General features: G+C 61.1%; 4 protein-coding genes across 6 annotated transcripts in view; all 4 read right to left on the bottom strand.

Moving 5' to 3' along the window:
* FXYD3 (FXYD domain containing ion transport regulator 3) overlaps positions 1 to 2,475 on the bottom strand; it is a 5,604-nt gene extending 3,129 nt beyond the window's left edge. The window contains exons 1-2 of the mRNA XM_012775073.2: positions 2,362 to 2,475; positions 83 to 134 (exon numbers count right to left, since the gene is read on the bottom strand). Coding sequence (XP_012630527.1) covers positions 83 to 122 — 40 coding nt within the window. The 5' untranslated portion in view covers positions 123 to 134; positions 2,362 to 2,475. The remainder of the gene's footprint in view (positions 1 to 82; positions 135 to 2,361) is intronic.
* A 15,588-nt stretch (positions 2,476 to 18,063) lies between these two features.
* HPN (hepsin) lies at positions 18,064 to 34,969 on the bottom strand. Of its 2 annotated transcripts, none has more exons than XM_075992996.1 (13): positions 34,805 to 34,969; positions 34,187 to 34,256; positions 26,793 to 26,894; positions 26,672 to 26,713; positions 21,466 to 21,595; positions 21,278 to 21,400; positions 21,121 to 21,161; positions 20,828 to 20,993; positions 20,544 to 20,734; positions 19,301 to 19,396; positions 18,967 to 19,109; positions 18,634 to 18,798; positions 18,064 to 18,338 (listed from the first exon to the last, which is right to left on the bottom strand). In XM_075992996.1, the coding sequence occupies exons 2-13, from the start codon at positions 34,200 to 34,202 to the stop codon at positions 18,327 to 18,329; spliced, it is 1,227 nt and encodes a 408-aa protein (XP_075849111.1). In that variant the 5' UTR covers positions 34,203 to 34,256; positions 34,805 to 34,969; the 3' UTR covers positions 18,064 to 18,326. The 2 variants fall into 2 exon arrangements, with proteins under 2 accessions (XP_075849111.1, XP_012630529.1); XM_012775075.3 differs by having other exon boundaries at positions 18,064 to 18,410; positions 34,805 to 34,967.
* Positions 34,970 to 35,930: 961 nt separating this feature from the next.
* Positions 35,931 to 44,378, bottom strand: SCN1B (sodium voltage-gated channel beta subunit 1). 2 transcript variants are annotated; one of them, XM_020283203.2, is made up of 6 exons: positions 43,988 to 44,378; positions 42,199 to 42,365; positions 41,211 to 41,451; positions 36,841 to 36,982; positions 36,645 to 36,715; positions 35,931 to 36,555 (listed from the first exon to the last, which is right to left on the bottom strand). In XM_020283203.2, the coding sequence occupies exons 1-5, from the start codon at positions 44,025 to 44,027 to the stop codon at positions 36,649 to 36,651; spliced, it is 657 nt and encodes a 218-aa protein (XP_020138792.1). In that variant the 5' UTR covers positions 44,028 to 44,378; the 3' UTR covers positions 35,931 to 36,555; positions 36,645 to 36,648. The 2 variants fall into 2 exon arrangements, with proteins under 2 accessions (XP_020138792.1, XP_020138793.1); XM_020283204.2 differs by lacking the exon at positions 43,988 to 44,378 and adding an exon at positions 42,745 to 42,881.
* Positions 44,379 to 47,166: 2,788 nt separating this feature from the next.
* Positions 47,167 to 65,523, bottom strand: GRAMD1A (GRAM domain containing 1A). The gene is made up of 19 exons (XM_012775081.2): positions 65,382 to 65,523; positions 58,426 to 58,636; positions 58,308 to 58,328; positions 57,809 to 57,893; positions 57,590 to 57,693; positions 57,405 to 57,500; positions 56,743 to 56,823; positions 55,449 to 55,561; positions 55,119 to 55,269; positions 54,461 to 54,659; positions 53,103 to 53,246; positions 51,460 to 51,578; positions 51,238 to 51,380; positions 50,277 to 50,380; positions 50,011 to 50,184; positions 49,839 to 49,926; positions 48,919 to 49,026; positions 48,711 to 48,831; positions 47,167 to 47,590 (listed from the first exon to the last, which is right to left on the bottom strand). The coding sequence occupies exons 1-19, from the start codon at positions 65,387 to 65,389 to the stop codon at positions 47,498 to 47,500; spliced, it is 2,163 nt and encodes a 720-aa protein (XP_012630535.2). The 5' UTR covers positions 65,390 to 65,523; the 3' UTR covers positions 47,167 to 47,497.
* Between the last annotated feature and the right edge of the window lie 1,146 nt (positions 65,524 to 66,669).

Genomic DNA, 66,669 nt, shown 5'->3' with positions numbered 1-66,669 from the left:
AGGACGTGAGAGAGGCAGGAGGCTTGGCCACCACCGGGCTGGGGGGTCCCGGGGAGGAGGCCGCTCCGGGACAGGCACTCACCTGCCAGGAGGAAGAACAGGCTCAGGGCGGCCTCCTGCATGTCAGCGCTGGCCTGCAAGGGACCAGGGGTGGGTCCAGCGTTAGCAGGGCCACCGGCCCACCAGGCCCTCGCCTCTGGGCCCACCACCTGCCCTGCCCCCAGCCAGGGTGCTCAGCCCCGGGGCGGGAGGTGGCGTGGAGACTCGCTGGGCTGAGAGAGAGGAAGGAGCCCAGGAGTGGGGCGGGGGCTGGGCCAGAGCTGAGACCTGACAAGGGAGCGGCTGGAACAACTCCCTGGACAGGACTGTAAGCCCCCACAACCAAGTGAGGGGGGCACTGCCCGCTGTCATCCTCATCACACAGATGGGGAAACTGAGGCTCTGAGAGGGGAGAGAGAGTAGGTGCCAGGGTCGCCCGGCCAGGAAGCAGGATTTAACCCGGGCCTGCCTCCCCAGCAGCTGCTCCCACTCAGGCCTTGGGGTGTTTGGGCAATGGGGTGCTGGCAGCCAGGTGGCGGGAGGCCCGGTTCTGGGAGCGGCTCCCACGGGCAGCTCAGAGCCTGCCCGGCCCTGCCCAGCTCCCCAGGCCACGGGCTGGGCGCTGGGCCTCGGGGAGGAGGAGACATCTCCAGGCTGCGGTGGGGGTCGGTGGGGGGGGGCAAACTGGGCCTGGCTGCGGCCACACCCCCATCTCTGCCCCCCTGCCCCCACCCCTCCCCAGCCCCTGACCCACCCTGGGCCCTGCCAGGCTCCCTCTGGCAGCAAACACTCCCCTCTCCCAGGTCGGCTTCCCTGCCTGCCTGTGTAAGGAACGCTGTCCCCCCCCCCCGCCTGGCACAGCGCCGTCCCCCCCCCCCCCGCCCCCGTGCGCCCCTGTGCCCTGCCCTCTCCCTGTGCCCTGCGTGACCGCCACAGCTGGGGCTCCCACTCGCTGCACCCGCCACGCTGGGCTCTGTCGAGTGACCTCGCTGATTTCACTCATTTCAGCCCCTTCCACCCCTGCGGTCACGGATGGCAGAACACACGCCCAGAGAGGGGACAGCAGGGTCCCCAACCACCGTTCAGGTGTTTCCCGAGTGTTGGCGCAGACTCCTCCCCTCCACCTCCCTGTGCCCGGGGATCTTCAGCATCCGGGCGAGTCCAGATGCGGGACGGGACTCGGGGGCTTGGTCTGAGCAGCCGCGGGTTTGCAGGAAGACAGCCCAGAGCCTCGGGGGGCACCCTTGGGGCACTCAGGACCCCAAAGAGCGTTGGGAGGGCTGGAGCGGGCAGGGCGGCACCGCGGTGCGGGCACAGGTTGCGGGTGGCCTGCCTGTTGTCTAAAGCCACCTCGGGAGACTGTCACCCCACAGTGACACCAGTACTGGTGGTGACAGCTGGTGCTCACTGAGACGTCACCCCACGACAGGCACTTTCTCAGTCTTCACGCTTATTCACGCGTGTAACCTCGGCAGCTCCACGGAGCCCGGTGACCGCCTGCCCAGACTACTCGCCACTTCTCAAGCCTCTGTCCACAGTCCCTCCAGCCACTCCCGGCCTGTGAGGCCCCCATCCCCCACTCCCATGACATCACCCAGCGGCCGGCACAGGAGACTGGTGGATGGCGTCAGCCTCGGTGGCCTCTGCACCACAGTCTCCCGCCCGCTTTTCCGGAGGCTGCAGGGGGCTGCCGGGAGCTGGGCGGCCGCCCTCACCCCTGGGCGCTCCTGCAGTGCGGAGGGGGGATGGCTTGGGGGGGCAGCCCCCCTCTGTCTGCGACCCCCTCTGCTAGGGGCGTGTGGCACACCCCTCCCCTCCGTCACTGAGCCCTCCTGACCCGCTCCGGGTTGTATGGCTGCCCCACACAGCTCCAAGCCCGTCCCCCAGAGCTCTCCAGAACCCACGGGCTCCCAAGGCCTGGACACCCCCATCCACCCGCTCTTCCCCATCTGCCCGGAGGCCCCCAATCCACCTAGACACCCCTGGTCCACTTGGACACCCCCTTGCACCCAGGCACCCCCAGTCCAGACACCTCCCATCTACCCAGACTCCACCAGTCTTTCCAGACACCCCAACCCCACGTGGGGGTCTCAGCCTCACCCCAGCTGGCTCGCCCAGTCCCCCGAGAATGACGGGGGAGGGTCACACCAGGGGAAGGGGTTTTCCTCCAGTCTCCTGCCCCCCGGAAAAGCCCTTTGAAGGGGGAGGACTCTGGGGTCTTGGAGAGCAGCGCTTCTGTGTGGCGGGGGCAGTTAGGGGGTGGCCGGGAGAAAGTGGGAGCAGAGCCAAAGCGGGCTTGGCGGAAGGGGGCCCGGCGCTCACCTGTGCGGCTCACCGGGCGGGCAGAGGTTCCGGAGATTCGGGGCTGCCAAGCCGGAGTGCAGCCTTTATCCAAAGCTGCCACGCCCTGAGCAAACCTGGGCAGGTAGAGGACAAGTCAGGCTCCCCAAGGCTCAGGCCTCCCCCACCCCATTCCTGCTCTTAAAGAGACAGCGTCACCCCCTCCCCCACCCCTGGGGCGCAGAGGGCTCCCTGGGGTCACCTGAGGCCACAGCAGCCTCAGGTGCGGTGCAAGTTCAGGGTGGGCTGAAACTTGCCCTCTCGGATTCATTAGGGGAGGTGCTTCCTCTAATCTCCTGTGCCCAGAGAGGGACCCGGAAGGGGGAAGGTTCTGGGACCCTTAACAGCAGAGCCTCTATCTTGCAGGTCCATGCAGGAAGGTGACACACTGGTGTGACAACCTGACTTCTTTCACCTCGTGCTTTGCTTGGGGGAAGGATTGCTGGCAATTACGTGAGACTCAAAGTCCCCTTCCAGGCCATATCTTGCTGTCAGCATGGCTTGAGGGTCAAAGATGCTGGTATGACCAAAGTCGGGAAGTGAGGGCAGGGGGAACATGGGGCAGAGGCCGGAAGAGTGAGTAGGGGTCAGGTGGGGGCCGTGGAGCCTTAGACCAGGCCGTAAGCCCCGCCCTGGGAAACTGAGGGCTGGATCCCAAGCACCAGCCCGGGCTCCTCCCAAGGGTGCAGGGAGCCAGAGGCCTGGGTCTCCGGGGTGGGCGCTGGGTGGGGGGCTGCCTGTCCCCCCACTCCAGATGCAGCCCTGTCCCCTGCAGCTCCCCTCCCGCTGCCCTCTTCTGAGCCGCCTCCTGCAGGCGTCCCTTCCGCTGGGGTCTGTGCGGGCCCCCCATGGTCCCAGTTGGGGGCTCCCCCTCCCCTCAATTCCGCCTTCTCAGACAGAGGGACTTTTGTCCGGGGCTGGATGCAGAACAAGGCGCCTTTGAGCGCCTGGAGGAGGATTGGGGTCACAAGGAGGGGCAGGGCCAGAGAGGGGTGGCTCTGTGGCGGCCACCAGCTGGACCCAGGAGACCCCCTGCACCACCATCGAGGGGTGGGCGGGCCGCGGGAGCCAGGCGGGCCGGGGAGAGGGAAAGGGGCTCAGGTCGAGGCTCTGCTGGGGCCCGGCCTGGGGGGCAGCGAGAAGGACCCCCTACTCCTCACTGGGCAGGGACGGGGCAAGGAACACCCGCCCAGCTGCCTGCTGTCCTGCCGTGCTTCCCTGGGGCAATGTCTCAGCCCCAGGTCTTGGACTGGGCAAGACCCCCCCATGCCCCACCCACCCCACCCTCGCCCCATCAAGGAGGGGCCGTCCCCAGAGGAGCAGAGAGGGCCCCCAGGGTGGGGCTCACAGCAGGAGGTGCAGGGGGAGATAGGAGCAGAGGACAGGGAGGCCCGGGAGCAGTCTAGCCAAGGGGGTCTTTGTGTCTGTGCGGACAGCGTCTGTTCCCCAGGTCTCCGGGAAGACCCCTTGGTGGTTTGGGGGGGTGGCATGGTGTCTCCCTCTGCTGGGAGTGTTCGGAACTGCAGGCGTCCGAGAGCCCCCTGACTCCGGTGCTGATGGCCAGGCAAGAACCGCAATGAGTGCAGGACAGGTGTGCAGGACAGGTGTGAGACCGTAAGGCTTGGAGGCAACGGGTAAGCTGGAGAGCTATCATCCTAACAAGACCAGAGCAAACCTCTCTGGGAGATGCTGAGATATTACCCAGGTTTCGTGGAAGACAGTTTTTCCACGGATCTGGGGGGTGGTTGGGGGGAGGGGTGTCGCTGCCTTGGCGCCACCCCATGTCATCAGGTTTTGGATTCTCCCAAGGAGCGCAGCCTGGCCCCCTCGCTGGCACACGCAGTTTGCAGCGGGATCCTGCAGCTGGGAGGGCCTGATGCCGCCGCTGATCTGATGGGGTGGGGGCAGGGCTCGTTGGTGATGCAGCGCTGGGGCGCAGCTGTGGGTGCAGGTGGGGCTTCCCTAGCTCACCTGGCTCCTGGGGGCTGCAGACCGGTGCCGGTTTGTGGCCCCAGGTGTTGGGAACCGCAGCTCTGCGTGGTTTGAGCTGATTGGCGCGGTATTTCTAACAGATGTCAGAAATCAGAATCTCTAAGCAGAATTCCCGATATCAAAAGTTGGCTCAGGCCGGGCGAGGTGGCTCACACCTGTAACCCTAGCACTCTGGGAGGCCGGGGTGGGTGGATCGCCCAAGGTCAGGAGTTCGAAACCAGCCTGAGCAAGAGCGAGACCCCACCACCACCACCCCCCTCGTCTCTACTAAAAATAGAAAGAAATTAATTGGCCAACTAATATATATGGGAAAAAATAAATTAGCCGGGCAATGTGGCGCGTGCCTGTAGTCCCAGCTACTCGGGAGGCTGAGGCAATAGAATCAGTAGGATTACTTGAGCCCAGGAGTTTGAGGTTGCTGTGAGCTAGGCTGACGCCACGGCACTCACTCTAGCCTGGGCAACAGAGTGAGACTGTCTCAAAAAAAAAAAAAAAAAAAAGTTGGCTCAGATTTAAAAAAGAAAAATTATGTGGGTCAAACAAAACACATATAAGGGCTGGTTTCCGCCTGGGGGAACCACCACTTGGAGCCTTCCGACGAGCTCTGAGTATGTGATCGCAGTGGTCTTGCATTCTGACGAACCCATGAGGGCTTATACCCAACCCAGACCGAGGATAAATTCTCTCTAGGTTGGACCTGAGCATGCCAACATGCAGATGTGTGTTGGGCTGGGGCTGGGTTTTGTGGCCAGGGGGACCCTGAGACCCCCGTGTGACAGGCACACTGAGACCCTCGCCAAGGGCCGTAGGGAGTGGAATCCACGCAGTCACTTGTGCCCTGTCGGGGTCGGGTCCCTTCTGGAGTGAGCCTTCCTGGCCCAGTTCACTTTGGTCATATTTTAAATGTGCATATATATGATACATATTTTATACATCGATAATATGGATAATGAAAATATTTGGACTATTTCCTTCATTTTGCTTCTGAAATCATTTGGCCCTGAAGAACCTGTTGCAGCTACGATTGCCTGTGATTTCTCAGTATCCCAGGAATTCTTGCAAAATGAGAAAAACCAAATCCACAGATAGTTTCTGAACATCACGGTCTTCAAAAACGCCAAACTCAAACACAAAATCAAAGCCATGGGATTCCAACTTCTATTGCTTTTTTGCCCTTTTTCTTTGTAATTATGATGGGTACGTAAGCGTTGTGTATCTCTATAGGATACACGTGATGTTTGGATACAGGCGTGCAGTGCGAATTAATCACATCGGGGTAATTGGGGTATCCATCGCTTTTATTGATTTTGTTTCAGGAATTTTATTGTCCTTGACTTCGGGCCGCGAGTGTGTCTGCAGGCTCCTGGCAGATGTATGGGCCCCACGTGGGCCACCCTGGGGTGTGGGAGCTGGGGGCACCCAAGGCGAGGGGTGCGGCTGGGCGGAGCCCTGCCTTCCCAGGTGGAGCCTGAGCAGCCAGGCTGCTGGGCCGGGAGGCGTGGCTGCGGCGACATTCCACAGCCCCACCTCCTGGGTGAGATGGGGACAGAGAGGCGGGTGGGCAGGTGGATGTGGCTTCCTGGGGCTTGCTGGAGCCGCTCCCTGTGGTCTCAGGAGGCAGCACTTGTGGGAAGAGGGCAGGAGCTGGCAGGTGGCCCTGCCCTGCCACTTTGGGGTGGTGTGGCTGTGGGCATGTCGCCATCTGCCTGGCGTCCAGGAGCCACGTGAGGTGCCACACGGGGTAGCCGGGGATCCACGGGCCCCCTTGACCGGCCCCCTGTGCTGCTCTGATGTCACTCCCCCCACCCCCAAGAAACTAGAAATGTAAACTCTGATTTTTAAATGTTGTTAATTGATTTTTGGTTTTCTTTTTTCTTTTTCTTTTTTTTTTTTTTTTTGAGACAGAGTCTCGCTTTGTTGCCCAGGCTAGAGTGAGTGCCGTGGCGTCAGCCTAGCTCACAGCAACCTCAATCTCCTGGGCTTAAGCGATCCTCCTGCCTCAGCCTCCTGAGTAACTGGGACTACAGGCATGCGCCACCATGCCCGGCTAATTTTTTCTGTATATATTAGTTGGCCAATTAATTTCTTTCTGTTTATAGTAGAGACGGGGTCTCGCTCTTGCTCAGGCTGGTTTTGAACTCCTGACCTCGAGCGATCCGCCCGCCTCGGCCTCCCAGAGTGCTAGGATTACAGGCGTGAGCCACCGCGCCCGGTCGACTTTTGGTTTTCTTTTTTTTTTTTTTTTTTTTGTTTTTTTTTTTTGTTTTTTTTTTTTTTGAGACAGAGTCTCACTTTGTTGCCCAGGCTAGAGTGAGTGCCGTGGCGTCAGCCTAGCTCACAGCAACCTCAAACTCCCGGGCTCGAGTGATCCTTCTGCCTCAGCCTCCCGGGTAGCTGGGACTACAGGCATGCGCCACCATGCCCGGCTAATTTTTTTTATATATATATATATCAGTTGGCCAATTAATTTCTTTCTATTTATAGTAGAGACGGGGTCTCACTCTTGCTCAGGCTGGTTTTGAACTCCTGACCTTGAGCAATCCACTCGCCTCGGCCTCCCAAGAGCTAGGATTACAGGCGTGAGCCACAGCGCCCGGCCAGACTTTTGGTTTTCTTAACACTGTGTAGACCAAATAACCTGGGAGGTTCACTTGAGGCCAGGAGTTCAAGAAAAGCCCGAGTGACATACAGAGACCCTGCTCCTAAAAAATACAAAAAAATTAACCAGGCTTGGTGGCTGTAGTCCCAGCTACTGAGGAGGCTGAGGTGGGAGGATCCCTTGAAGCTAGGAGTTGGAGGCTGCGGTGAGCTACTGCACTCCAGCCTGGGCAATATAGTGAGAGAAAGCAAATGAGACAAAAACATTAAGAATTGGTGAATCTACGTGAAAGACATTTGTGTTCATTGTACTGGTTATGTCACCACTTTTCTATAGCTGAAAAAAATTCAAAATAAAAGCTGGGGAAAAAAACCCATAAAAATGGTAAATTAAAGTTAATGCAAAATAACATAGCATGAGATTAAAAAAAACATCACTGAAAGAATGAATGGAGGGAAAAGTATTTAGAATACTTTTAGAATATTTAGAATATTTAGAATCGAGTAACCCAAAAGTTAAACAGAATCTAATTGCATTTAAGAGATCATATACTTATGCATATTACTATATATTTTATATTAAATCGTTTTTTATGTGTACATATGTCTACTTTCCCCTTTTAGATAAAAGCCTGTGCTCACTCTGGCCCTCCCACGATGTCTTCCTTTTTATTCCTCGGGGGTTGGTCCGAATTCCCTGACCCCTTGGCGCCCAGCTGTGTCCCTTCATAGCTGCGGTGGCTTCAGCCCCGGCATGGTGGCGGCCCGAGGCTCCGAGCCTGGCGCTGGGCTGGCAAGCTCCCACCTGGCTGCGGAGCCAGGACGATGAGTCTGCAGTTCTAAGAGCCCGGCTGGCAGCCTCGGCCACCGGGAGGCACCGGCCCAGCAGCCTGCTGGCAGCCGGGGCCCCTCTCAGCGCCCCCACCTCCCCCTGCACCCTGGCGACCAGAAAGACAGTGCCAGCGCCTCGGCCCGTGTGCCTGAGTCACTTGCGACAACTGCTGACTGTCTCTCTCTGCTTGCAGCTAACCGTGCTGCTGCGGCTGCTGCAGCGCTCACTGCCTGCCAGGCAGGTCCTGGTCCTCCTGTCAGGGAAACTGCGGCACGGCACGTGGGCTCAGTCCCTTCGCAGCACGTCGCTGGATTAACTAAGGGACAGAGTCTGGATCCCACCCCAGGTCTGGCTCCACGGCTCCACAGTGGGGAGGAGGGGGGCAAAAGACAACAGGGGATTTGAAGAGAGGAGACAGGAGTCCAGAGGATCTTTCCAGAACCAACCACATCTCTCCATCCCTGACCCGGACTGCAGCCCTGCCCCCCTGGACACCCCAGCAGCCTCCTCCTCCCTGGTCCCCTGCTCTGTCCCTGCCCCCACGGGCTGCTTCCCACCCACCCCGCCCCGCCCTGCCCCCACAGCCAGAGGGAACCTGGGGACACCTGAGTCAGGTAAGAGCCCTCCTGGCTTGGAGCCCAGCCCGGGCTGCACCTCAATCCAGGTAACAGCAATGTCCTCAGCTCAGCCCACGGCAACCTCTACTTTGGTCCCCGTCACATCCTCTCCTCCCGCTCAAACGATTGCTCACTCGGCACCAGCCACGCGGGCCTCCCCCCTGTTCTCGAAACACGCCAGGCCCCGCCCCAGCCCCGGTTGGATTTACTCTCCCCCTGGACGTGTGGGTCCCTCCCTCATCTTTCTTCAGGGCTTTGCTCACAGGTAACCTTCCCAACGGGCCCTTCCTCGGCCACTGGGTTTACAACCACGTCTTGCACCTGGAAGCCGCCACCACCCCTCCCTATTCTGTTCTGTGTTTTTTCATAGCACCAACGCTCTGCAGAATGCGCACTTACTGGTCGCATCTGTCGTCTCTCTCCCATCTGAAACCCCAGCTCCATGGGGGGGGGGTCCTGAACACAGGGCCTGACACATAGTAGGTGCTCAGAAAATATTTATTGAGTGAACGAAAACCATCCTTGCGCGTGACTATACACTCCAGGCCCCACGCGGGTGAGTCAGGCAGCCTACTGTCCTTAAGCTGGGCGCATCTTCGGGGGCACACAGTAGGCCCGCAGGTAGAGAGGGAAGGAACTCAGAGCCAGACAGCCCGGGTTCAAATCCCAGATCTACCACTTTCTTTTACTGGGTGACTTCAGGCAAACGAGTCTCCCTTCCTGGGCCTCAGTTTCCCCATGTGTACAGCCAGGCTAATAATAGCACTCGCTCTGCAGGGCTGCCCTTTGGATTCAATGGGGTTGTTGTACGAGGCAGTGACAGCGTGACTAATTCCGAAAGCTGGTTCCCTTCCTGGAAGGGGATGGGGTGGGAGGGGACGGGTTGGGTTGGCTGTGTGTTTTCCAACAGCCAACAATGGGACTGTTGTGAGCTCGGGCCCTCGGGCGTGGAAAACACATGCTCCCCTCTGGGTGCCACACAAAAGTCTCAGGTCTCAGAGCGGAGGTTCACCAGGGCCTTTACAATCTTTGAAGATTGTTGCAACGAGAAATATTGGTTTGAGGATTGCGAGGACATTGGGGTGGGCTCCCGTTTTGCCATCTCTCCCTGCAAGAAGCATCCATGAGAGGTGGGGGGAGACAGGATCTCTCCCGCCTACAGCTCCTAAGGAAGGAATCCGATAGGCTTAAGGCAATCCCTGGGCCACAGTGATTGGTTCAGTGGGGTCCAATCAAAGTATAACGTGGGAATTTTGTTTAATACTTGGGATAAGAAAAGATTTGGGTTTTAGGCCCAGAGGGAATACACATTTGAGGCTCAGAAACTCTGCAATTATTTTGCTACCACACACACACACACACACACACAAAGCCAGCCTGAGGACAACGCTAATACTATAGAGGACCACAAACCAAGAAAAATGCTGAGAAATTGAGTTGGCACCCTGATCAAACCGTGCCTGATCTCCCTCTGGGATTTTTCAGTTACGTCGTCTAAAATTTTGACTTGTTTGAGTTCCTTTGAATGAGGCTTTCTGTTACTTGTAACCAAAACAACCAAACTGGTATATAGAGCAATTCTATAGACCCAGACTCACCGCGTTTTCACTGGGATATGTCACATGATTTTTACTTAGTTTGAGCCAATGTATTTCTTTTAGCTTAAATCGGTTCAAGAGTCTCTAAGGATCCCACATCTCATTCGCCACAAGGACATCGGCTCACTGTCCCCTGAGCTCAAATTCTGTCCCCTGCTACCTCCCCAGCTGCCAGCACATGGCAAGCCTTGATGAACATTTGTTGAAAGAATCACGACTACATCAAAGCTCTTCTCTGTAGCTTGTATTTGTCCAACTTTGAGCATCCACTACATGCCAGGGACATTGTAGGGACGGGGGGACACGGCAATGACTGAGACAGAAGTCCCTGACCTCACTGAGCAGATGTTCTAGAGCAGAGGTTGACAGGCCACACACCCCCGGGGCCAGATCTGGCCCGTCACCTGTTTTTGTGCAGCCTGTGATCTAAGAATAGTCTTTTTGTTTTCCTGTTGCCCGGGCTAGAGTGCCGTGGCGTCAGCCTAGCTCACAGCAACCTCCAACTCCTGGGCTCAAGCGATCCTCCTGCCTCAGCCTCCTGAGTAGCCGGGACTACAGGCATGCGCCACCATGCCCAGCTGATTTTTTCTATATATATTTTTAGTTGGCCAATTAATTTTCTTTCTATTTTTAGTAGAGACGGGGGTCTCGCTCTTGCTCAGGCTGGTTTTGAACTCTTGACCTCGAGTGATCCGCCTGCCTCGGCCTCCCAGAGAGCTAGGATTCCAGGCGTGAGCCACAGCGCCCGGCTTAAGAATAGTTTTTACGTGTTTAAGTGGTCAGAAAAGAATCAAAAGAAGGTTATTTTGTGAGGTGTGAAAATCATGTAAAATTCAACTTTCAGCAGCCATAAATAACGTTTTCATGTAGCCCCGGCCCGTTTGATTGTGTGCTGTCTGTGGTCGCTTTTGTGTTATAACAGAAGAGTCGAGCAGCTGTCATCAGAGTGTGGCCCAGAGAGCCTAAAACATCGATTACCTGGTCCCTTACAGTAAAAACGTGCTGACTCCAATCTAGAGGAGGAGGTGGACGGTGAACTGGTAACAAACAAGAGATAACTCCAGGTTGGGAAACTGGGTCATGTAGCAGAGTGGCCGGGCCCTGCGGGCTGCTTGGAGGACGGCGGCGGGGAGAGCCCTCTGCAGAGGTGACATCCGAGCTGAGTCCTGCACGCTGGAAGGAGCCAGCCACGTGCTGTCTGGGGAGGCGCACTGCAGGCCGGGTGACAGCAAATGCAAAGGCCCTGCGGTAGGAACGAGAGTGGTGGAGGCTCCGTGTGTGCAGCTGGAGTGAGGCCCGTGCCATCTCTTTTCTCCCCTTTAGCGCGAAGAGGATGAGTTCGCAGTCTGAGCGACAGGGAGTCGCAGACGAGAAGGGTGGGGCTGCGGGCCTGCAGCTAGGAGGGGCGGGGAGGGGACCCTCTGCGCCTGACCTTGGGCCGGGTGATGCTGGGGACGTGGCGGTGACGGAGAAAGACTCTGACCTCTGGGGCCCACACTTCACTGGGGTAGGCTGAGCTGTCCCCAGACAGTGACAAGGCAGGTGGTTGGGGCTTACGGGAAGCTCAGGGGTGTCGGGGGGCCCAGAGGGGAAGTTGGCCCAGCCTGGGACGTTGGGGCAAGTGTCCCCGAGAAAGGGACACGTGAGCTGTGGCCTGAATGACAAGTTAGAGTCAGACACACACACGCACACACACGCCTCCCCTGCAATCTCTCCTCTACTGCGTCTCTCCCCTGGCCTGTGAAACCCCCAAAGACGGTAGTGGGGTTTGTCTTGGTCACCCCTGTGTCACCAGCACCAGGCATGAGGCCCTTTAAAAGCATAAGTCCGATCTCATCAGACTCCTGATTGTAACCACCCCAGAGTCCCCATTGTCCCTGGGATGAACTTTGACCCTTAGGCCTCCTCCTAAGAGACCCTCCTCATGTGAGTGCTGCCTCTCCCTGCCCGCCCCACCTCCCCCTGCGAGACCCCGTCTCTACTATAAATAGAAAGAAATTAATTGGCCAACTAAAAATACATAGAAAAAAATGAACCGGGCATGGTGGTGCATGCCTGTAGTCCCAGCCACTGGGGAGGCTGAGGCAGGAGGATCGCTTGAGCCCAGGAGTTTGAGGTTGCTGTGAGCGAGGCTGATGCCACGGCACTCACTCTAGCCTGGACAACAAAGCAAGACTCTGTCTCAAAAAAAAAAAAAAAAAAAGTGGAGGGAAGCAGAAATCTCCTGGCAGAAAGAGGCGGGAGAGTTCAAAGCAGGAGGGACTCCACCCACGGTTGGTCCTTTGATGATAAAGGAAGGGGCCGCAAGCCAAGGAGTGTGGGCAGCCAGCAACGGTGGTCCTCAGTTCACAGGCAGCAAAGACACAGGGACCCCAGCCCTCTAACCGCCAGGAACCGAGTTCTGCCAGCAATCCGAACAACCGAGCCAGTGATTCTCCGCCAGACCCTCCAGGGAGGAATGCGGCCCTGCCAACACTTTCATTTTAGCCTGACGGAACCGCATCGGAACTGGGACTCGTGTTATTTTTAAGCTGCCGAGTTCCTAGCGCTCTGCTGAGGCAGCAGTTACAAAACTATACGGTTGGGTCCCAAACTAACTATGTCTCCTACTGTGAGTCTCCATCAAAAAATGTTTGGAAGGCTGCTCCATGCTCTTGACAAAGATCGTTGGCAGCAGGACGAGGACAAGACGGAGTGGACATTTGTCCCTTGGGTGGCAGAAAGAACCCGTTGCCCATGGCCAGCCTCATCCAGGCTTCGGCCTGGGCCGTCTCCCCAGGACAGAGCCCGGGTCGGGCAAAGCCCATCGGAGAATCGTACTGCCCTTGCTGTGGCAACGGGTTGAAGAAGGAAGCCACAGAGAGGCGGTGCAATTTGCACTGGGCCTTCCGGGGCCGGTGGGGCTCTCTTTCCTGCTGGGCCCACACCTGAGCGGCTGCCAGGTGTGGAGCCCCTGAACCCGTCTGGAGGTGGGGGGCCCATCTGGGGGGACTCGGGAGCCAGGGTTTGAGGGCCCCACCGGGCCGGGCCAGAAGTAGCTGCTCCGAGATCATTAATTATGCTGCCACTCACTGCTGGGCATAGCTCCCCCACCCCTTGCGCAAAAGCCACTGGCCCAGTGTGGCACAGAGGTCGCAGACGCTGTTCTCCAAGTGGTCCGGGGCCTCCACCCGCTCACGGTGGAGCAGCTGGCTGGGGAGCCCGGGCTGGGGACGTGGGACCAGTGAGGTTCCCCTAGCCACACCTGCATCCCTCTCAGAGCCCCCGGGTGAGGCCGTGGGTCCCGTCAGACCCAAGAGTGAGGTCAGGTGCCCCGAGGGACTGCGGGGGGCTGGAAGGGGGCCCTCCCTGCTTGCTGTCAGAGCCCTGTCCCCTCCGGGTTCGGGCACCTGTACAGACTCACCTCTGATCTCCTCATTCCGAGTCACTTGGTTCCGCGGGACAGAGGGGAGGGGTGTCCTGGGCCCACCCACCGCAGCCCGCCCGCTTCCAGAGCCCCGCCCCCACCCACCGACCAGCAGCAGCCAGCGCGTCCCCATGGTGACTGCGCGACCGGACTGGCTTATCCCAGGGCAGAGGTGGGAGCCCGGGAGGGGTCAGCGTGGGGACTGGGAGGGCCTGAGCTCAGCTCCACCAGCCCGAGTTCAAGCATCAGCCAGCCAGCAGGTGGGGCAAGGAGGGAGAGGGGAGACGGATGTCTTCCATCCGGGCCTTTTCCAGGGGGCGGGGTTGCCGCAGGCGCCCCGAGGAGCTCCTGCCCCCTCCCCCCCCCTCCCCCCGCCATAAGCAGGGCTGTGCACCCACGGGTGGAGTTCAGGCTCCATTTGGTGCAGGGGCAGCTGCTCCTGCCGAGCTGGTAATGCGGAGACCCTCTCCCCCCACCCCACCCCCGCCCGGCCCTCTCCCCCCCCCACCCGACCCCCCCACGGCCCTCTCCCCCCCCCACCCGACCCCCCCACGGCCCTCTCCCTGCAGGTTAAGGACCAACTCGCAGCACCTGGGAGGCTGAGTGAGCACGCACAGAGGGGGCCCAGGTGTGCGGCTGGGAGATTCGCAGGGTGCAGTCCGGCCCAGGGGCCCAGGGCCCGGCATCTGCAGAGAATGGTGGGGCCACTGCAGACAGACGCAGAGTCGGGCGCTCGGGCGTGTTACTGGGGGACACGGTGGCAGAAGGGGAGATGGCCTGGAGACGTGCATGGGTGGGGGGGTGGGGAACACACAAGCAAGGGTGCAGCCTGTGCACCTGCAGAGATTCCCGGGGGCTGTCCTAACAGAGGGGGTCCGGAGCTAGGCAGTGGGGGCTCCGTCTTCAAAGAGGGTGCCCCCAAACCCAAGCCAGCCCTTCACATGGTGAAACCGGGTGGGAGAGAGGGGTGCCCGGGCCAGACCCTGAGTTGCAGGCTCCCTCCTGCCCCACCACGGGGCCAAGACAGGGGCCAAGACACAGGCTTCGCTGGGAGCCCAGGGACCTCCCACGGAGGCGGTGGCCACGTGTGACTAGCAGGGAGGGCTGGGGGGGGGGAGCTCACTCCCTTCTCCAAGACGTGCCAGTCACAGGGTCCCAGTCCCAGCTTTGCTCCTGAGACAATCTGCATCTGGGACAGATTCCACAGCCCCTCTGCAGATATCAAACCCGCAGCCCCTTCCTCCTGGCTTGTATGAGGATGAAAGGAGTGTTTCCCAAAGTGTGGCATGTGGGCCACCCTCGAGGAGATTCCAGGGGAGTACAGGAGGGCAATGAAGAAGAATTTATTATTATTTTACCCGTGTTTGTTTAATATTTTGATTGATATTGAAAAGCATATAGATCCACCACTACCACGTGAAACCCACAGTTGCATAAATATTACTGTTAAAGTCAAGGCTAAGTTGGAAAAAAAAATGAAAGGCAAAAAGAAAGAGAAGGGAAAGGAGATGATTTAAATAAAACAACACAGATGGTACCAGTGGTATTTGTTCGTGGTCTTATTTCCCCCTAAGCTCCATAAGGGCAGGGATTCTGGTCTGTTTTGTTCCCTGCTCTGTCGCCAGGACCTAGAACAACGCCTGGCACATAATAGGTGCTTAATAAATATTATTTGAATGAATGCATGGATGAATAGCAAAAATTAAGATAGCCACCTTCAAATGTCTGAATGCAGGGAAATATCAAAGTGACATGGGCAAAGCTCTCAGTATAGTGCCCGGCACATAGGAAGTGCTTAAAAAATACAGATGTATTTATTAATACTAACATTATTATTTAGAAGTGCAACAAACAGGCGGTGTGGCCAAATGCCGATTAGCTGTTTTTAAATCAGGATTTGCCCAAAGCTGAATATCACCATCTTAGAAGGAACTCTTTGAAATGTAAAAACAAATCTGAAAGTGTACTAAAAAGTTATTACTGTCACGATTTTATTAGCCACAATTTGAGCAGGCAAATCTTTCAGGTCGAACACTTTAGAGAGGGATCATTTGTCTGCTTTGTTGGCTGCCAACTTGCTCCTATAGTCTATAAGCTCCCATGTCAGTTTTCAGACATGGCCTTTACTTTTTTTGACCTGCCTCCCACCAAGGAGTGGGGTCTCTGTCTCCACCCCTAGCTGGGATGTAAAAGGCAATGTCTGCTGGAATGCTTACTCTGGAGCCCTGGGCCACCACATGAGAAGTCCAGATGTCCCCAAGGCAGCCATGCTGGGAGGAAGTCCAAGTCAGCTGGACACGGAGTCAGGTGTCCCAGCTGAGCCCAGCTTTTGAGCCATCTCAGCCCAGACAGCATACTCTCCAGCAATAGCTCCAGCAGGAAAAAAAAAAAAAGAAAAAAAAGTCCCAGGCCAGGCTCTCATTGGACAGATTTGGGTCATGTGCTCATCCCTCATCCAATCACTGTGAACTATCATTCCATTCCCTGTTCGCCAACAGTATTTTCTAGCTCAGGACCTGGACGTCAAGGAGCAGAGACAAGCTGTCCCTGCTGTTCCATATGCAACTTTCTGAGCAACGGAATCCACGAGCGTAATAGAATGGTCGTCACTGTACCCCACGATGTTTGGGGTGGCTTGTTATGCAGCAATAGAGCCGGAACAGCTGCTCACTTCATAACTGCAGTATGGAAACAGCATGGCTTTTTATGCAGAAACTAAAATCCATCTCCCCGCTTGTCCCACTATCTGAAAGCTCCCAGTTATGATTTCTGAATATAAAACGAGCAGCCCTCACAATCACCGTTCATCGTGGCGGTGATCGTATGTGTGGAATAACCATTGTGGAAGAGTAACTGTGCCTGTCTCCTGCAACTCGGCTGGGAGAATGCCGGCTCGCAAACCACGTACGGAGCTTTCCATCCCAACTTACGCCCAGAAGGCTCTTCTGTATTAGCAAGGGAATATTCGGATATAACTGCTACACAGGGATGCACACCCTTGTCTGTGTAGTCTTGATGTGGCTGCACCAGTTCCATAAGCTAGATCAAACACTTCCGACCCGGAGAAGCACCCCCAGGACGTGGAGGGAAGTGTGTTAATCTTCAGCCTTTCCCCAGACCAAGGCCCCTGGTGGGACCCCAAAGCGACCTTGTGATCGTTGTTATTTTTGTAATATCTCCCTGGCTCCTTGGGGTGAGTGCAAGGTTGGTGGGAGCAGGAGGGAAAACTGAAGCTCGCTGACCCTCTCCCCACCCCCTCCCTGCCAGGGCGGACTGTGGTCCCCTCAGACCCTCCAGGGCATGGTCACACCTGCTCGGAATCCCCGGCGTGGACCGTGCCCTCTCCGCGTCCCCAAACTTCATAAAACAAATCTACATTGCGACATTTCTCAGCTAACAGTCACAAAGGAAAATTCACAGTCGCTTTCTGTAACTCAATACATTTCTCACGAAGCAACGTGGGGGTCAAGCCTCGAGTTATACCCCAAGTTCCCCAGGCAGGACATTGCAGCCACATGCAGAGGTGTGGGGAAACTGCGCTGAGGCTCTGCAGGCGAGGCTTGAGGCTGGGGGCTCCTGACCCACCAGGCGATGGTGTGGCTCAGCCCGGCTAAGGGGTCTGGGATCGGGGACTGACGCTCAGCCAGTTTCCAAATGCATAGCTTGTTACTCATTCAGAGGTGCTTTCCTGGGTCTGTTTATGCTTTAGGAAATTGCTTGGGAGCTTGCGGTTGATGGTTGACACGTTGTAATTGTTATCATTTAAAATCAAGGTGAACAGGCACCAGTGAGCATACCCCCCCCCCATAGAGCAGCAGGTGGTTTTCAGCACCAGGAGGCGGGAAACGCCCTAGTTTCTCACAGTGTAGGGGCAGTAGCGCCCCCTGGTGGCCATCAGGGCTGCGGAGAAGATCTGCAGAAGCTCTAGGGAAAGAGAGGGGGGGTCTCCCTCCTTAGAAGCCGGGACCCACCCCACCCTGGCTGTGCTCACAGGGCCTGGCACCCCCGTCTCCACCCTATAGGATGCCATGTTTTCTGTGCTGGCCCAGGGTAGGTGTCTTTTTTGCTCCCTGGGCATCTACTTTCACTTTTTCAGAAAATAGCACCCTATTTTCCTTTGTTCCGGGAATCTCCCACATGCAGGTCATCCAGTTCTTGAAGCCCTAGCCTCCCCACCCCCATCTTATGCAGCAGGTGCACAGTGACTGGATGACGAATGAGCACATGACCCAAATCTGTCCAATGAGAGCCTGGCCTGGGACTTTTGTTTGTTTGCTGGAGCTACTGGGAAAGAAATAGCCCCTTTCCACTGGGGCTGCTAAGCTGGTCCACAGCACATACGTCTGGAGTTTGTGTGATTGGGGCATCTCTGTCTCTGGCTGTAGGGAAAGTTGATTGGAAATGAAGCTGACTCAGCGTAAAGTGGATTTGAGAAAGCAGCTGGATCCAGCCGTACCTGAAGCCAGTGTGCTCCAGGGCATTTGCAGTTAAGTGAACCAGTTAAAAAATCTCTCTAAGGCCAGTGGGAACTGGGGAATTGTACTCCCCACCTGATTTGTTCCAGGCCCTAATTCCTCCCTCCACTCCCCTCCCCTAAAAATGTCCTCTTTGCTGCTTACATTGGAAAGCTCAGAAGCCGGGTTAATCAAAACCGTCTTTATTATTTAAAGAGAATCCCGTCACCAGGGGCACCTAGATGAGAGTCCCCAGATGGCAGAACAATATTTACATGGGGGGTGGGACAGTGAGGCTCGGGTGGTCCCGGGGCTGAGTGGGCCCGCCACTGTGGAAGAGAGGGCCCTGGAGGCAGGGCGTCCTTGGGCCTGTGGGCTGGGCCCAAGAAGAGAATGGTTCCGTCCTAGGCCCGGCGTGGATCCCCCCACGTGGGGCCGGCGCCACCTGGATCAACTCGGACCCTGGAGGCGAACGCAGCGAGGAGAAGCCACGGGTCAGAGCTGGGTCACCATGCCGCTGGCCTCGGAGTGAGTCTGGGGAAAGACAACTGGGGCTTCCGAGGTCTGAGAGGCCTCCGCCCAGTCCCGCGACGCCCTCCCCTCCTCTCCCCTCCCCGGGGTCCCTCTGATGTCCGTCTGTTCCCTGGGGCGGGAGGGGGCTCTTCCAGGCCCCAGCTTGGGTTTCCTGGAAAACCTCTGCCCCCACCAACGTCCCAAACGTCCCCCACCCCGTCTCCCACCCAGGCCCAAGGTTCACCTTTATGGCCTGGAAGATCCACTCCCGGAAGTCGCTGACTTTGGTGTAGACGCCGGGCTTCTGGGCCAGGGCACAGCCGGTACCCCAGCTCACGATGCCGCACAGCCGCCAGCGCGGCGTCCGGGAGATGCCGTCCTCGCACACGAAGGGGCCACCACTGTCACCCTGCGAGGGCGAGCGGAGGCCCGGCTGGAGGCCGAGACGGCTGGCCTCTCGGACGGCCACGGGGCCCCAGAGCCGTCCGGCCCTAAGAGAGGGAGCCCGGCCTCCCGCTGCCCCGTGTCTCCGTCCCTGGGCTGGCAGGAGCCGGGCTGTCCCCAGGCAGCCGCTCACCTGGCAGGCATCGACGCCACCCTCGGGGTAGCCGGCACAGAACATCTTGGGCTTGATCTGGTTCCCGTAGAAGTCAGGGCCATTGCAGACATCATTGCTGATTATGGGGACTCGTGCCTCCTGGAGCACCCCAGCCTGTTGGCCTGGGGGTGTGCGGCAAGGCTGGCGGAGCTGGGGAGCGTGCACACCCCCCTGCCCTCCTGGTGCCCCGCCCCACGCCCCTTGGCGTCCCCGCACCCCAGGGCCCGGAGTCACTCGGCCTGCCGCACTGCCCTCCCCAGCCCAGCTCAGAGTCTCCCTGGCGGGGGCGTCGCAGGCAGAGGACCGGACTCACCGTAGTACTGCGTGTTGCCCCAGCCTGTCACCGTGCAGATCTTGCCGTCCACCAGGGCCTGGCCGGCAGCCGGGAGGCACACGGGCTGGATGTATTCTGTGACAGAGACCGCGCCGGGCTAGCCCCTGCTGGCCAGCCCACCTGGCACAAGCCCCCGCCCAGCGGCCTCCATGTGCCCCTGAGCTGGGGTGCCCTTGTGAAGTGCACGACCCACGCAAGCAGTCCTGGCAGCCCTGACTGCTGCCGGCTGGCGACTTCACCTGCCTGGGTCTCAGAGCTCTCAACTGCAGAATGAAAATAATGACCGTTTCTCCCCAGAGGCTGTACTGAGAAATTGGTGAATTGCTGGGTAGCATGCCTGGCACATAAGGGGCGTTCATATACCTGGTGATGATAATAACAGTGGAACAACTGCTAGCTTTACTGAGTGCTCACTGTGTGCTGGTCCCTCCCTAAGCTCTTACGTTAACCCTTTTAATCGTCTCAACAACCCTAGGAAGGCATTTTGCAGATAAGGGAAACTGCAACCATCTCTGCGATCGATGTAGAACGTCTCACCACCCCCAAAAGAAACCCTATATCCTTTTCCAATCACCTCTCAATCTCCCCAGCCCCAGCCCCAGCCCCAGCCCCACGCAACCCCCAGCCCACCTCCCACCCCGACAACCATTAATGTACTTTCTACTTCAGTGGATCTGCCTAATCTGAACATTTCAGATTAACAGAATCATACAGTGTATGGCCCCTGGGCTCTGGGTTCTTCCACTTGGCATAAAGTTTCCAAGGTTCGTGCAGGCCGCAGCATAAATCAGTACTTCGTTCCTTTTTAAGGTCAAGTATTATTCTAGTGCATGGATATACCACACTTTCTTTACCCATTTGTCAGATGATGCACATTTGGGTTGTGTATACATTTGGGTTGTTTCTGTCTTTCGGCTATTATCAATAATGCTGCTATGAATGTTTGTGAACAAGTTTTCCTGTGGACATGCGTTTCATTTCTCTTGGGTGTACACCCTAGGAGTGGAATTAAAATAAAATAAAATAAAGCAGCAGCTTTACGTTTAACTTTTCGAGGAAACGCCAGTTTCCCCAAGTGGCTGCACCAATCACGGTTAAGCCCAGCGTGTGCTCCTCAAGGTCACTATCACCCGAATGGTAAGTTTATTCTCCAAGCCCCTGGCCTCCTCCTCGGTCCTCCTGTCCTCAATTCCCCAAGCCAAGGCTCGGCTCCCAGACTCACCTGTGAGGGGCAGGGGGCTGGAGAGGTGGACCAGGGCGATGTCGTTGCTGTTCTCCTCGCTGTTGGGGTCCCGAAAGGGAAGGTAGCCCCCGTGGTAGACCACGGCTTGCACGCCCAGCTGCAGGCCCTGGGGAGAGGCCTGGGCCACGGCCCCCGCGAACACTCGCCAGCGGGACAGCACGCGGTTCCGCCTGCCGGGGAACAGGAGGGGGGGTGGCCGGCCGCCCCGGGCATAGCCCCTGCCCCTCCCCCACCGCCACCGGCACAGGGAGGAGGCGACTCACTCGGGGAAACAGTGGGCGGCCGTCAGCACCCAGTCTCCGGACAGCAGGGAGCCCCCACACAGGTGCGCGCCGTCGTAGCGAAGGCTGACCTGCCAGGGCCACCTGCCCAGGCTGGAGTCCTGGCCCCCCACGATGCGATCCACGGGCAGCTTCCTGCGGCCGCAGTCTGGGGGGCACGCGGGTGGTCGGGCCGGCGCAAGGAGCCTGGAGCCCGAGGCCCCCAGAGCCGGGGAGGGTCTCAGGGGACCGGCCCCGAGGGTGTGCGGGAGGGGTCCTGAGGTGCAGGGTCTCACCTTGGCAGATGGCAGCCAAGAAGCGGCCCCTGGGGCAGTCGCTGGGAGAGACGGGAAACACAGAAAGCAATTACGACGGGTCCAAGGGAAGCGAGCGGGGCGGGTGCGGTGCCCGGGACTGCGGGCCCGGGGTGTGGCCCCCGCCCGCCGTCCTCACCACACGGAGATGACCTCCAGCAGCCTCTGCGCGTGCGGCAGCCGCCCCTCGTCCACGCAGAAGAAGCCCGACGTGCCGTTGGCGCCCGCCGTCCTCACGTCCAGCTCCGAGTGGGCCAGCGCCCTGGGCAGGGCCGGGGTCAGGCCTGCTCCCCGCCCCTCCCCGCCCCCCTGCGGGCGCCCCAGTACCTGAGGAAGCCCATCTCCTCGCAGCCCAGCCCGGCCGCCCTGGCGTTGGAGCGCGAGGAGCACAGCAGCCGCCACGTCCCCTCCGTCCTGTCGAACACGGCGAGCCGCGCGTCCACCGCGCCCACCTGCACTGCGGGGGACAGGGCCGGGCGCCTGGGTCCCACGGCCGCTCCCTAGCCCGCCCTGCGCCCACGCGGCGCCAGCCCTGCACCCCAGCGGGGCCCACAGCGGGCACCGAGGCCCCACGGCTCGAGCCGGGCCAATGAGAGACGCGACGGCTCGAGCCAGGCCAATGAGAGGCCCCATGGCTCGAGCCGGGCCAATGAGAGACGCGACGGCTCGAGCCGGGCCAATGAGAGGCCCAACGGCTCGAGCCAGGCCAATGAGAGGCCCGACGGCTCGAGCCAGGCCAATGAGAGGCCCGACGGCTCGAGCCAGGCCAATGAGAGGCCCGACGGCTCGAGCCAGGCCAATGAGAGGCCCGATGGCTCGAGCCAGGCCAATGAGAGGCCCGACGGCTCGAGCCAGGCCAATGAGAGACTTGACGGCTTGAGCCAGGCCAATGAGAGGCCCCACGGCTCGAGCCAGGCCAATGAGAGGCCCCACGGCTCGAGTCAGGCCAATGAGAGACCCGACGGCTCGAGTCAGGCCAATGAGAGACCTGACGGCTCAAGTCAGGCCAATGAGCCGCAGCCCTGGGACTCTGGCTGGCCCCGCGGGAAACCAGGAGGAACTCTCTTTCTGCCAGCGTTCCTAAGCTGGTCACTCATGTCTGGGGCTGGGCGGGGGACAATTTGTGCTGGGAACTGATGTTCCCTGAAGTCCCCCATCTGCTGCCCACAGGACGTCAGAAGAGTCCCGCAACACCCCAGGCAGGCCCTGGCCCTCGGGGTGGCTCATTTATATTTACCCAAAGTGCCAGCTCTATTTTAGGCAACGGACAAATTGCCACGGCAATGCCCAAGTCAGACAAAAACCCCTGCCCCTGCGACAATGCCCAAAGCCCAGCAGGTGAGACGGAATAACTAATGGGACAGACAAGTAAAAAGTAGATCATGTGTCCTAAGGAAAGAAGGGGCCACGGAGGCAAATACATCTCAACAGAGGGAGGAGAGCGGCGTGGGGGTGAGGCTGCACATCCCGATGTGTGGGCAGGTAGGCAACCCTGGGAAGGTGGCAGGTGGGCAGGGATCCGGAGGAGGTGTGAAGGAGTCGCGCAGACACTGAGGGGACAGCAAAGTAGGGCAAGGAGGTGCCAGTGCAACAACGGCCCAGAGCGAGGAAGCGAGGGGGAGAGAGGGGGGAAACAGACCAACATTAGGCTTCTGGAGCCTGGGGGCCCAGACCCGACCCAGGTGTTCCCAGGCCCCCTCTGGCTGCAGGTGGGGACCAGACCTCGGGGGCAGGGACAGAGCGGGAGACCAGGGAGGAGGCTGGCCCGGATGTCCAGGCGGGAGGGGACAGAGGCCGGGCCAGGGTGGGGGCAGTGGAGGGGAGAAGGGTTTAGATTCTGGAGGGGTTTTGTAGGCGGAGCCGACAGGGTTTGCTGAGGGACTGGATTCGTGCGTGAATGTCGAGGAAAGCGAGGGCTCAGGGACAGCCCAAGGGGTTTGTCCTGAAACTCTAGGATGGAGCTGGCGCTGGCAGAGATGGGGACGGCAGGGAGGGGCAGGTTTGGGGAAAGGCCGGCCGTAAAACTCTTGAGCCTCCTGTGCGTTCTGAGAGCACATTCTGCCGAAAACTTGCTTTCCCGTCCTCTTAGGAGGAAACCGGTGAGGCCTCGCCCCGGCTAAGAGGTCTGGACAAGGAGAGCCCTGGCCTGCTGAGGACCTACCGTGTGCCCAGGGCGCAGCTACATGCTCTCCCTGCCCCACTGCCAACCGAGGCCTCGTCACCCCTAACCCCCCCAATAGGGCACGAAGGTCACCCCTATTTTCCAGATGTGGAAACTGAAGCTTGCAGAGGCAGGGTGACACCCCCAACATCACCAAGTGCATGAGAAGCAGAGAGAGGGGACTTGGAACCAGGCCTTGAGTGACTCCAAACCCCAGCTTTCAATGTCACCCTAGACAGCCCCTCGAGCGACCCCCACACCCCCTCTGAGGCTTAAACAATGGCACAGTAATAATAACACTGGCTCCGTCCACTGGGGGAGGTCACTAGGCATGGCGACCATTTCTATGCCCATCTTACAGATGGGGAAACTGAGGCTCAAGGGCAGACAGCTATCAACCGGCAAAACCAGGAACCGAATCGAGACCTGCATATCCCTGTGGGTCTCACACCAAGCCTTGCCTGTCCCTCACCCCAAATGCACTCATCCTCGACCAGGACTGAGAAGCCACCTGGCTGTCCCCCGTGGGAGCAGGGGACCCCTGGCACCCCTGATGGGTGGTGCCCACCACCCCCTGAGTTCCAAGACCAAGACTTGGGGTTTGAAATACCAACCGGGGAAAGAGGGTGGATTTTTATTTTAAAATGACTCCCAACTGCTCCAGAAATGTGATTTCCAGAAAGTGTGAGGTTTTGGGGGGGGCGGGGGGAGATAGCATTTTAGGGATGTGTGTTGGGAGAGTTGGGGGGGGCATCAAATGCCCCTTCCAACTATTTTTAAAGCCATATTCTATGCCACTGTTTCTCACTTTTAAATTCTTTGTTCTTGTTTCTATTATTTTAAGCAACACAGAAGGCATGTTCTGGGCCACTTCATGTGCTCCCCAAATTGATAAATTTAGAGGTGTGAAAAATCTTGGAAAAATGGGGTGGCAATACAATTCGGGAGTTGTTTCTTTTTGTTTGTTTGTTTCATAATTTCCCAACATTTTTGAAAAACCGCGAGGACAAGGAAAGGGCGCCGGCCGGCCAGAGCCGGCTCTGAATCCTGACCCACTTACGCTGCAGATGGGGGCTCAGGACCAGCTCGCCCTTCTTGGGGACTTGTCCTTCGGCTCATCCGTTAAGCAAAGATTTCCTGAGCACCTGCTCTGTGCCAGGCACTGTCTGACAGTAAACAAAGTGTCCCTGCCCTCCTGGAATTCGCCAGGAGTGAGTAATTAACTGCAAATGTGAGGAGTGTTACCAGGGGCAGCAGGGACAGCCGTGGGGCGGGAGGGACATGGGGTCCGGGGGTCCCGGCAGGCCTTGCTCAGGAAGGTTCCAGCCTGAAGGGTGAGAAACCAAAGCCGGCGTTTATGGTGTGGCTAGGGGCCGAGCACTGCATGGATAATTATGTCATCGGATGAATTCTCATGCCCATCTCACAGATGAGGAAACCGAGGGTCGGACAGGCCCACAGCTCAGTAGTGACAGTCTAGAACCGAAACCTGCTTCTAGGTGTGAGCCGGAAAGAAGCAGGTGAGCTAAGGCTTCCTGCAAAGGGGTCATTTGAGGGAGAGGCAGCCCGGGGACTGGAGCCCAGGCGGTTCCGGAAGCACGTGCGAGGTTGGGGCGCAGTGGGGCCCCCACCCTAGGAGGCTTGGAGCCTGCGAGGTGCTGGGATTTCACCCTCTGGCACAGGAGCCAAGGTGGAGGGGGTGGAGGTGGCTCTTGGCAGGGGCGTGAACCCTTTCCTCTGCCACTTGTCTCACGTGTGTTCTTGGGCAAGTCAGTTCACTTCCCTGTGGGCCTCAGTTTCCCCATGTGCAAAATGCCGGGATGGTAACAGCCCCAACCTCTCAGGCCTGCTGGTAAACGCCGCAGCAATTATGTCGCCAGTTTCTTGGCAAACTCAAACCCCAGCGCTGCCGCCAAGTCACTCTGTGACCTGGGGGAAAGTCGCCTGGCCTTTTTGTGCCTCGGTTTCCCCATATGGAAACGGGTTGTTGTGACGCTTTTTTTTTTTTTTTTTTTGAGACAGAGTCTCGCTTTGTTGCCCAGGCTAGAGTGAGTGCCGTGGCGTCAGCCTAGCTCACAGCAACCTCAAACTCCTGGGCTCAAGCGATCCTCCTGCCTCAGCCTCCCGAGTAGCTGGGACTACAGGCATGCGCCACCATGCCCGGCTAATTTTTTCTATATATATTAGTTGGCCAATTAGTTTCTTTCTATTTATAGTAGAGACGGGGTCTCGCTCTTGCTCAGGCTGGTTTCGAACTCCTGACCTCGAGCAATCCGCCCGCCTCGGCTTCCCAGAGAGCTAGGATTACAGGCGTGAGCCACCGCGCCCGGCCTGTTGTGACGCTTTAATGACTCGATACCGTCAAGTCCTGGCACATGTAGATGCTCTCTGAGCGCTGGAGGGGATGGTTAATGTTGACATTGGCTTTTTATGCCTGGATCTTCACTTCTTTTAGCAAGAGCCAAATCCTTTACGGAATTAGATGAGACTCATTATGGGAGTGAAAAATCCATCCCACCATTCAACTTCCCTTTCTTCCTGCTGCCCGGCATCAAGGAACGGGCAGCTTGGAGCTGGCACTGGGAAAGATTCATGCATTCATCCCATGATTATTAATAGTGTCTTCATCTATTCATTCGTGAGCCCATTCATTTCGCATGCCTGCAGAGACATCTAAAATAGCCACATCGAAGAGCCATTGCCGGCCCCATCATTCACCAGCTGTGCGTCCTCCCTGGCCCTCACTTTCCACATCTGTAAAATGGGGCTAAATAATAGCAACTACCTCCTTGGAGAGCTAGAAAGTTCCACTGGATTCACACCGTGCCTCTCAAACGTGTTTTGACCATGCCCCACAGCACGAAATATATTTTTACATTATAATGTAGCCCCTAGGAGCCCTGTAGTCCGGGGCAAACCACCACATGGCTGTGAGCCTCAGTTTCCCCATCCGTAAAATGAGAGCAACAATCCCAGCCTCACACGGCTGCTGCAAGAATGCAGTGGGGTTGGATGGATACGAATACACAAAACCAAAAGATTAACAAAACCTTCTCCCCCACCCCCAAAGAGAGATGTACCCGGATATTTTCATATTTTCTATTTCATACTTTTAAAAAACGTGGTTTTTCCAACTCACTGGTTTAATTTCCCGATGCACTAACGGGTAATACATCCGGAGTGTGGAAAACACTGGGTGAGACACGGGGGGTGTGTAGTGCCTGGCACACAGCAGGCCCCCAGCACAAACGCGCTATTATTATTAGCAGGTCCGCAGGCATTCCCACATGCATGCAAAAAATAACTGCCATCGCGCTCCCGCCGGACGCGGGTCTCCACCGGGGCTCCCCGGGGCCCGCGCTGCTTGCTCACCTGGGTACAGCGGCTCCTGGTCACTCCTGAGGAGGACAGTCGCTGCAGAGAAGGCAGAGGTGAGGGCGGGCGGGAGGCTGCAGGGCCCGGGGCAGGGCAGAGGCGCGGGGACCGCTCTCACCGATGGCCCAGGACGCCGCCCCGATGCCCGTCAGCAGCAGCAGGGTCCCCGCGGCGAGAGCTGCCACCTTGGGTCCAGAGCAGCATGGCACGGCACGGCCACCTGCAACAGACAGCATGCTGGGGCCACAGCCAGGCCTGTCCTCACCGCGGCAGGGGCTGGGCACCGGGCCGGCTCTGCCCTGCCCCCCGGGGCAAAGGGATGGCGCCCGAGCAGGCAGCACCCTGGGCCCAGTGTCCCGGCGCTGAGCGGTGGGCAGGGCCCTCCCTGCCCTGCTGCGTGAACAGCCAGGTGTCTAAGTCCCCCGGGGCTTCCAGCTGGGAAGGGGCCACGGCTGTGCCAGCTGCCACCGTCCCGGCCTCCCTTCCAGCACTTTCCTGGCACTTCTGGGATTTCTCCTCCCCAACGACCATGCACTTCTATATTTCCGTCATCGTTCTGCGCCATCTCTTCCTGGACCTCTCACTCCTGCCGACTCTTCCAGATGTTCTTGGAGCCTCTTGGGGACTGTGACCCCTGACCTTTGCCCTCTTGGCAGCTCCCTTCCCTGCTGTCACCCCTGTTCTTTTTTTTTTTTTTTTTTTGAGACAGAGTCTCACTTTGTTGCCCAGGCTAGAGTGAGTGCCGTGGCGCCAGCCTAGCTCACAGCAACCTCAAACTCCTGGGCTCAAGTGATCCTCCTACCTCAGCCTCCCGAGTAGCTGGGACTACAGGCATGTGCCACCATGCCTGTATGTGTATGTATTTTTTAGTTGGTCAATTAGTTTCTTTCTATTTTTAGTAGAGACGGGGTCTCGCTCTCGCTCAGGCTGGTTTCGAGCTCCTGACCTCGAGCGATCCACCCGCCTCGGTCTCCCAGAGTGCTAGGATTACAGGCGTGAGCCACCGCGCCCGGCCACCCCTGTTCTTTCTGCTGTTCTAGATGCTTTGCCCTGGGTACCCCACAAACCAGACCCCTCTCGCAGGACCCAGCTCCGATCGAATCCACCCCTGGAGGTGGAAAATCCAAATTTGCCAGCCTCACTTAAAATACTGGCCTTACCCCTTCCTAGCCGGGGCCTTGGGCAGGTGGCATCATATCTTTGAGCCTCAGTGTCCTCATCTATTAAATGGGCATCCACCTAGCACCCACCCCTGAAAATAACACTTTAAAGTTCTTTTAAATAATAATAATAGCCAAACTGGGCTCATTAACTTGTTCAGTCCTTATCTCAACCCCACATGAGGATCCTCATGCTTCAGGCAGCTCAGAGGAGTGGAGTCACCCGCCCACAGTGACTCAGGGTCCCGAACCCTGGGCAGGCGTGGTGCGGGGCCCCTAGCATATGGCCACAAAGCCACACTACCTCTCACCTGTGGGAGTACCTGGCTCAGGGCAGGTTCTTAAAATGCTGTGTGGTCCTGGGCAGCTGCCTACACCTCCCTGAGCCTCAGTTTTCCCATCAGTAAAATGGGACCTTACTTGCTTACCGTCCTACCGAGCACCCACTGTGTGCCTGGCACCGTTCCAGGCTCTGGGAACGCACCCCAGACAAGACAGACGAGGTGATGGCCCGAGGGGGCTCCCGCGTAGACGGGGAGTTGGGGAAATCAACGAGTACACGAGTGAATGAACCGGATAGTTCCCAGATTGCAGCGAAGGCAGTGAAGGCAGCGAGGGCGGGCTGTGGGCGCAGGTGGGCGGGGAGGGCCTCCCCAGGGAGGGACTTTGGAGCTAAGATCTGGAAGGTGAGGCCATGCGAAGACCTCAGGGAAGAGCAAGGTGGGCAGAGAGAACAGCACAGGCAAAGGCCTGCGGCAGGAATAAGCTCGACGTGCATGACCCCTCAGAGGGCTGGAGCGGCCAGGGAGGTGGCCGGGCGGCACGGGCTCGAGGAAGGTGGTGGGAACCAAGGCTGGGGCCGCTACGGAGGACTGGTGGCCCCTGGAGAAGAGGGACTTTATCCTGAGTGCAACAGCGGTCCTGGCCCCTTGGCCAGGGATTGTGGGAGGGCCAGCAGACAGGGCTGCTGAAAGCCTTCCGCTGGGCCTGGCTGCGGCTCCACTGCCCTCGGCATCCGCAGAGCACGCCCAGGGCGCAGGACCTCCCAGCTCCCCCCTGCGTGTGGCGCCCGGCCAGCACCCGGGGCAGGGCAGGGAGCGGTCCAGCGCCTTCCTGGGACGGCCACTGTCTGAGTGTCTTAGGAATTTGAGAGCTCAGCGGCTCCTATCGAGGCACGAGGGCACACTCCCTTCCCCCAGAGAGGCCCCCGGGGGCCAGGGGACAGTTGAGCCCTGCCTGAGAGGGACACGCCAGTCACCCCCCACTCCGCCCCCCGCCCCCCACCCCGTTCCTGCGGGAGGTCTTGGCTCCCTGCGGCCATCCCGCTGGTCCTGAGCTCTTTGTTCTCAGAGGTGCCTGCCAGGGCTCTCGGCCACGCGGAACCCGGCCTACGGTCCCGGCAGGTTTGGCGGGACAGGGAGCAAGCAGTGCCACCCGTGTCTCCCGCGGTGAGAGGAAGAACCTCCTTCCACGATTTCCGTTCAGAGAACTTCAGGCACCTCCAAAACAGGTGCCTCAGAGGGGACAGGAAGCGTCCTCACTCTGGTCCTCCACTGTGGGACGCGCCCGCCCTGCGTGTCTTTGCTGGGACAGGAAGCGTCCTCACTCTGGTCCTCCAATGTGGGACAGGTCTGCCCTGGGTGTCTTTGCTGGGACAGGAAGCGTCCTCACTCTGGTCCTCCAATGTGGGACAGGTCTGCCCTGGGTGTCTTTGCTGGGACAGGAAGCTCCTCACTCTGGTCCTCCAGTGTGGGACGGGTCTGCCCTGCGTGTCTTTGCTGGGACAGGAAGCGTCCTCACTCTGGTCCTCCAGTGTGGGACGGGTCTGCCCTGGGTGTCTTTGCTGGGACAGGAAGCTCCTCACTCTGGTCCTCCAGTGTGGGACGGGTCTGCCCTGGGTGTCTTTGCTGGGACAGGAAGCGTCCTCACTCTGGTCCTCCACTGTGGGACGGGTCTGCCCTGGGTGTCTTTGCTGGGACAGGAAGCGTCCTCACTCTGGTCCTCCAGTGTGGGACAGGTCTGCCCTGGGTGTCTTTGCTGGGACAGGAAGCGTCCTCACTCTGGTCCTCCACTGTGGGACAGGTCTGCCCTGGGTGTCTTTCCTGGGACAGGAAGCGTCCTCACTCTGGTCCTCCAATGTGGGACTCGCCCGCCCTGCGTGTCTTTGCTGGGACAGGAAGCGTCCTCACTCTGCGCGAGTGCGGCATCATCGACCCCATGACCCGTGGAGGCGACAGGGGCTTTTGCTCAGCGAGTCCCCCCTCCTCCCCAGACTCTGCCCCGCCTCTCCGGCAGCCCCAGGCGCCCCGCGGGTCCCACGGGACAGTTCTCCGTCCCCAACATTTGGCTGCGGAATAGGTCACCCTCAGAGGTGACCCCTTTGGAGGCTTAGGTGACTCCAGCTTCCTGAACGAAATGCTGTCCTCCTTGGACTTCCGGGCAGCGCACACCTGGCTTTGCCTCTGCTTCTCCGAGAGGGCTGTACCCGCCCCCCCACCTCCTCCCTGAAATCTGGGGTCACGAGGTGGGCCTCGGCCACACACCCCCTCCTCCTCCCTGAAATCTGGGGGTCACGGGGTGGGCCGCAGCCACGCCCCCGCTCCTCCTCCTCCCTGAAATCTGGGGTTCACGGGGTGGGCCGCAGCCACGCCCCCGCTCCTCCTCCTCCTCCCTGAAATCTGGGGTTCACGGGGTGGGCCGCGGCCACGCCCCCGCTCCTCCTCCTCCTCCCTGAAATCTGGGGTTCACGGGGTGGGCTGCGGCCACGCCCCCGCTCCTCCTCCTCCTCCCTGAAATCTGGGGGTCACGGGGTGGGCCGTAGCCACGCCCCCGCTCCTCCTCCTCCCTGAAATCTGGGGGTCACGGGGTGGGACGCGGCCACGCCCCCGCTCCTCCTCCTCCCTGAAATCTGGGGGTCACGGGGTGGGACGCGGCCACGCCCCCGCTCCTCCTCCTCCCTGAAATCTGGGGGTCACGGGGTGGGACGCGGCCACGCCCCCGCTCCTCCTCCTCCCTGAAATCTGGGGGTCACGGGGTGGGACGCGGCCACGCCCCAGCTCCTCCTCCTCCCTGAAATCTGGGGTCACGGGGTGGGACGCGGCCACGCCCCCGCTCCTCCTCCTCACTGAAATCTGGGGTCACGGGGTGGGCCGCAGCCACGCCCCCGCTCCTCCTCCTGCCTGAAATCTGGGGTTAACGGGGTGGGACGCGGCCACGCCCCCGCTCCTCCTCCTCCCTGAAATCTGGGGTTCACGGGGTGGGCCGCGGCCACGCCCCCGCTCCTCCTCCCTGAAATCTGGGGGTCACGGGGTGGGCCTCAGCCACGCCCCCGCTCCTCCTCCTCCTCCCTGAAATCTGGGGTTCACGGGGTGGGCCGCGGCCACGCCCCCGCTCCTCCTCCCTGAAATCTGGGGGTCACGGGGTGGGCCGCGGCCACGCCCCCGCTCCTCCTCCTCCTCCCTGAAATCTGGGGGTCACGGGGTGGGCCGCAGCCACAGCCCCGCTCCTCCTCCTCCCTGAAATCTGGGGTTCACGGGGTGGGCTGCAGCCACGCCCCGCTCCTCCTAAGTCTGTCCCACCCGCCGCTGTGGCTCGTTTCTCCTCCATGTCCCCAGCCCTGGACTCTTCTAAGTCCCAGATCGGGGGTCCTGCAGCCTCTTGGAACCACACCGCCAGAATGGCCTCAACGTCTCCCCGGACATGTTCTTCCTCTCAGGCCCAGTGTCACCTCCCGGACTGTCCCTTGTAAGCAGGACACTTCTCCTGCCCCACCCCAACCCCCCCAGCTCCCAGGCCTGCGGTCCCTCGGGCCTCTTGAGCGACTCTCATTCCTGCCCTTCCACAGCCCGGCCTGGGTGCAGGCCCCCCAACTGCTGGGCATCCAACCTGTCCCTTCCCTACCTGTAACCCTCTGTGGCTCCCCAGTGCCCCCCGGACAGAGGCTAAGGCCTGGCATTTCGGCCCCTCAAGGATATAAGCCTAGCTTTTAGGGAGTTGGGGGTTGAACATGTTTCCCCAGGTTCCCAGATAGCCACGCAAGGTCATTATGAAACACCTGATAGAGTTTCCAAAAAGCCACCAAAACCACAGAACTTGGAGAATACAGAGCAGACAAGAGAAACAAAGAATAACCAGCAGCGCCACCTTGTGGAGGGACCCAGCACTGCCAAGGAACCAGCCGGCCCCTCACCAAAAAAAAAACTAGTCCCGGACCAAATGGTCCGGCTGCGCGCCTCACCTCCCAGCTCCGCTTCCAACATCACCTCCAGAAATTCAGAAACATCTGTGCGCCACTGCACGCCGCTGTGACAGCCCCCGCCCCAGCTTCCAGCTTCGCTCTTCCTTGTGCTCTGCATCCTTTGAGTTGCAACTCAGATGTCTCCTCCTCCAACTCCAAGTCCCAGGTAGCGCCCAGAGCCTCACCTTGGGGCACGCGTCAACAGCACAGTGACACAGACAGGAGCAGCCGCTGCCCTAACCCCCCGTCCGGTCTGGCCCACTTTCCTTAAATCCTTGTCGCTGTTAAATCCATCATCTCGGCCGGGCGCGGTGGCTCACGCCTGCAATCCTAGCACTCTGAGAGGCCGAGGAGGGCGGATTGCTCGAGGTCAGGAGTTCGAAACCAGCCTGAGCAAGAGCGAGACCCTGTCTCTACTACAAATAGAAGGAAATTAATTGACCAACTAATATATATAGAAAAAATTAGCCGGGCATGGTGGCGCGTGCCTGTAGTCCCAGCTACTTGGGAGGCTGAGGCAGGAGGATCGCTTAAGCCCAGGAGTCTGAGGTTGCTGTGAGCTAGGCTGACGCCACGGCACTCACTCTAGCCTGGGCAACAGAGTGAGACTCTGTCTCAAAAAAAAAAAAAAAAAATCTATCCATCATCTTGTTTGCAGAGCAGGAAGGGAGGCCCAACCCTGGGTCACTCAGCAAGTCAGTGCAGCACCGGAACCTTCCAGCACCAAGGTCCAGGTGATCCCCCCAGTGCCCGGGGCCCCAGAGGCAAGACTGTCCTCCGAGCCCAGCCTGAGCTGCCCGGGAAGCCACCGGAGCCTCCGTGCACCTGTTCTCTGTGTGCGTCCAGACCGGACCACCTCTGCCTACTCGGGCATCTCTGCTTTTCTTCCCTGGTTTTTGCAGACATGGTTTCCAGCCCTGGAGCCCCCCAGCCGTCAGCTCCAAGAACGACACCGTCCCCAAGGAGCCAGCCCTGCTGTCCACATGCTCAGCTAGGGTGCAGCACCTTCTCTGCAGCATCTGTGAGCCTGGGGGTCAGCTGAACAGTTTGGGGTCTGAGACGCCAGCCCCGCTGAGGCCCCAGGAGGCCAGAGATCCGAGCTGACCATCTCAGCCAACACACTGAATGCTTCCTGCCCGCCACGGCATTTCCATCCTCACGCCACGCTGCGGGGTGTGCGCCATGGCCCCATTTTACAGATGAGGACGTGGAGGCCCAGAGAAGGCGAGCTGCTTGCCCAGGGCCGCACAGCTAGAAATGCTACTGCCTGGGACTGACCCCAGCTAGCCTGGCTCCAGGGAGAAAAGAGGGAGTCAGCAGGAGCTGGGGGAGGGTAGGAAGGGAAGGCTGCTCCGAACCAGGGCCCGCCAGCTGGCTCCCCATTGTGGAAGAGGTGGAGAGGGAGCCGCCGCTGAGAGCCTGCCTGCAGCGCCAGCTACTCCACCGGCCTTTCTCTCCGTCACCCCTCTGGTGGCTCCTCTGCTGTCCCTCCCCTCTCCATCCATTCACTCCCAAGTCCTCCCTCTGCTCTTTTGCCCACAGAGCCGGGAGGTGGGGGGCAAGTCTGGAATCAGCGGGGGTCCCGGGGCCCTGGCACCCCAAGTCTGCCAACCTCTGCCGTGACAGCCGCGGCTTACGGCATGTGTCTCACATGGTCCGTGCCCCCAACCACCTCACAGAGGGAGTACTAAGGTCCACGCTGCACCCAGAGGGAAACTGAGGCCCAGAGAAATGCTGTCCCTTGCACAAGATCACACAGCAGGAGGATGGCAGGGGCAGGTTCAAATGCCGGCCTGTGTGTTCAACCCCAGAATCTGAGCCCGTAACCACGGTAGCTGTGGTCTCCCCACTCTAGCCCCAGAGAGAGAGCAGGTCTGGGGTTAGGAGAGAAAACACTGGGGTGAGGGGAAACTGAGGCCGGGTGCCAGGACGGTCACATGGTGTAGCAGGGAGGGAGGGGGTGGGACAGGCTCACAGTAAGTTGGGTTAATGGTTAACCCGGTGGAGGAGGCCTCAGAGGGGGTGGAGATGGGGCTGGGACGAGGGCTCTGCCGTCGAGCAGAGAGGCGCCAGGCAGAGCCAAAGTCAAGTCTGGGCTCCGGGAAGGGGACTCACCCTCCTTCTCTGCCATGTCACAGCCTCTTGTTAATGATTCCCCGGCTGACCTCCCGGGCCGGGGTGGGACCTGTGGGGAGACGAACGGGGAGGCAGGACCTGGGGACCTCCACCAGCCCAATCCTGGCGCCCCAGTCCCAGGCGCCCGTCCAGGGAGGCTGGAGGGCCGGGGCCTTGGCCCGAGCACGCTGTGATCACGGACGCAGACTGGGCTGGGTTCAAGGCTGGGGTCAGCGTCTAAGCGGCCAGGGCACGACTGGGTTTGCAGGACCGGGGACCCCTGGGCCTGAGCCTGGGGAGGGAAGATCGGAGGATTGGAGCTCCTGGGCTTGCGGGAAGGGGGGGCGGAGGGGCCTCAACTCCCGCGTCCTGGGAAAGGAGGAATCCGGGGGGCCAGGACTCCCGAGCACGAGGGCGGAGGGGACAACTGAGGCCCGTCTCTGCGTCTGGAGGGAGAGCGGGCTGGACGCCTCGGTCCTTGGGGAGAAGTCGAGGGCCACTGTCTGAGGTCCTGGGGCCCCGCTGTCGGGAGGCGGGCATCGGGCTGAGCAGGAGGTGAGGGAGCCCGTGTCCTCCGGGCTGGAACCCGAGTCCGAGTCCGGGGGCCCTGGCTCTTACCCTGGGGTCCGGCAGGTGGGGGCGGAGCTGCGAGGTGGTGCTGGCTCGGGGTCAGTCTCCAGGCCTGGGCAGGAGCATGGTGGCCCCGCAGCAGCGGGCGGCCGGGAGGCAGAGGCGTTGGGTTGGTGGCGTGGGGCCTGCTAGGCCGGGCTGCCTCACCTGAGGAGGAGGGGGCTGGGCGAGGGGCGGGGGAAGGGGCGGGGAGAGGCTGGACTACGGGATTGGCAGCGCTGGAGGCCACCTGGCTGGTGGGACAGGGCCTGCCTGGGCTGGACCTGGCGGCCCAGGACACCGTCTTGCCTCCAGCCTCCAGGGGGCCCAGGTGCGCCTGTCTGCGGGGAGGTGGGAGCAGGGACCGGCTTGGCCAGGGCCAGGGATGGCTGGAGCACGGAAGGACAGGGATTTGCAGGGGAGGCACTCAGACGGAGGCCCTGTCCAGCCCTGGGGCCATGCTGCCTGCCATTCCCTGCCCAGTTCCCAAACAGGGAAGTCCCACTGGACCCCGGCCCCCTTCCCTGCCCTGGCTCCAGCCCTGGCCGGGCCCATCCTCCCCCAGCCCCCTCCCCCAGCTGCTTTCCTACAAGTCACGGGGGCTGGTTTGCTTTGGCAGCCTCTCTGCCGCCTGCAGAAGTGACCTCTGAGCCAGGAAAGTCCTGGATGGGGGGGATGGGGGGATTGGCCCGGAAAAGGCAGCACCGAGTGCCGAGCCCAGGCCAAGTGGCCGGAAGCAGATATACACTGCCCCACCAGCAGCCAAGGGCGTCCACGTCAGAGCCGGGGCCGGGTAAACACTCAGAGACACCAGGGTCACCGCCAGACACCTGCCTGTGGTCAGCCACACACCCACGCGCCCTCACACCACGGCTGCGCACCCCTGCCCCAAGCATCAGCCTGGTCTCTTCCCTCCGCGCCCCACGCCTGCTCCCTCCGGCTCCTTCCCCCCCACCTGCCACCCAGGCACCCCCCAACCTCCACATGAATCACACGCCAAGCCGCTGAGCCCGCCCTGCGCTCTTTCCCTGTCCTCAGCCCTCAAAGTGTGAGGCATGTCCCCGGTGGGGAAACTGAGGATTTGGGGGTGGGGCTGGAGAGGGTGCCTGGGCTCATGAGCGAGGAGACCGTGACTCAAGTCCAAGAATCTTTATTTCATGAACAAAACTACTCCTGTAAAGAGAGACAAGGCTGAACGGGCCCCGTTCTAAGTGGCCCCAGTCCCAGGCTGGTGAGAGAGGGTGGGTTGGGCCGGGGCAGGGGTGCATCACAGGGAGGGGGACCCCAGGTCCAGCCGGAGGAAGCGGGAGGGGGAACGAGGCTGGGGGTCGGAGTGGGCCCAGACCCCCTGCCCCGAACTCTCCCAGCCCGTCACGACCCCCCCTGCAGGGGTGAGGCAGGGAGGGGCTGGCCCCAGAAGTGCGTGTCCCAAGCGGCCAATGTGTGCAAATCAGCAAGAAGGAGGGGTGCGGGGCCGCTGCCCCCGCCGTGCCGCCCCCTCCCCAAACAGGCAGCAGAAGCAGCGGGGGTGGGGCAGCGGCGGTATTGCTTGTCGGTCATGCATGGCGGTGCGCAGCGATGGGCAGGGAGGAAGGCTGGGTTGGGGTGCGAGCCGAGCCCCCCCCCCGCCCCGCCCACCCTGGCAGCTCCCTGGGCAGGACTCGGGGCCACGCAGAGGCCACCCGCAGAGGCCCAGGGTGGCCGAGCTGCGCCCGGATGTTCCCGTGAGGGCTAGCTCTTTCGTGAGGCGACCACAGGGCCTGGGGGAGGGAGAGAGAGGGAGTTAGGCGCCCGCGGGGCTGTGACACCCCCTTGCCCTCCCAGCGCCCGCCCCCCAGCCCCAGCTTACCGGGCTACTCGGCCACCTGCACGCCCGTGCAGTTCTCTTTGCTCTCCGAGGTGATGGCCAAGTATTCCGAGCTGTGGGGGAGGCCAGGTGCGCAGTGAGCCCAGGGTCAGTGTGGCCGGGCCCCAGGAGACCGAGGACGGCAAGTCCCCCAAGGGGCCCCGGTCGCCGCGCCTGTGCGTGCCCCCCCGCCACTCACGCGTTCTCTTGCGCGGCAGCCTCCGTGGCTGCGGAGATCTTCTTGTAGCAGTACACCATCTCCGCCACGAGCCAGATGGTCAACACCACGATGAGCACGTACATCATGATCTCGGACACGATGGACGCCATGTCCCTGTTGGCTGCAGGGCCAGGCGGGGGTCAGGCGGGAGCCGCGGGGACCGCGGGCGGCTCAGGAGGCTTGCTGTGTGAGCCTGGGCAAGTGGCTCGACCTCTCTGGGCCTCCGTTTTCCCCAAATGTAAAAAGTTGCCAATCCCAGTGCCTCCTTCACGAGAGAGCGTTGTGAGAATCAAATAAACTTTCAAAATCCTTAGAATCCTTAGTGCTTGACCTATAAACAGCACTCGATAAACAGCCACTAGTGTGAATACTGCCATTGCGTCCTAACTGGGGCAGGACGGCATCATGGTGGACAGCAGGGGTTCTGTCTGAGGCCAGACTGCCAGGGTTCGAATCCTGGCCCTGCCTCTTACTAGCTGTGCCACCTTAGGCAGATCACTCCCCGTCTCTGAGCCTCCACTCCCCGCTGGGTAATGTCAGTACGATCACACCCATGCCCTCTCCGGGGGCTGCTGGGGAGAGGAAATGAGTTAGCGTCCGTGACATGCTTGGCTGAGCGCGCAGCCGGCGCCGCCTGAGTGTTGGCTGTTTTCCGGAAACCCCACATCCTCTCCCCAGCGCTGGCCGCTGCCGTCCCCGGCGTCCTTTCGTTCAGCCTAAATTTAAACTGCAAAGGGAGCGCGGCCAGCCGGGGGACCAGGGTCGAAAGCCGCTCTGACGTCCTGCGGGTGGATTTCCGGGCGACCATCCCCCATCCCGGCCCTCCGGGACCTGCCAGTCGCGATCCCATTTCCCCGCCTTCCTCTCGCGTCTTCCTCCCCTGAGCCGGGCACCTTCCGCTGCGCCGCCCCGTACAGATGGCAGCAGGAGGCTTTCTGGGACAGAGCGAGGGCAGGTGCGGGGCCGGATGCCACCCCCACCCCACCCACCCGCACTCCCCCGCGGGAGGAGCTGGGACAGCTCCCACGCCCCATTCATTCATTCATTCCTTCTTCGGTTTGCGCATTCAACAGACATCATTAATGCGTGTCGTGCAATAGGTCTGGGTCAGGCTCGGTGCTAGGTTCTCTCTATCCGAGCATCTTCCCCATGCAGGAACCGCGCTGAGCTGGGCACACGGTGGCTAAAGCTCAGCGGTCGGATTTCTTGCCCGGCTCCTAGAACCTGACGCCCAGCTGGATTTAGGAGCAGGGCATTCCTGGCTGCCCCGCCTGGCCTTCCCACTTCCTCTCCAACCAGATTAGGACAGTGATAGCCAGGGGTCTGGAGCCCGAGTCCCAGATAAGGACGCTCAGGCCCAGAGGGGAGAGGGTGTTAGGCCAGAGATGCACAGCCCAGATTGGACTCAAGTCCAAGTGTAACTGGCCGCAGGGCCCGAGCTCGCATCCGCTCTGGAAACATTCCACGAGCAGAGACACTTGGCGACTGCTGCCACATATGGTCACAGTCTCCACCGACCCACGCAGACAGCTCAGGAGGTGGGACTGCCGCTACCCACACTGTACAGATGAGAAACTGAGGCGGGGGGGGGGGCGTCTCACGGGGTCACGCAGAAGGTCAGCAGAGGCACCTTCTCTAGGGAGACCTTTGATTTCTTCAAAACGCCCAAACCGGCCGGGCGTGGTGGCTCACGCCTGTAATCCTAGCACTCTGGGAGGCCGAGGTGGGCGGATTGCTCGAGGTCAGGAGTTCGAAACCAGCCTGAGCAAGAGCGAGACCCCGTCTCTTCCATAAATAGAAAGAAATTAATTGGTCAACTAATATACATATAGAAAAAATTAGCCGGGCATGGTGGCGCATGCCTGTAGTCCCAGCTACTCGGGAGGCTGAGGCAGGAGGATCGCTTGAGCCCAGGAGTGTGAAGTTGCTGTGAGCTAGGCTGACACCATGGCACTCACTCTAGCCTGGGCAACAAAGTGAGACTCTGTCTCAAAAAAAAAAAAAAAACGCCCAAACCTTCCAAGAGCTTCACCTGCCCGGCCCGCCCAGGCAGGAAGTCCCAGCCCATCCGCTCCGCAGGCCAGGATTCTCACCGGCCTCAAAAATACGCCATGGCAGGCAATGCTACCAATGCAATAACATCGAGGGCAATAAAAAAAAAATACCATACCGTGATGAGTCATGTTAAAAATACTCTAGTATCTTGCATAGTGATGAACACAGCAGAGTGCTAACAAGGAATACTGAAAAATATCACAACATGATTGATAATATTTTTAAATACCATAGCATAGCATGGTGGGTAAGGATAAAAATATGATCATATGGTGGGGAACATCAAAAATACTCCAGTACGATGGATTATGGGATAAAATGCTATTATATGTTTGGCAATGCTGATATGGCATAACATAAACTACTATACTATAGTGGGTGATGTTAAAAAGGCAGTGCTATAATAAGGTGCATTAAACACCCTAGAATTGGGTGGATAATGTGGAAAATACCGATTCTGCGAGGACAGTGTGAAGAGCTCCATATTGCGGTGAATATTGTTAAAAACATGACGGCCGGGCGCGGTGGCTCACACCTGTGATCCTAGCTCTCTAGGAGGCCGAGGTGGGAGGATCGCTCCAGGTCAGGAGTTCGAAACCAGCCTGAGCAAGAGCGAGACCCCCGTCTCTACTAAAAATAGAAGGAAATTAGCTGGAAAACTGAAAATATATAGAAAAAATTAGCCGGGCTAATGGTGGCACATGCCCATAGTCCCAGCTACTCTGGAGGCTGAGGCAGGAGGATCGCTTGAGCCCAGGAGTTTGAGGTTGCTGTGAGCTAGGCTGATGCCACAGCACTTACCCGGGCAACAGAGTGAGACTCTGTCTCAAAAAACAAAACAAAACAAAACAAAACACAGGCTGGGGAGGTAGTGTCACACGGTAGATAACGGTAAAAACGGGGCTCCACTGGGTTACCGCCCCACCCCCGTGCCCCAGACAGGACAGCACCCTGGGCAAAGGCTGAGCAACAAGGTGCAAAGAACCCGGGCGGCTGAATGGGGCCCGGGGTCCTCCCGTCCACGTCCCCCCTTGCCCCTGCACAGGTTCCCGAGACAGAAATAGCACGGAATGGCTCAGCCCCAGGATTTGAGGACATCTTCGTCACAGCGGCTCTGCCTTGTCCCCAGCACGAGGGCAGGGCTCCCCCTTCCCTGTCCGTGGACGCCCCCCCCCTCGCCCCCCAGCATCGTGACGTAGGCCAAGGAGCGGCTCAGTCTCATCCGCCGACTGCTTTCTGCTGCGCCACTTTGACAATAAACGTAAAAACGCTAATTATAAAAAGAAACCCACGGGCTCTGGCTGGCAGCAGAGCTCAGTGAATCATGCCAAGAACAGAGACGCAGGACGAGTTCAAACCCAGGTCCCCGCTGCGTGACCTTGGCCTCTTAACCTTACCTCCCTGAGCCTCGGTTTCCCCATATGTAAGATGGGGACAGGGACAGCCCCCAGCCCCGAGGGTGGGGAGGCTCAGCGGGGACTGCGCGGAAGGCTGAGGCCGGTGCCCGTCTCGGGGGAGGGAGGGGCGGTGCGTGTTGCCGTGAGGACGCGTGTGCTGGGGCCCAGGGGACACGCTTGCCCACGCTCTCTGCTGGCTCGGGGACTGGGAGATCTCCCGGGCTCGCCCAGCCAGCGGGCCACAGGGCCCCGGAAAATTCCAGTGTCTGTCGGCCAGCAGATGGCTCGGAGAAGGGGCCAAAGCGGCTCCAAAGCACAGGGGCCCCCAGACCTGCAGCGCCGGCCTCACCGGGCACACCCCGATCTGCGGAGTCAGACCTGCACCTTAACGAGACTCCCCCGTGGCTGGAGTGCCCGGTGCAGCCCAGGAGCCCTGCGCTAGGGGACGTCCCCTCGCCCCGAGCACCAGGCCCTGCCGTGAGCTGGCCAGGCGCCAGCCACCGGCCCTCAACCTCGCGCTCCGTCCTGGTAACCCCCCATGACATGACAAGGGCTCGAACGACACCCTGAGAGGCAGAGACTGTCACCATCCCAGTCTCCAGCAGGACAACCCTGAGCTCAGAGACGGGGAGGCACCTGCCGGAGGACGCTCAGCACAGGCGACGGAGCTGGGGTTTGCGTGCAGAGCGTCCGCGGGGAGGGGCGGACCGGGCCCTCCATGGACTGAAGGGAGACGGAGCCAGCGCTGCAGCCGGGCTGGGGGGGAGGTGCCGCTCCCCCCACCCTGCTGCTGTGGGCGGTTGGCTGGCCCAGGCACAGAGCCAGCCTGTCCCCTACCTGCCATCTGTCATCTGCCCCTCCAGCTGGCTCGCCGGTGGGCGGCGGGGCCCGCCTCACCTTTGTCCACCACCTCCAGGTGGATCTTCTTGACAACGCTGGTGTTGTGCTCGTAGTTCTCGAAGAAGAGCAGCCGGTAGACGTGGCACTCGTAGTCGCCGGAGTGGTTGTAGGTGACGTTGGTGATGAAGATGGACAGGTCCTGCAGGTCCTTGGTGCCCCGGCTGCCATTCCACACCACGCGGCCCTCAAAGCGCTCATCCTCCTCCAGCTGCAGGACCTCGTTCTCGTAGCGCAGGATCTGGGGGTGACGGGGGTGGGGGGGCGTCACCGCCGGGGCCAGTTGTCTTCCCCCAACTGACCCCAGTGCTGTCCCCTGCCCGGACGCACACGGACACAACACACGCGAACTCAGGCACTTGGACCTCGGGCAGGAAGGGCCCAGGGGGGCTGGGGCTGTGCCTGGACCCCGTCACCCACCGACCTTACCTGTGGGCATGAGCACCCGCACGCTCACACCCATTCCCCGGCCACCCCCCCAAGCCCCTCCGGGCTTCCTGGGCCCTCGGGGCAGTTCTTCCCCAGCCACTGGCCACACTGCTCAGGCAGGCATGGGGCAGCCTGATCCCAGCTGCTGAGACCCCAATTCATGGTGCACCCCCCCATATGTCATTCAAAATACACACATAATATAGAGGAAGTTAAAAAAAAAAAGTTCTGCTTTTCTTCCATCATGACTACCCAAGACATTTTTGCAGGTGCCATATAAGTCCAGCGACATTTATTTCATGCCAGCCACGTGCCAGGTGCATCAACTCAGCCTTCACACACACTCACAGGCCGGGGACCACCCCGTCGTTAATGGAGGAGGAAACTGAGGTTCAGAGAGGCTCCGTGACTTGCCTAAAGTCACCAGCTGGTCAGGGGTGGAGCCAGAATGTGGAGGCAGGTCGTCAATCATAGCACGTTATTAAGAACAAGCAACACCCGCCGCCCCGAGCCCCAGGCCCCCCCCTTCTGCTGGCGCCGGCGCCGGGCACCCGCACACCTTGACAAACTCCTCGGTGCCCTTCTGGCGGAAGGTCCACTCGGTGAAGGTCTCGGCGGTGGTCTCGCTGCGGCGCTTGCAGGAGATGCACAGAATTTTGAAGGTCATCCCGTACACGGCCTCGGTTTCCGAGTCCACCTCCACACAGCCCCCCCAGGCCGAGGTCACTGCGGGGACAGCAGGCTCAGGTCCAGCAGAGGCACCCGTCACCCCGGGCAATGCCAGGCTCCCCGGCTGCCGGCTTTCGGGCCCCTCGGAAGCCATCTGTCTCCCCTGGGTCGTGATGACGAGCGCACAGAGCTGGGTGCCAAGCTGGGCCCTGCCACTCGCCGCACGACCTTGGCAAGGCACGCGTCTTCTGCGAGCCTCGGTTTCCCTCTCCGTGTCAGGCGAAAGAAACCATTGCCTTTGCTCCCGGAGGGGGTCGGGTAGACCCTGGCACACGGGAGGTGCCCACACGCGGGCTGCCAGTGTGGTCAGTCACGCAAGAGTCTTTGCCACCCGAGTACCCGTCTGGCTCATCAGAAAGCCACCTGCCCGAGGTACCTGAGCATCTAGGTGGTGGGACTAGGATGCCAGCTGTGTTAGCCCTTCAGGGCGGCAGAGTGATTTCCACCAGTAAGAGGGTCTTCAAAACCGGCCAGCCCCAGATGACTCGGGCTGGGGGCAAGGAAGGCCTGGGGGTGGGTAGGTCGGGGCACTGGAGTCGGGGCAGACCCACACCCCAGCCCTGCTCCCCAGATCCACAGCCCCCGCGCCGTTCCACAGCTCCCAACTACGCCTGCCTGTGTCCCCTACTCCCCAGGCTCTGTCACCTCCACGCCCTCCCCATCAGCTTCTCCAAACTCTTTCCTGCCTCAGGGCCTTTGCATCTCCTCCGGGATGCCATCCCGCAGGTGCCCGCCAGCTCCTTCCTGTCTCCCAGGGCTCACTAGCTAATGCCCGGTCTCTTCAGCTCTGGCTCTGGGTCTTTTCCTTGTCCCCAATCTCTCGGTCCCTTAATCCTCAGGACTTCTGTCCGCCACCCCCGCTGGCTGCTGTCTCTTTCAGTCTCTCCGGGCACCTCTGTCTTGGTCTCCCCCAGCTGTGTCCCTCTTTGGGGGTTCTCTGAACGTTCCTCCACTCGTGTCCTCTCTCCAGGCTCGCGTTAGTCTCTGTCCCCATCTCTCCGTGTCTCTCCCTCTTCCAACTCCATCCCGATTCTCTCTGTGGCTCCGTCTCCCCCTCGCCTCTCCATCTCTGCCTCTCCCAAGTTTCTCTCTGTCCACCGCTCAGACTGTGACACGCTCGCTGTCCCTCTCTCGTACCCTCTCTCTGCCCTGCTTCCCACTGTCCCCTCGTCCCCAGTCGCCCGGCGCAGCGCTCGGGCACCGAGTCCTTCTCTGTCCCTCGCCCCCGCCCTCCCGTCCCTATCTCTCCCGGGTATCTCGGTCTCTCCGTCCGCGTCGCCGGGCGCCGCCTTCCCCCCACCCCCGCCCGTGGCTGTGGGTGTCACATTGCAGCCTGCGGGACTCCCGGAGCAGCTGACTCCGCGTTTCCTCGCCCCCGGCCGGGCGCCCGCAGCCTCGAGGCTGTGCCAGCCCGGCCCCCGCCCGCTCGCGCCCACCGCACCTCCGCCGCCCTCCGTGGCCCGGCACAACTTCGGAAGCCGACTTGGCGGGGCCGGGGGCTGGGCCGGGGGCTGCCCTGGCGCCGCCGCGCCGAGTCCCGAGCGCGAATCCCGCCGCCCCGCCCGCGCCCGCGCCCGCGCCCGCGCCCCCCGCCGCGCGCGCGCCCCCCGCGCACTCACCCAGTGCCGCGCCGACCACGAAGGCCAGCAGCGTCCCCATGGCTGCGCCGCGCACGCTGCGCGCCCCTCCCGGGCCGCGGGTATGGATAGCGGGGCGAGAGGCGGCGGGACCCGGCGGCGGGCAGAATGTCCCCGGGAGCGCGCGGGCGCAGCAGCTGCGGCTCTGGGACCGGCGAGGGGGGAGGAGGGGGGGCGCGGCCCCCCCGCTCCGGTTACCGCCGGGGGCCCAGCCCCGGGGCCCGGCGTCCGGGCATCCCCGCCGCGCGGGCGGCGGCCGCTGCTGGGGCTGGGGCGCAGGCGCGCGCGGCCGGGCGCATCCGCCAGGTGCGCCGACCCCGGCCCGGCTCCGGCTCGGCGCGCTCGGGCGCGGACCGCGGTCTCCTGCGCACTGCAGCGGCGGCGGCGGCGGCGGCCCGGGAGGGAGGAGGCAGGAGAGGGAGGGGGCGGGATGAATCACCGCGGGGGGAGGGCGCGGCCGCCCAGCCTTTGCCGCAGCGGCACCGGCCTCTGGGGTGGCGCAGGGACCGCGGCTTCTGGGCACGGGCGCGCGGACGAGGTGTCTCCGAGCCCGCCGGACTCTGGCGACCCCCGTCTTCGGAGTCTGGGAAAGGTCACCCCCAGAGTCACAGGAGGACTTAGAGGGCAGTTTGGGGGCCGGACCTCCGACTTCAGACTATGGAGGTCATCTTCGCGAGTTTGAGGGAGGCTTTGCTGGGACTTCCAAGTGCTAGCCCCCTCCAATCCCCGATATCCTATCCGGGACGGAGGTCACCGTGCGGGGACCAAGCAGGCATGGGAGGGGTCCAGGCTCTGGCTACCGACGTACCCCAGACCCCACCCCGGCAGGTGGGCACCCTGGAGTCCAAGCCAGAGAGGCTGCTCTGGGGGAGTTTGGAGGCGCTGTTTCAGGGCGAGCCCCCCTCCGCGATTCCCCCAGCACCCCTTTATTTCTCTGACGTCACCTTCTACCTCTCTCCTCCCACTCCACTCTGGCTACCCGGGTCCCGGCAGCTCCCAGCGCAAGGAGCTCGTTCCTGCCTCAGGGCCTTGGCCCCTGCTCTTCCGTCTGGCTGGACCACCCTTCCGCCCCGTGCAGCTTGGACTCCAGTGTCACCTTCGTCAGGTCCCCTGTGTTCATCCAGGGCAAACTGCCTCCCTCCCGCCTCACTTGACCTCCTTTACTCTTGTTTGGTTTTTTTTCTTTTTTTTTTTTTTTTCACAGCAGTGTCACTACCTGACATCATGTTCTTCCTTTACACAGTTTTTGCACTTCCTGTCCTTGCAACCCTGGCATGTAAGATCCCGCAGGGTGAGGACACCCGCCCGGGTACCACTGTCTCTAGCAGCTGGACCTGCGCCTGCCACCCTGTAGGTAATTGACAGATATTTGTCAAATGAATAAATAAACGTGGGTGCTTATTAAACCCTTGTGATCCACTGAACCCACTTCTCCCTTCCCTAACCTTTATGGCAAATTCTATTATCCCTGTTTTCCAGATGGGGAAACTGAGGCTGGGAGAGGACCGCTCTCTTGCTCGGGGTCGTGCTGCTGGCCCTAGGTGGATCTGAAATCCTGCCCCAGCACCGGTGGCAGCTTGTCCTACCGGCAGGTTCCGCCGGATGGAGAGTAGGGTGGGAGTGACCCTTTGCTGGGGGTCCTACCCTTCAGTTCTGGGTGGGGTGAAGCCCTAGAATCGCCCTAGCCCAGCCCTGCTGGGCAGGAGGAACCAGGGTGTGGGGCAAGCCCAGGGCACAGTGGCAGGGAGCCAGGGACATTGGACATCTTTGTGGTCCGGGCGTCTAGGCCAGCACCTCCGGAGCTGTGAAATTCCCCTGCAGAAAATAACCCTCTCGCCGATCCGGGCCCTTCCTCCGGCGGGGGATGGGAGGTGGAGGCCTGGTGAGGACAGGCCTCAGCCCCGGACAGGAGGCACCTCCCAACAGCCCTACAAGCCGATGTTCGCCGAGCACCTTCTATGGGCTCAGTGCTGTTCCAGGAACTCTACTCTTATTAGCTCATTTAATTCTTCCTACAAGATGGATGTTACCATTATGCCCGTGTTACAGGTATGGGAAACTGAGGCTCATGGAGGGTAACATGCCATGATCACACAGCTGGAGGGTAGGAGAGGCTAGCTCTGCCCTGGGCCACTCGAGATCCCCCTGCCTCCATCCAACCCCTCCTCCAGTCCCCTGCCCCAAGCCATCAGTTAAGACGATTCCGACAGCCAGGCGTGTGGCATGCCAAAGGTCTCTTCAGCCCTCGCTCACTCTGGGCCCAGCACTGGGTTTCAGAGAGACAGATCTGGGTTCCACCTGGACTGGAGGAGACTCTGCCTCTAAGCCCATTTCCTCTTCGGGAAAACAGGGGTCCAAGCAGCCTCAACCTGCGTGGGCTCTTGTGGGGTCACGAAGGGGGTCAGGACCTTGCATCTAAATGCAGAGGCCCCAGCGGCCAGGCCCGGAGTCTTTCAGGCGCGTGAATCTTTATTCGTCTCCACCTCGTGAAGCCACCGTGAGAATAAAATGCACATCCGATCTTGGCACAGAGCTTGGTACATGTTTGGTGCTCACTACACCAGTGACTGGTTTTCCTCTCAATTTTTATGCAATAAGTGTAGCATGTATTGAATACTTGCTCTGTGCCTGTTGTAAGTAGGTCCTGTTGTAAGTAGCCACGTTTATTAACTCCTTGAACTCATCATGGCAGTTCTCAAAGTGTGTTCCCCGGGAGGCAGCAGCAGCAGCAGCATCACTCGGGGACTCGCTAGAAAGGCAGAATCTCAGGCCTGCCCCTGCGGATCAGAAATTCTTGGGGACGGGGGCCCAGCGGTCTGCGTTTTAAGATGCCCTCTGGGAGATTCTGATGCAGCTAATGCTTGAGAACCACTCACTCCTAACAACCCCGAGAGACAGGCGCTGCGAGCACCCCACTGTACAGGAAAGAAAACTGAAGCTCAAAGAGCGTGACCCGCTCCAGACGGCCTGACCGTGCAGAGGCAGGATTTGAACCCAGGCCACCAGCGCCTGTCCTCAGAGCTCCAGCTCTGGACTCTGATGACGCAGGGCTTGCGTGAGATGCTGAGAAAACGCCAGATCGTTTCAGTGACCGTGCCCCCCCCCCCAGCAGCGGGATCGAGGACAGCAGGCGGCCCCGCCCACCCCCAGGCACAGCCACAGCCATTTCCAACGCTTTATTGGGGCTCCCTCAGCCCCAAATAAATATAATACATTAAACCCAGCGCGGAGGGAATCGTGCACCCCGGGAGGCGCCTCCCCCCCACAACCCCAGCCGGGCAAAATAAGTTAGAGGGGGGCCCCGCCAGAGGCCAGGCCCGCTCCCTGGTCTAAAGTGCATCTCAGTTCTGTGGTCCCCACGTCTGCACGGTCCCCGTCGGGCCGCCGGGAGGGGCGGGCGGGAGGTGCCCGGCGCTCGCACCGTGCCAGCAGTGGCCGCCAAGGCTGTGTGTGTCTGTCGGTTGGAGAGGAGGGCTGCGGGGCCAGGCGTCCTCAGGAGAAGCTGTCCTCCGGCCGGGGCTGGGCGTCGAAGGCAGGGTCTGAGACGGTGATGCCTTGGTGCAGCTTCTCCAGAGAGAACTTCATCTGGAGGGAGGGGAGGGTCATGCTCACGCCCCTGTCCCCGCCAGGGGACACTCGGTGAGAAGACCAGAGACCCAGTGCACCCGGTTTAACTTCTCAGAGGAAGGGACTTCGCGAGCACCTGGGACGCAGGTGGCCTGGGTTCAAATCCCAGCCCTGCGGCTCTCCGAGTAACCTTGGGCAAATCACTAACTGCCCTGGGCCCAGTCCCCTCATCCGAAACATGGGCCGGTGACACATCTGCGTCACGGGATGGCGTCAGGGGTCTGACGAGCACGGTGGGTGCTCAGTGCACGTCAGCTGTAGTTACTGCCCCGCCAGGACCTGCTGTGTGCCTGGCGCATGCGCAGAACCGCAAACGCGCAGAACCGCAAACGCGCAGAACCGCAAACGCGCAGAACCGCAAACGCGCAGGCAGAGCGCACGGCCTGCCCGGGACTGTTGCAAGTGTGGCGCACTGAATCGTCATGACAGTCCTTCAGGTAGCATGCCACGGACAGAGGAGGAGGTATAGGCACGCACAAGGTCACACTCCAGAATCTGAACCTGGCCGCCTGGACAGATGCTGCCTCTGACCTGCATGGCATGTCTGGGCCGACCCCCTTTAGGAGATGAGGCCCCAGTGTCCTTTGGAGAACGTCGCACTCTCAGACCACGTGACCCCTTAGTCGCCCCAAAGCGGGGCAAGGGGCTTGGGGACCCAGCCTGGCTGTCCCGGGCTGCCGCACCCGGTTCAGGGGCGGGGCCTGCCGCCTCCGCAGCCCACGGGGAGCGAGCCCTGCCCTGTGGCCGCCAGCCCGGAGCGGAGCGGCAGGTGCCGCCGAGGTCGTCCTGGGAGACAGGGTGCCCCCAAAGTAAAGCCAGAGTGGAGACAGGGCGAGGGACTGATTCTTGCCGCTCTTCGGTGGCCAGACCCAGCCGTGCCCGAAGCGAGACCCCTGGACGTCTTCCCAGCATGGGAGCCATTGAACTCGCTCTTCCATCCTGTGGGTCTCCCCGGCACCCCGGTCAGGGGGACTTTGGGTGGCTCCGGCATTTCACGGAGGGGGACACAGGCCCAGAGTGGGGCAGGCCCTGCAGCCCCCCACCCCTGCCCTGCCCCCGCAGCCCCGGCCCCTCCTACCTCGTCCAGGAGCTCCACGGAGGCCCGCAGGATCTGCCTCCACTTGTGCACCTCCACGCTGTGGAACTGCTTCTGCAGGGCCAGGATCTCGGCCCACTCCGTGGCCGTCTGGGGGAACTTGCTGTGGGGACGCAGGGCTCGGTTGGGGCCTCGGTCTCCCCCGACCTGCCCAAGCCCCCAGCCCCCCGGACCCCCCCCCCCCGCTCACCCCTTGGCCAGGGCCAGGCTGTGCCAGGACTCGAAGGTGTGGGCTGTCCTCTCCAGGGACCAGAGGCGGTAGAAGAGGAGGACGTTGAGGGCGATGAGGATGATGAGGCTGGGGACAGGGGGTCAGGGGTCAGAGGTCAGCAGTCCTGGGCTACAGATGCTCCCCCAAGTCGGGCACTGAGCTCTGGACCCCCCCGCACAACTACACCCTGAAGGGGTACCATGACTACCCCACTTCTCGGAGGAGAAAACTGAGGCTCAGAGAGGGTGACAGACATGCCTAGGGTTGCACAGCCCATAAGCAGAAAGTCAGGGTTCAAACTCTGATGCGATGCCCATGCCCTGGACCACCAGGCCAGGCCCCCTCTCTGGGGGGCACAGGGTGTGGAGGAGAGGCCGCAGCGGGGTGGGACCGGGAGGGGCGAGCAGGTGGAGGGCGCAGCAGCCTACCTGGCGCAGATCCTGCGGCGGCAATGAGGGGAGACACGGAGATGAGCCGCCCGTCCCGCCCGGCCGCCCGCCCCTCCTCGCCCTGCGCAGCTCGGCCCGGCTGGCCGCAGACCCTCCCCCGGGGCCAGCGCCGGGCCAGTGAGGCCTGGAGAGGCTGAGCCTGCAGCCCACCCGACCCTCGCCTCTCTCTCGGGGTCTGCTGGGAGCCGGGACCTCGCTTCCAGGAAGCCCTCCCTGCCCTCACATAGCCCCCGGCCCACTCCTCCAGCGGGCCAGGCGTCTCCACTGTGCACGGAGCTCTGCTGGCCACACCCCAAACATCCTCTCGTCCCATCCTTGCTGGGCGACGAGCCCGCGCTCCCGCTTAAGCAGAGAGACCCAGAGAGGCCAAGCGCTTGCCCGAAGTCACACAGCCAGGATACAGATCCCGGCCCGTCTGACCCCCAAGCCCGGCCATGCGCGGCTACTCACACGACGCTAATGAGCACCAGGGCGCCGGGGATGCCTGCCCCGGGGCCCTGGTCCGAGGAGGACTCTGAGAAGCGGGAGCCCAGGGAGCCTGCAGGAGAGCAGAGGAGTCAGACTCCCGTCCCGGCCGCCCCTCCGCCAGCCCCAGCTCCCCGGCCCGCCCAACCACACGCACCCGGGGCGTGCACGCCAGCCCGGGCGCAGGGGTCAGGGTCTGGGTGCTGGGGCCCGTCGCCGTGGCCCCTCCAGCTCAGGGGCCGCTTCCGCCGCCGCAGGCCCGACAGCAGCCCTCGGGCGTCCTTGCCGCCTTCCTCCAGGGACAGCTTCTCCGCCTTGGCGAGCTCTCGCTCTGGGGAGGGAAGAGCGGGCTCGGGAGGCCTGCACCCAGCCGGGCCACCGCCCGCCTGCCCCGCCCCGGCCGGCCGGCCTTCTGTCCCCTACCCAGGTGGTGGAAGTAATCCTCGATGCCGCTCCACGAGTTCTTCTCAATGAGCGACTTCACGAGGCTCCAGGGCTGCTTCCGGTATCGGATCTCCGAGGACACTCTGGGCCGGGAGAACAGGGCAAGGGGCGGGGTCTGCGTCCAGCCCTGGCCGCCCCACCCCAGCCAGGTTCCTCCCTCCCTCCCTCCCGGTCACAGACAAGACAGCTGGGGTCCCGCCGCCTGGCTTCCCTGGACCCCCCACTGATACCACGGGCTGGCCAGCTCAGTCCTCGGGCCCTTCCCCTTCCACGCCCCTACCGGGCAGGTCTCCCGGCGGCCCACTCACGCACCCCAACTGCAGCGGGGCTCTCAGAGGCAGCACAGCCCAGGCCTTGCCCAAGCCCACCCCCCACCTCCCCCATCCCGGGCGGGCCCGACGGCTCGGGTCTTCTAGTGGCTCAGGCCAGACACCTTGGGGCTCCTCCCTTTCCCTCACCCCTGCACCCAGTCACTCAGCAAACCCTGTCGGCTCCGCCTCTAAAATCCCTCCAGAATCTAAACCCTTCCCCCCTGCACTGCCCCCTCCATCCCTGGCCCGGCCTCCATCCCTTCCCGCCTGGACACCCCCGCAGCCTCCTCCCTGGTCTCCTGCTCTGTCCCTGTCCCCACGGTCTGCTCCCCACCTGGAGCTCCGGAGAGCCTGGGAACCCCCGAGTCAGGTCGGGGATTCTGCCTGGTCTTGCTGTACCCCAGCGACTCGAGGCTCCGACCACCTCCGCGCCCTCTGCAGACGGGAGGAGCGGTCCCCAGGGCCACCCTCTGTCTGCCCTCTGCTATTCTGAGCGCCACAGGGGCTCAGGGACCCGACACTTCTGTCCCTCGGCCAGTGTGGGAACCGACGTGCTGCCGTCGACCTGGGGCTGGGGCAGGGACCCTGGGCCCCCCCAGGGGCCAGGTGGAGGGCCGGGCGCCGCTCACCGGAGCCGGGCCTTGTTGCGGGCGACGCCCAGGATGCAGTAGCGGTGGGCGGTGTAGAAGTAGTCCTGGTAGGGGATGCCCTGGGTCAGCACCTCCGAGTCCACCACGCAGCCCCCCGCCTGCGGGCCGCGCCGGAACAGCGTCTGCGGACACGGGCGGGAGGAGGTCAGCGCCCGCCACCCTCCAGGCCGCCCTGCCTGCCCGGCCGCCCGCCCGGCTCACCTGGGTCTCCACCACGGAGGCGCTCTTGGGGCCCAGTGGGTTGTTGATGGGAATGGTGTAGGTGAGCACGCGGCGCTGGTGGCACTTGCTGTCTCCGCTCCAGGGGCTCAAGGTCACGTCTGGGGGCGGGAGGAGCAGAATGAGGAGAATGAGGGGGCTTCCACTCTGGGGATGTCCAGAACCCTGCCCCTCCTCCACGCCCCCACCTGGTCGTCAACCCCCCTCCTTCCAGGAGCCTCTAACTTCAGAGGCTGCTGGTACTTACGGCTGGGACCCTCCTCCTCGGGACATTTCTCACCCCACTAGGGCCATCTTGTCCACTCCTCCAGCCTCAGTTTCCCCCCTCTGTACCAGTCCTGCTTCTCCCCCGGGCTTCAGACCCGCAATCTTCTGCACACCTTCCCCTGGCAGTGGCCTGGACCCCTCACACCCTCTGGGCCCCACACAGGCCTCAGCATCTTCCCCCAAACCGGCTACTCGTCTCAGGTCCCCGACTCAGGCCTGGCCCCTGTGTCCCCCAGGCTCCCACCGGAGCCCTGGGCCTTGCCCTGGACGTGCCCACGCCTGGTCTGCCAACTCTACTGTCTGTCCACCACTCTCCTGAGCATCCGTGCCTGCCCTTGAGCACCTGGCCTCAGTCTCCACACCTGGTCCAGGGATAGCTTATTAAATCCAAGCCTGATCCTTTCCTTTATCTGCCTAGAAAACTCTATGGCTCCCCAGTGCCCCCCAGGACTGAGTTCCACATCCTGATGTACCAGTCCCTCTAGGAAATAAGTGTACTTTTGGGGGACTTATATCCCCCCAGCACAAGGCTTATTCTTACTGCAGGGGGTTCTATACAGTTCATTTTCATCAACACAGAAAAAAGGAAAAACTGTAATACCCTCTGACTAGCCCCTTCCCTACTTGAATCTCTTTCATGGCCTCCCAAGCTCTTTAGCTGGTCAGTCCCTCCTACAGCCTGGGGCACGTCAACCGGGCAGCCTCACCTGGTGCCGTGGCCTCCCCTCCCCACCTGGCTGCAGTGGCCCAGCCCCGGGGCCTTTGCAGTACGATGCCCGCCTCCTGGGTCACCCTGCCCTCCCCCCTCCCCCTTCCTCAGTTCCTCCTTCAGGCCTCGGTTTTGATTTCCTGGCAGCCTTCCCCGATACTCCTCAGATTACAGACACCCACCCTTGACAAACGCCACACCTGCGACGTGTGGTGTTTATCCGGTATTTATTTCCCGTCATTCCCACTAGAGTCTGGGGACTGGGGAGAGGCGTTCATCCCCCCTGGCCTGTCACGGGCCTCCAAGCCCCGCACAGCCCTGACAAAGCAGACACTAAATGCGTCACCAGTAACTGGCATTCATTAAATCCTTACTGTATACTACTGCTCTAGGTGCTTGTCTAGTATTAACGCACTTAGTTCTCATGGGAACCAACAAGGCAGGGAGTTATCGCACCCCGGTTATACAGCATAGGAAACCGAGGCGCAAGGAGGCTCAGAACCCTGCCCAGCCAGTAAGAGACAGAACCACATCTGCTGCTTTTATCCGCCCCACCCGGCCACACCGCCTGCAGGGCCTGCCTGTCTCCGGGCTCACCCTGCCTCACCCCTGCCCTGCACCGGGGTGTCCCCTCCATGCGCCCCCTGACCTGTGAACTTGCACTGCTGCAGGAAGCTCTGGAGGAAGGGCGAGTCGGAGAAGAGCATCTGCTGGAGCCGCTCAGCGCCCACGTGGAAGACAGAGTTGATGAGCAGACGGCCGGAGAGATCGGGGAGCAGGGCGGCCAGGTCAGCTGGGAGAGAGAAAGGGCAGCAGGTGACCGCAGCCCCCGCACCTCCCTCCCTCTGGGGGGCGCTCTCCCCACGTGGGGCGGATGGGCAGAGCGGACACTGGCAAGGAGCCCTCCTCAGCCCCTTCTGTCACAGCCACACTGATTGGTTCAGGGGTGGGTGGGTGTGACCAGTCCAGGTCAATCACTCACAGTGATTGGTTCAAAAGCCAGACCAATCAGCCACACTGATTGGCTCAGGGGGAGTGTAGGCGTGGCCAGGCCAGGTCAATTGGTCACAATGATTGGTTCAGGAGCCAAGCCAATCAGCCACACTGATTGGCTCAGGGGTGTGTAGGCGTGACCATGCCAGGTCAATCAGCCAGTGATTGGTTCAGCCGTGGCCTTCTCCAAGTTGGTCCAATCAGAAGCATCCCCAGGAGGTTTGCCATAGTCACTGGCAAAAACACGCGCTCTCTCTTTGCTAGGCTTGCCTGGGACAGGGTTGAGGCTATCTCTGCCCGACAAGAGTACAGGCTACCTGGGAATCAGTTGGCAGGGAGAAGATGAATATAAAAATAACAATAACAGGCCGGGTGCGGTGGCCCACACCTGTCACCCTAGCACTCTGGGAAGCTGAGGCAGGAGGATTGCTCCAGGCCAGGAGTTCGAAACCAGCCTGAGCAAGAGTGAGACCCTGTCTCTACTATAAATAGAAAGAAATTCATTGGCCAAGTAATATATATAGAAAAAATTAGCCGGACATAGTGGCGCATGCCTAGTCCCAGCTACTTGGGAGGCTGAGGCAGGAGGATTGCTTGAGCCCAGGAGTTTGAGGTTGCTGTGAGCTAGGCTGACGCCACGGCACTCACTCTAGCCTGGACAACAAAGCGAGACCCTGTCTCAAAAAATAATAATAATAATAATAATAACAGAAATAATAATAGCTAAGACTCAAAATTGGCCCAAGTGCTTTACGTGTATTTATATTCATTTAATTCTCTTAAAAAACAACCCTATGAGGTAGGTGGGCACTGCTCTTGCTAACCCCATTTGTCAGATGAGGAAAACAAGGCAGAGCTGACGACAAAGATTTCTACCGACACTGCTCGAATGCCACACCCACCTGCCCCTGGAGTTTGAGTCCCGAGAGCTCCTCAGCCCCCTCTCGCTTAGGCCAGAGTCAGCTCTGCCACGCTGTGTAACGGAGGCCAGTGGCTCGGGCCCACCTGCCTCACCTTCCTCCCCGGTAGACGAAGAGGAGTTACTCGTGTCCGTCAACAGCTCCTCACTGGGCAGGAGGTCCAAGGGGCCCAGGGAGGCGGGCCCATCGGGCGGGCTGGGCTCTGTGCCGGGGGGCTCGGCCACTGGCGTGACCGTCTGGCTGGAGGAGGCATCTGGCTGGCTGTCCATCTGCTCCTCCTTGTCCTCCTCTGCCTGCAGAGCAGGGCTCAGTCAGCCTCGCCCCACGGCCAGCCCAGCCCGGGGCCACGAGGATTCCAGAGCCTGTCCAGGCCTCCGGCAGGAAACCGATGCCGGGGAGATGGCGTGGACCCACAGCCTGAAGCCCCCCAGACAAGCGGTGTCCTGGATGCCTGGGCTGCAAGCTTCCTGGCCGGTCCCGTCCACCTGCGTCTCCTGCCTCACCCATCCACCCCTCCCCACCCCTTCCATTTCTCACCCTTCTACTTGTTTGTCCCCTTTTCCCTGTCTCTCCTCCCCATCTGTCCCCATTTTCCTTGTGCATCTCCGTCCTGCCCCTCCACCATCCCCTCCCCTGTCCCTCTGGTCCATCCCCTGAGTCCGTCAGGCGGTCCCTGTCCCCCACTGCTCCCCAGCCGTCCTCTGTCTCTTCCCCCCGGCACCCTCCCCTCTGTCCCCCCGACCCCTGCTCACCCCGTGGTCGGCGTCGCTGCTGCCTCGGGAAAGGTTGGGGGTGACGCGGCCACGGCGAGAACCCACGGGGCTTGGCTCCTGGCTGTGGTCAGCTGCCCCCGAGGGGGTGATGTCGCTCAGCGCAATCACATCGCCCACCTCCTTGGGGGTCCTTCCGGGAAACAGAGGAAGTGGGACTGCTGTGTACTTGAGACCCCCCACACACACACCGTCCGGGACCGCTCAGACGTCCCACACCCACCCAGCGCTCCAGGAACGCCAGGCACTCTGCACCCGGCCTCGCCTCTTCTCCCCCCCGGACCCCGGAACCACCCCCAACCTCCGACTCACCCCAGACCGTTCAGCTGCAAGGGGCAGACATAGTCCTCGTCCTCGCTGGTGAGGCCCAGCTCCGAGCCGTAGCACTGGTGCACCAGGTGCCAGAGCTCACGGGGACTCAGCGTCTGGGCGGGCAGGACCTGGGGTTGGCCTCTGGTCTCCCCGCAACAGCCAGCCCCAGCCGGAGCCCGCACCCCTGGTTCCCCACCAGCCCCAGCCTCCGCAGTTCCTCCGGCCTCCACACGGGGGCAGCCGTGATCTCCCGCGCAAGACTGTGGCCCCAAGGCGCTCGGAGACCCGCAAGAGTCCGGCTAGCTAACCCCGAAGTTCCCAGCCCTGTGCTGTCCTGCCGTCCCCCACTTCATGACATTCCCAGGTGTCCTCAGGAGGTGTCCTGGGCTTGCAGCCCCCGTGGCCAGAGTGGCTGGATGAGGGCGATGATGAAATCCCGGGAATAGCAGCAGCAGCTGACATGGACTGAGCCGTAACTAGGTGCCAGGCATCCTTGCAACCCTTTGCACGTGAGAGCTCACTGGGACACGGGCTGCCAACATCATCTTAAGACCACGTGGCTGAGAGACACCGTCCCGTGCCCGAGGCTGTCCCACTAGGAGGTGGCAGGGCTGAGGGGTGATCTCGGGGGAGCTGGTCTGGCACCCTGGAGCCAACCACTGGGCTTTTCCTCCTGAGAGCGGACATGACTGAGTTCTTATTCTGGGCCCAGCGCTGGGTGCTATCAAGGAGGGACAGTCCCCATTTGACAGCTGGGGCTCGATGGCTCGCCCCAGGTCACTCGTGGTGGGGCTGGAACTCCAGGGCTGAGTCTTGGGCCTTTCTCTGCCCTTGTCCTCCTGGGAACCTTTGACCCACACTGTCCCTCTCTCCGGCTTCAGAATGGGACCCGCCAGCATTCTTGCCACGGCTGGAGCTGCCCCAGGGGGACAAGAGCCTCCGGGAGGGCAGGGCCAGTGGCTCTGGGCTCTGGGTGCTGGCGCAACAGCAGCAACACTGAGCCACCGATGACCGCCGCCACCTACCCACCTCCCACCCTGCCAGCAGAGCCCCGATTTCATCCGGGGCAAAGATCTGCCCCAGCCCCAGGGATACACCAGGACTGGTTGACACTATTCACTCTTCCGCTGCCAGAGCTGCAGCCTCAGAGTCAGGCACGGGGACCCATGGGTGTCCCGCTGGGGCCTACGGAGATGACGTGGAGCAGGGCCTGCAGCTCCCCGAGTTCTGGAACCCTGGCTCCGGGGGCCCCCCAGACCCACCCCGGCCCCACCCCGGCCTCGTCCAGGCCCACCTTTTCAAGCAGCGCGTTCTGCCAGAGGCGGAAGATGAGGAGGAAGCAGCGGTCACGGGCCCCGAAGGAAGTGAAGAAATGCTGTAGAGGAGGGGGGCTAGTGTCAGCGTGGGGAGGGACGAGGCCTGAGTGGGGGGGGCGTCCCCTCCTTAGCCACACCGTCTTCAGGTCTCTGTCCCGATGAATCCATTCTTTCATCCATTGCACAGGGTGCTTGTCCTGTGCCCAGCCCTGTACAGGGTCACTGCAAAGAGCTGGCCCTGGCCCTGTCCTCAGAGTCCAGGGTGGGACCCAGACACAGCCCCGGACCGGGTCAGCCCAGAGCGGTCTGCCGGGATCGGGGAGCCCAGGGCATGTTCCCGGCCTCCTTTGGCGCCAGGGGTGCTCGGCGGATCCACTTCTGGCCAACACAAGGGGAAGTCTGCTGGGAAGTGTCCCCCACCGCCACTGGTGTGACAGCCCAGGACAGACCAGGGTGGACAGTGGTGGGGGGTTCCGAGGGGTCGGCAGCTGAGGAGCCGGGTCCACGGGAGGGAAGGGAATGTCCCAGCATTCCTGCAGGGACAGGGACTGGGAGACGAGATTTTCGGGGTGCCAAGTAAGCGGGGGCTTTGCGGGGGAGGGGCTGGAGACCACGTGGCCCTGTGTCGGTCCCGGCTCACCTTCTCGCTCTCCGTACAGATCTGGATGGCATTGGGGATCAGCTTGGCCGTCTTTTCCTTCTTCAGACACGTCACTTCCTTCAGCTGGATGGAAATCTGGGAACGAAAGGAGGGTCAGAGGGGGCCAGGGCCGGGGCCGGGGCCGGGGCCGGCCCGCCCGCCCGCCGCGCCCGCCGACGGCTCACCGTGGTCTCCCAGCGGAAGATGTTGCTGTAGAAGCAGATCCAGTTCTCGGAGAGATAGAGGCGGCCCTGGAGGAGGATCTCGCGCTGCAGGGCACAGGAGTAATCTGAGAGTGGCCGGGGAGAGACACGGCAGACATCTGAGTCTCGGGGCTGTGCCGGCGGCGGGGGGTCAGGGGGCAGAGCTGGGAACTCAGGCCCGGGTGGGGGGGCGGGACTCACCCACGATGAGGCGTTCGGCTTCGGGGAGTTTGCTGAATAGTTTCCGGAAGTCCTCGTTGCGCTGTTTGTAAGTGGGGCTCAGCATCTGGAGGGGTGAGAGGTGGGGACCTGGGACGAGGACAGTCCCGCCCTGCAAAACTCTTGGGGCCCCCTCAGTTATCTGGCCTGCTTTGGGTTGCCACTGCCCCTAACCTAGCAGTAACCACGGCGACAGCTGCTGCCATTTACTGATTTCTTGTATAAGCCAAAGCCCGCACCAGGCACCCGCCGGCATCGCTGGCTTACTGAGTGTTCCCTTCAGCCCTGTAAGGTGGGGCTGTTCCTTGAAGAGAGCGGGAAAGGCCCAGAGAGGTTAAGTGACTCACCCAAGGTCACACAGCATAGGCTGTGGCCCCCTCAGCACCCACTCCTGGACTGTGACAGCCTGGGGCTCCCGGCCCGCTCCTGGCCCCTCCCTCCCCTCCCCCCCTCTAGCAAGCCCCTCGCCCCAGACACTTACACTGTACCAGCTCTGCATCTTCTGCAAGAGAAAAGAGAGGTGTCGAGATGAGTCCCTGGACACCGCACCCCCCACTGCCTCCCACCCCTCCACACCGGCCCCCAGGGCTGGCACCAACCTTGCTGTTGCGGATGAAATTCCGGCTGCCCAGGCTCTGGGTGCTGGGGGTCCCGGGCACCCCGCCCTTCTCCGAGGAGCTGTCGGACCCCTTCTCCACCATGGTGCCTGGCTCGGGCTCGGGCGGGGGCCGGCTGGGCGGCAGGAGCTGGAGCCGCTTGCGGAAGGACGGGGAGCTGCTGGGCGTGCTCCGGCCAGAGTGGGGGGCGGTGCTGGGGGCGGGAGGAGGCAGAGGGCATTACGGGGGGAAGGCTGGGGTGTGTGGACAGGCCTGTTTCTGGAGACCCACCCACCCACGCGTGCGTCCCCCATCCCCCCAGCCCACTGCGCTCCCCCTTAGTGTGGCTCAGAGCAGGTTTCCCCACGTCTCTGTGCCTCTGTGACTTTAGCCGTCACCCAGGAACGATGAGTGCACATTCTCATCCGGCTGTTTTGAGACTTACATTAATACAGGTGAAGCGTTTCTTTCTTTCTTTCTTTTTTTTGAGACAGAGTCTCACTTTGTCGCTCAGGATAGAGTGAGTGCCGTGGCATCAGCCTCGCTCACAGCAACCTCAAACTCCTGGGCTCAAGCAATCCTCCTGCCTCAGCCTCTCCAGTAGCTGGGACTACAGGCATGCGCCACCATGCCCGGCTAATTTTTTTTTTTAATCTATTTTTAGTTGGCCAATTCATTTCTTTCTATTTATAGTAGAGACGGGGTCTCGCTCTTGCTCAGGCTGGTCTCGAACTCCTGACCTCGAGCAATCCGCCCGCCTCGGCCTCCCAGAGTGCTGGGATTACAGGCGTGAGCCGCCGCGCCCGGCCCAGGGGAAGCATTTCTAACAGAGCCTGGCACACAGCAAGCTCTCAATAACACCTGCTATTCTTTATTAACTTATTACTTCATTCATGCAACAAATATTTACAGAACAGTGACTTCCATTCAATTGCTCGAGCTACAAACCCAAACGTCTTAATTTCTTTTTTTATTCCTCGCCTCTCATTTCTAATCTGTCAGCAAGTCCCAGCAGCTCCACGTCCAAAACCTACTTCCATTATTTCGATTCTACCCACTCCTCCCTGGCCCGGCCTCCATCCCCTCCCGCCCGGACACCCCCGCAGCCTCCTCCCTGGTCCCCTGCTCTGTCCCTGCCCCCACGGGCTGCCCCCCACCCCCCGCACCCCCACTCCCCCGCACCCAGAGGGAACCTGGGAACACCTGAGTCAGGTCGGGGCCCTCCTGGCTCGGAGCCCTGTCCTGGCGGCACCTCGCTCCAGGTGACAGCAACGTCCTCAGCTTGGGGCCCGAGGCCCTAGCAATCTGGCCCTGTCACCTCCCTGTCCTCCTTCCACTCTGGCCACCCCAGCCTCCTTCTGTCCCTGAAGTGCTCCGACTTCATTCCAGTCCCTCCCCCTGGACATTCCTTCCACAGACCAGCATCCTCAGCTCTGCCCCTTCAGCTCAAGTGCCCCCGATCCCGGCCACCCGGCCTAGGACAGGCCCCTCCCCTGCCACAGCCCAGGCCATCTGCACTCCCCCTGCTCATGCATTACTTGGTTTATTGTCTGCCCAGACCTAACTTGGGGAGGTCTTGGTTGCCGCTGTGTCCCCACACCCCAAACTGTACGTGGCACATAGCGAACGCCCAACAAGCATCGGTGACTATGACAAGAATCCGAGCGCTGGCCGCAGGAGCTGGCCCGAGCAGGGACCATGAGCCAGGGTAGCTCCTGCCCTCCTCGAATTAACCTCCCGGTGGGGAAGCAGACACTAAGCAAACAGACTCGCTGTATAAACACAAACGGTCACAAGGGCTGTAGGTATCGGGAACTTTAAAGGGACGTTCATTGTTGACTTCTTATCAGGAACGATGTCAAGCCTCGTGCGATTGATTTTACTACTCCTCAAACAGCCTGCGCTTTTGGTCTATCACTGACCCTGCTCTGCAGAGGGGGAAGCAGGCTCCAGGTGGTATAAACCACTTGCCGAAGGACACGTGTCTGGTTTTATTGGTTTATTTCGGGGCAGGATTCCAACTTGGGAGCCTTCAACTGTTCCCGGGTGGAGGTGGGTTCCCTCCAGCACCGGGACAAACTCTCACTCTCTCTCTGGCCTCCAAGCCTTAGTCCCTCTGTCTGGACCATCGTTTCTCTTCTTTTTTCTTTTCTTTTTTTTTTTTTTCTTTTTGAGACAGAGTCTCAGTCTGTTGCCTGGGCTATAGTGCCGTGGTGTCAGCCTAGCTCACAGCAACCTCAAACTCCTGGGCTCAAGCGATCCTCCTGCCTCAGCCTCCCGAGTAGCTGGGACTACAGGCATGTGCCACCATGCCTGGCTAATTTTCCTATATATATATTAGTTGGCCAATTAATTTCTTTCTATTTTTTTTAGTAGAGATGGGGTCTCACTTTTGCTCAGGCTGGTTCCAAACGCCTGATCTTTTTTTTTTTTTTTTTTGAGACAGAGTTTCGCTTTGTTGCCTAGGCTAGAGTGAGTGCCATGGCGTCAGCCTAGCTCACAGCAACCTCAATCTCCTGGCTCAAGCAATCCTCCTGCCTCAGCCTCCCGAGTAGCTGGGACTACAGGCATGCGCCACCATGCCTGGCTAATTTTATATATATATATATTAGTTGGCCAATTAATTGCTTTCTATTTATAGTAGAGACGGGGTCTCGCTCTTGCTCAGGCTGGTTTCGAACTCCTGATCTCGAGCAATCCGCCCGCCTCAGCCTCCCAGAGAGCTAGGATTACAGGCGTGAGCCACCGCGCCCGGCCCAAACTCCTGATCTTGAGTGATCCTCCAGCCTCGGCCTCCCAGAGTGCTGGGATTACAGGCATGAGCCACCAAGCCCGGCCTATTCTTTGTGTAGCAAATCCTTTAAGGCACTTGCTCAGACATGTCTTCCCTTCTGTGGGTCCCCACAACCCCCAGGGCGGCTCCCACCCTGGCTCTGACCGGTCTGGGCTGTCACCATGTGATGGCGAGCCTCGGGGTTGTCATGCTCACTTCTCTGTCCCCAGGATGGGACACAGTGTAGGCATTCATGTAATACTTACAAAATGGATTTGTGGAGTGAAACAAATGAATCGGTACATTAAACAGACGGTGGCCGGGGACGCCGCCATTCCCACCGGGCCACCCCAGCCTCCTCCTCCCTGGTCTCCGGCTCTGTCCCTGCCCCCACGGTTGTTCCCCACTCACAGCCAGAGGGAGCCTGGGAACCCGTGAGTCTGGTCAGGGCCCTCCTTGCAGGGCTGGTCCCCTTTGACCCTCATGGGCCCCACTCCCTCTCCTCTGGCTCTCGCCTTGGCTGTTCCCTCTGCCCAAACGCTCTTCCTGCCACATGCCCAAGGGGCTCCCCCGGGTCACTGCTCAGTGGACATGTTTCAAGGCCACCCTCCCCACCTCCTTAGTAAACGCCACCCCCGCTGCTCTCCTGCCCTCCCTTCTGTATCTCCCCTCAGTTCTCCCCCTTCTCCCCCGCAGGGCGTGAGTGTCCCCCCTGCCTAGGACGGGCCGGGCACACGCAGGTGCCTCCAGGGGCACGGGCCGCTGTGGGCTGGGTGCACGATCCCTCCCCGGCCCCCACGGGGCTGGGGTCCCACCAGGTGTGTGACGTGCGGGCTTGCAGGTCTCCAAGGCCCCACAGTCCACGGGACTTCTGGACAAGTGTTGCTGCTTCCTCCCTGGGTGACCTTGAGCCAGGGCCTGACCTTCTCGTGCCTGGGTTCCCTCTCGCATATGACTGAATGATAACCGCGCCCTCCCCTGGGGGGCGCCGGGAGACGGCGAGGTAGGGGCGAGGTAGGACGCACAGAGCCCACGGCCTCCTGCCGCCCGCAGGGACCGGCAGACTGAAGCTGAGTGTAGGCCCTGCCGCCAGCCCGGCACACTGCTGTCCCGGTGGCTCTGCTGGCCCTGCTGGGCGCCCCACGGGCCCTCGAGCCTCCTCGGACTGACCCCAAACCGCGGCCATGCACTTTCTGAATGCCCCGAACCTGGCCTGGGGACCCCGAAGTCAGCACAGCAGACACAATGCCCTGGCCGCAGGGTCCTGCCACTCTAGCTGGGGGAACGTGTGGACGAGGGCGGCGACCTCGGCTGGCGCCAGTGGCTCAGTGTGCGGTCCCCACGCCCGCAGCGCCAGCAGCGCCCACAGCGCCCAGAGGTCGTCTGCGATGCACGTGGCAGGACCCGCTCCCGACCTCCCGGAGCAGACACCGGGCTGAGGCCCAGGAGATTCCCACGCAGGTGCAACTTTGAGGGCCACAGAGATAAAGGGAGGGACAGCTGGAGCAGGGAGGCTTTGCAAGGCGCCCTGACTGAGCCCGGAGGACAAAGGGGAGAGCTGGGACGGAACGGAGAGGGCAGTCCCAGGTGAGGGAACATCAAGTGCTGGGAAGGGACTGGTCTGTGGAAGAGTGGGGTGGCCGGCGGGGCTGGGGAGTCTGTGTCGCAGCCTGGGGGCCCCGGTCACGACTCTGGCTTCACCCCAGGGGCGCTGGTGAGCCGGGAAGGGCTCTGAAGAAGGGGACCACACCCCCTGCCCCCCACTACCTTCTCACACCTGTAGCCTGAAACACAGACCTGCCCTGCTCCTGCAGCCTCAGGTCTGGGGACAGGAAGCCTGGGGAAAGGGTCAGGGCACACAGACCGGCTCCCCAGCTGGCAAAGAGGAAGTCCTCAAGGCCGCCCAGGGGCTGCACAGCCGGGCCAGCAGTGGGCAGAGCGAAGGGAGGAGCCTGCCCGGGCTGCAGGACCGTTATAGGGTGGGGACCGGGAAGTGCTGAGGTTTTTGCCACTTGCAGACACCTGACCTCCAGCTTCCTGGGTCCCAGCAGGCCCAGGGCGGCCTCTGTGCAGAGAGGGGCGGATGCATACACAGGCGTGCATGAGGGGAGACTCGATGAGGGTCACACAGCCAGTGTCACGGGTAAACTCCATTTCCCCAGGACTGCAGGAAGTCTGTCTCTTTCCCCTCTCTCTCTCTCTGTCTCTCTCTCTCTCTCACTCCCCCTTTCTCTCTCATACACACACACACACACACACACCTGCAACATGGCAAGTATACTACGGTCACATGGCAAAGCCCCAGAAAAGTTACACACGCGTGCATACGTGTACACGTACACAGAGCTGCAGGGGGTCACAGAAATACACAGTGAACCACAGCAAGTCCCAGATAAATGATATTCCATGTATAGCCACGAGATAGTGTCAGGGAAGAGTCAAAGGCAAATGACATTTCCACATGGTGAAAGGACAGTCACAAAGGGCCCCAGCTAACCCACACGCGAGCCTGGTTTGGTAAAGCCAGTCTCGGGGTCAGCCGGCACACCCTGACCGAGTGTCCCTCTGCCCTCGTGGTGTTCACGCCTGGCAGGAAAGACAAAGCAAAGGCCGGCTCTGGATGGGGGCAAGGGATGGGGGTGTCAGCTGCCATTGCCACGGCAGAGAACCCTGACACTCGTGCTGCCATGCAGGGCTGCGGGGGTTGTGGACCTCGGTGACCCCGTGACCAGGTATTGGAGCAAAGCATGGGACACGCTTTACAGACTGTAGCAGGGGAACAATGCAGTTATTACTACCTCTTGGGAGTCAAGGATACACCCAAGGTCTCAGGAGGGCGGTCCCAGGCCCGCAGAGAGCCACAAGGGGTCCCTGTCTCTCCCTAGCTTCACATGCACAAAGCCACAGAAGGGCTCAGCTGCACACAGAGGGGCCTGGGAGCATACAAAAATGCCACAAAGAGATACACACGGGAACAGCCACACGAAGATGACTTACGGGCAAACCACATAAGGTCACAGCGACACACAGAGCCCCATGCTCACAACAATGTCACAAACGGACACACGGGTAAGGTACATTTGCACACAGAGCTAAATTGCAGGCACGGGCAGGCACAGAGGGTCGTGGTGGAACACAGAGAGCCCCAGGCGCGCTTGTCCACACACAGCAAAGTCACGGCTGGACACACGCTGGTAACTCCCAGTGACACTTGGAGCCACAGATGGAATTCACGGTAGGTAAATCACACACAGAAACAGCCAGAGAGGATCACGGATGCTGCACGCTAAGAGCCCCAGACACACACACGCACACACACACACACTCCAAAGTCACAACCAGACATGCACGGGTAATTTACATTTGCACAAAGAGCCACAGATGCGACGAAATACACGCCACACACATATCACCAGAGGACCGCCGCCGCACACGTGGGGCCCCAGACACACACACTACAGGGTCACCACCAGACACACAGGTAACTCAGGTGTCGTTCGGGGCCTCAGGTGGAATCAGTGGCAAGTGACACACGCAGACACCACGGAAGGGGAGCACAGCCGTTCTCGCCAGGAGCTCCAGGCCACGTACACACGCTTGCAAGACACACTCTACTATGGGAAGCACGCCGGCACGTGGGGCCCGGACTCGGAGTGGGTCGGGCCGCACGCGCGCCCAGAGGCTCTCGGGCACGCGGGCATCGGCCCCCAAGGAAGCCCCCGCCCCCGGCAGCCCGACCGCGACCCGCGAGGGCGGTGGGAGGGCGCCTAGCCCCGAGGGGCTGCTCCGCGCCGGCCCAGGGCTCCAGGCCCGCGGGCCCCGCGCCCACCCGGCCTCCCAGGCAGGGGCGAGCCAGGCCCGGGGGCCCTCCCCGCAGGCCGCGCTCCCGGCCAGGCGAGTCCCGGGCGCCCGGCCAGGCCCCGCAGCCCGCAGCCCGGCGCATCGCGCTCCGGCCGGCGGCGACGACCAGCCCCGGGCCCCGCGGGCCGTGCGCCCCACCTCCAGCCCCCAAGCCCCTTCCCCACCCCTCCCCGCTCCGTCTCGGGTCGCCTGGGCCAGGCCCCAGGCGCGCGAGGCCCAGACCGGGCTCCAGCCGCCGCACCCGCTCCCCAGCCCGCGGAAGCCCCATCCGCCCCGCGGCCTCCCGGGTCCCCGCGGTCCCCGGCCCCGGCGGCCCGGTCCTTACTCGAACATGGATGCGGCGCGCCCGGCCGCAGGGCAGGGCAGGGCCCGGCGGAGCGGGGCTGGGCAGCGCTGGGTGTCCCCGCGGGGCACCGGCCTGGCCTCCCTCGGCCGCCGCCCCCGCCCGACCCGGCCGCCCGCACAAAGGCCGGAGCCGCCGGAGCCGCCGCGGCGTCAGCGACACCCCCTTCCTGCCCCCGCCCCCTGCGTCACGGCGCCGCCCCGCCCGGTGGGGGGACGAGGAGGGACGGGCCTAGATGGAGAGGACCCGGCTGGGGACAGCGCGCGGAGAGCGGGCCGGGGGAGGGAGGGGCCGCAGAGACAGACCGAGACGGAGAGGGGCCTTAGGGAGACGGCGCGCCGCGATGCCGCTGCTGGCACCGGCCGGGAGCCCCTCCCCGAGTGAGGGGAGTACGGGGTCCTCAGCCCCAGCTACGGCCCTGCGCAGGAGCCCGGCCTCCCCCCGCCTCCCCCCCGCCTCCCCCCCCACGCGGCAGGGAGGGCGGGAGATGTCGGGAAGCAGAGGTGTGTGCCTGTGTATGCGTGTGTTTGTGTGTGTGCCTGTGTGTGTGCCTGTGTATGCGTGTGTGCACGTGTTTGTGTATGTGCCTGTGTATGCGTGTGTTTGTATGTGTGCCTGTGTATGCGTGTGTGCGCATTTGTGTGTGTACCTGTGTATGTGTGTGTGCCTGTGTATGCGTGTGTGCGCATTTGTGTGTGTACCTGTGTATGTGTGTGTGCCTGTGTATGCGTGTGTGCGCATTTGTGTGTGTACCTGTGTATGTGTGTGTGCCTGTGTATGCGTGTGTGCGCGTGTTTGTGTGTGTGCCTGTGTATGCGTGTGTGCTTGTGTGTGTGCCTGTGTATGCGTGTGTGCGCGTGTTTGTGTGTGTGCCTGTGTATGCGTGTGTGCTTGTGTGTGTGCCTGTGTATGCGTGTGTGCGCGTGTTTGTGTGTGTGCCTGTGTATGCGTGTGTGCTTGTGTGTGTGCCTGTGTATGCGTGTGTGCGTGCACGCGTGTGCTTGTGTGTGCATGTGTGTGTAGGGGACACTGAAGCTGGCGGGAAGGAATGGGGCAGGTCAGCCTGCTCCTCCCTGGTGCCAGGATTCCTGGCCCCAGGAGGTCCCTTGCCTCGGTCCCTGGGGACTTCGCTGTCCGCATCAACCAGAGAAGTCAGAATCGGCCTCCCACTTATCTGTGCTGCGAGCCTGGGCCAGTCCCCCCCTTCCCCCAGTCCTGGGAATCCCACAAACTCAGGCCAGGGCTTTCCCAGGGGCCGGCGTCCTCGGCC

Source organism: Microcebus murinus, chromosome 16 (assembly GCF_040939455.1).
Source record: "Microcebus murinus isolate Inina chromosome 16, M.murinus_Inina_mat1.0, whole genome shotgun sequence".
NCBI classification, from domain to species: domain Eukaryota; kingdom Metazoa; phylum Chordata; class Mammalia; order Primates; family Cheirogaleidae; genus Microcebus; species Microcebus murinus.
This window is presented reverse-complemented; position numbering and strand designations above follow the sequence as displayed.

Excerpts from the sequence above, each read along its gene's own strand:
- HPN (XM_012775075.3), bottom strand. Across the intron at positions 21,401-21,465 it reads GAGGAGATGGGCTTCCTCAG|GGCGCTGGCCCACTCGGAGC; the intron begins GTACTGGGGCGC and ends GGCCCTGCCCAG. Across the intron at positions 19,397-20,543 it reads CAGCCCCCTGCCCCTCACAG|AATACATCCAGCCCGTGTGC; the intron begins GTGAGTCTGGGA and ends TCTCTGTCACAG.
- SCN1B (XM_020283203.2), bottom strand. The coding sequence starts at position 44,027 with ATGGGGACGCTGCTGGCCTTCGTGGTCGGCGCGGCACTGG. Across the intron at positions 42,366-43,987 it reads CGTGGTCGGCGCGGCACTGG|TGACCTCGGCCTGGGGGGGC; the intron begins GTGAGTGCGCGG and ends CTGTCCCCGCAG. Across the intron at positions 36,716-36,840 it reads GCTGCCGCGCAAGAGAACGC|CTCGGAATACTTGGCCATCA; the intron begins GTGAGTGGCGGG and ends CCTCCCCCACAG.
- GRAMD1A (XM_012775081.2), bottom strand. Across the intron at positions 57,894-58,307 it reads AGATGCAGAGCTGGTACAGT|ATGCTGAGCCCCACTTACAA; the intron begins GTAAGTGTCTGG and ends TCACCCCTCCAG. Across the intron at positions 54,660-55,118 it reads GCAGCGACGCCGACCACGGG|GCAGAGGAGGACAAGGAGGA; the intron begins GTGAGCAGGGGT and ends CCTGCTCTGCAG.